This window comes from Brassica napus, chromosome C6 (assembly GCF_020379485.1).
Source record: "Brassica napus cultivar Da-Ae chromosome C6, Da-Ae, whole genome shotgun sequence".
NCBI classification, from domain to species: domain Eukaryota; kingdom Viridiplantae; phylum Streptophyta; class Magnoliopsida; order Brassicales; family Brassicaceae; genus Brassica; species Brassica napus.
In genome coordinates this window covers 9,515,516-9,567,639 of record NC_063449.1, presented here as the reverse complement: position 1 = coordinate 9,567,639, position 52,124 = coordinate 9,515,516, and the positions used below count along the sequence as shown (strand labels likewise).

The following is a 52,124-nucleotide window of genomic DNA, read 5'->3' as shown; positions in this document are numbered from 1 at the left end:
AATTCTTTTTAAATTATTATAATAAATTTTTAAATTTTTAAATAAAAAATAAATAATATTTTATTGGCTGTAACATTTTATGTTTGATTTTTGTAGTATAAAAAACACCAAACTGAAATATAATATATTAAATAAAATAATATTTTAAAAATATAATATTAAATAATTTAATTTAGTCACACACAAACATTTTGAGAATAAAATTTTTAAACCAAAAAAAATAATAAAATTTGTATTAATTCATACAAAACTAATATTTAGAATTAAACTATAATGATGTAGCATTTAAAAAAATAGTACATTAATATATGATTTGTACAATTTCATCCAAAACAAATTTCAACAAATATAAAATTTTCAAAATAATATTAAATACTTAAAAATTGATATTAAGTATATATCTTATATCTTATTTATATTTTAAATGTTATTTAAAAAATAAATATATCCGCAATGGATGTGCGGTTTCAAATCTAGTTGCTCTTAAAATCTCAAATTTATAGATCAGAGACTATCGAATAAAATTTACATTCAATAATAAATACACATGACTGGCCCCATCAAAATAATACAAAAGAAGTTTGTGTTATAAAAAAAAATACAAAAGAAGTTTGTTTTATTTGAATATGTATATTTATATTAATATACGAGATAAGAATAAGATAATCATTCATAATTACTTATAAAGATAATGAAAACCAATAGACTTTCGAAACATCTGAAACTTGCTGGATATTGTGATAAGCATCAAACTGAACTTGTAGATAAGAAATTCAATTATTAATAGGAAAAATGTGTATGGTGTTGTATGATGGGCGTGTGAATGCATAATAGTGCTGACCGTTGATGGCGATGCCATTAGTACTCATCAGTAACTAATTATATTTTTACAGTTAATTTTAAAAATATAAAATTCTTTCAAATCACCAAATATCACTTAACAACATGGTTTGGTTAGAAAAACGTAGTTGATTTAACTTCTTGTTATTATCAGGGCGAATCTAGACTGTTTATTTAATGGGTGCACCATTGTTTATAAAAAATGCTTATATAAAGGTTCAAAACTAGAAAAAAATTGGTGCACAAGCTTCTTTTTACCATCTGAATTTACTAAATTTAAGTGTTTGCTATTCATAAAAAATAAGTGTGGGTGCACATGTCCCCATACCTTATAGCATGGCTTGGCCACTGGTGATCATAATTGCCAATATAAGGAAAAAAACCATTGTTTCTGAATAATAACCGGAAATATATTAGAAAATACGAATATGAACCATAAAAGAAAATAAAGTGTATACAAAAACGACTAAAGAAGTGCAAAAAGGCCAAGAAGGTGTTGCTAGTTGTTACTCTTTTCATTACAGCTAATACGATTAGTTGGCAGAAATGTGAAAGCTTTAATTTTTCGCTAAGTTTCCTTCGCATCGCCAACCATAGTTTCGTAATTATTATACACTTTTGTTATCTGTGAATTACGTTACTTATATATATTCAAACATTAACAATGAAAAATCATTATTTCAATATTTTAAACTATAGGATCTTCAAAAGAAAAAGAAAAAGCCAGTCATATTTGAATCCAGACCATACTAACCACTTCTTGTTCTGTAAGAAACGGACCCCGTCAACGATCTTCTGTTCTCATAAATATATATATATATATATATATGTAAATCATGCAAACCAATAACAAAGTTCTTTTTTTTATAGAGACAGAGACAGAGTAATGCAGTTTACAAGAAGAAGATTCCCACCACGAGAAGCTCTAGAGATGCCGGCAGCAGAACTGAACCGTCGGAGAAATCATGGGTCGAGTCTAAGGACCAGGCTGGCTTGCACGTGTTCAGGCCGGCCTGGTTCGGCTCGGTGCGTGCGGCACGGTTATATTGTTCCGAGCAGGGAGAAGCTGATAAGGAGAGCAAGTGACGGAAACAGAGAGATACTGAAGAGAGCCTTGATGCCGTCTAGTCACCATCGGATGAGTCACCGACGGTGGAATTTCCGACCAACTCCAAGCCGACTCTGTAATATGTCTTCCGCTTGAATTTTCTTTATTTTTATTTTTGTAATCGAATTATTTTTGTCTTTTTTTTCTTGAAAAATCATTATTGGTTTTGCTCAGAGGTACCATACAAAACCGTTTTTACGTCATGTTATCAAGTATAAATTTTTGGATGGTTTGATGTATCGGGAAGACTTTTTATTTCCACATCCAATCAGATAACAATGTGATCTGTTTTATGAAGTTATGATATTTAAAGCATTTAATAAAAATGTTTATGTAGTTCAGGCTCTGGTTATTTTCTTATACATAGATCCATTTATCTAAATATCCTTATCATCATTTTTGATGTCTACTGTGTGTGTGTTCATAAACTTTGTAACAATCATCGAATAGAAATATTTATGTGGTGTATTCAAGATACTGGCTAATTTTCTTACACATAGAGAGAACCATTCATTTGAAATTTTCAATATATTCATCTCTTTTGTAACAATCTCAAATCTCCGGTCTCTCTATTGGGCTAACTCTGTGTATATATATATACAATACCATGACCATAAAACCCAATTTTGCATGCTGCTTTCTCATTCCTGTAATTAACCAACACCATGAGTTTGTGTTACATCAGTGTTCTTGTCATTCGAATGAGAACGGTTCAGGAGATGTAGTAAGTACCTTGGAGGGATCAATGGGTGTAGTGGAACTCGAAGGGTTCTCAATGACGGACTCCGAGATTCTAGCTTCTGACTTTTCATTTGAGTAACTGAAATCAAGAAAAAGAAAACATTAGTTTTAGAGACTTTAATGAAGATTATAGACTTGAAAAGTTAGTTTGATACACTTACGTTGAGAGTATAGTGACCCAAATAAGCTCCACGCAATCAACCCATAGTAGTCGTTGTTCTACAGGAACCAAACCGTATGTGATCAAATGAGCAAACGGCCAAAGCTTCCACCCTGCCTGCATTAGAAAAACAAACTATGTTTAATCTTAAATCTTGATCAGGGCCGGTTTGAGATTTTGAAGACCATAAATATTATTAAGTTAATAATTCTTTAAAATTTGAGGACCAGGCGAATGTTTTATCCGGTTGTACGGCTTTGCAAGTGAGAGAGGAAGAAGAATTTCTTACTGTTAGCATCGGCAAGAACGTAGCTTTTAATTCTTTGAAGATGCTGAGAGGTGATTCAAGACGAAGAAACCCAAGAACCGTGAAGTAAATACTGTTCCATATAGCAGACCACACGGTTTGATCGAAAGCGACTTTAGCAGGAACAACCCACCAATCTTGAAAAGGGAAAAGTTCCTCGCAGAATTGGTAATAGAAATGAGACAAAGAGCCATGGAGAGTGAAACCCACTAGTCCTGACCTCAACGTTCTTGCTCTGTCAATCTCAAACAAAGGTTTGCCTTCGTAACACTGGAGATAAAGCAAGATTGTTAATACCACAGAAAATTATCAGCTTAGAGTAGTAGAGTGTAAAACAAGAACCTGAGCTATCCAATCTCCGACAGAATACACAACTCCACTTATGACCATTTTGGCAAGAACAGGGTTTCTCTTTAACGCTTCCTCGTAAGCAAGCCAGTTATGTTGAGGAGCGTATCTTAGTATCTCAAACAGTGTCCATCCCTGAGGTTACAAAACCAAATAAAAGACAAAGCTCAAGATTCTATACAAAACCATTCAAGAACTAGATTCAAGCGTCAAAGTGACCATAATCTTTATTACTTGGCAGTCAGGCAACATTAAAATCGATACTTACATGCCAATAATCATGATCGATGGTGAGCAGTTTGGTGATGGCATAAGTACCAGCAGCTAAAACGATCGTAGCATTGATGCTCCTATCGATCATCTTGTCCATCTCTTCGCTCTCTCTGCTCTTGTCGTCTCCCATGTCAGCTGCTGGAGAAGATGAAGGGAACCCTTCAAACGAAAGCTGACCAACAACCACCGGCTCGTTCACATCTCTCTCCGTCTCGTTGCTCATCACCACCACAGAGCCGTCATCGTGGCTCTTCACCGGAATCACATCGGTTTCATCGTTGATCAACGCGCACGAAACGCAGCTTCTCTGTTTGTTCCTAAGGAAGACTTGAGAGCGTTGGGGTTTTGGAGAAGGTTTTGAGAGAGGGAGGAAGCTACGTGGAGAGATTGAGGTGTGGAGTGAAGAAGCAGCCATGATGACAACGGAGAAGAACCGAGTTGACTCGGTGGTAACACAGAGTCAGACTCGCTCAGTTTCTCCGAGTTGTCTGTTTTTAAACGGACGCTTATCTTTATTACAAGATTTGTGAAGTCGTGAAGAGTTCCACGTAGCTGTGTTCTGGTACGATTATGTTAGATCAAATCTAACGGCTGTGATTTATTGTTTGACTTATTCGTGTGTTTGACTTAGATGATGAACGGTTACGATCACAAACTATTGGTCTGAACGAGAAGTCTGGTACAAACTCATAGAAGCTTCTTCGGATGATGAAAAGAGTACTGTCCACTAGCCCTGGGACGGATCCGGATATCCGGGAAATTTAGGGTATCCGGATCCGTCGATTTAATATCCGGATCCGGATTCGTGGTTTTCGGATATCCGGGCTTCGGATATCCGTCTCGATATTCTATTATCCGTAGATATCCGGATCCGGATCCGGATCCGTCAAAATAATTAAAAATAATTTTTTAACAAAAAATATTAATTTTTTAACAAAAAATATTAATTTTTTTAACAAAAAATACTAATTTTTTTTAATATAATACATAAATTAAATATTTATAATATTGTAAAACTAAAATATAATATTATAAGATTAATTCATGTATAAATATTAATATATCAAATATAAATATTAATAAAATTTAAAAATTTAATGTATTTTAAAAATACGGATCCGGATCCGGATATCCGTACCTAAAAATTACGATATCCGGATCCGGATTCGGTTTGCACGGATCCAAGATTTTACTATCCGGATTCGGATCCGGGCACCCCGGATATCCTATTTTCGGAGCGGATCCGGAGCGGATCTCGGATCGAATCCGGATCTCGGATAATAAGTCTCAGGCCTACTGTCCACAAGTACGTATATAAGATTCTTCACTTAAATAAATGCTAAAAATATTTAATGCAAAATAATACGTAATGCTGAAAATGGGAAAACGTGTTATTTCCCAACAAGAAGTGTTGTATCCTCCCGTATGTCTCCCAAACTATAACCTCATCCCATATGTCTCCGAAATAAAAGTTCAAAATCTATTTATTCATGAAAGTATATCATAACTCTTATATATTCTCAAAATAAAAGTTCAAAAGCCATAATCCCATAAAATTAAATTACTCAGTTTAAAATAAACTAAAACCGTTTTGGTCAATTAAAACAGTTGTAGATCAATAAAGACCCGGTTAAGATCATATTACATCAATCAAACCACAAATTATAAACCATGATCAGATTAATTAACCAAAACAGTTTCAGTTTATAGGTGTAATATGATCTTAACAATGTCTTTATTGATCTAAAACTGGTTTAATTAACCAAAATAGTTTTAGTTTATTGGTTTAAATCGAGTAATTTAATTTTATGGGATTATGGCTTTCAAACTTTTATTTCGGGGATATATAAGAGTTATGATATACTTTTATGGATAAATAGATTTCGAACTTTTATTTCAGAGACATCTGGAATGAGGTCGTAGTTTGGGAGACATATGGAAAGATACCATACTTCTTGTGCGGAAATAGCACGTGATGCAAAATAATACATAATGCTGAATGCAAAAAATATTCAATTTTTTATTATAAATTCTCAAAATAATATATATGATGCAGATATTATATCAATCCTCAATATTTTCTTGTAATTAATGGTAGCCTAGTATCTAATTATTCCCAATGAAGAACAGAAAAAAAAAAATTACACTTGGTCTACAATTTAGTTTTGCAGATTCCGTATCGATCAATTAAAAGAATCAATCTAATGACTCCAAAACTAAGACTATATATGTATAAGAGCTACCTATAGCAATATCCGACCTTAGCTCAGTTGGTAGAGCGGAAGACTGTAGTCTGTGACAGCAAATCTTTAGGTCGCTGGTTCGATTACGGCAGGTCGGAAATTAACGTGTTTTTCTTCTTCAATAAAAGACGCATTGGAACGGCGTGGTGTTCTCCTCTGAAAGTCACAGACGGTATGGCCGAGCTATTTTTAATTTTGTTATGCATAAAAATTAAATGGAACTTCTCTACGTTCTAAGAATTTCCTCACGCACGCTTTACTTGTCACACTTGGGGTTTGGACACGATGCAACATAACATCATGCTTGGTCCAGCCCATTGTTTTCTTCTTATTTTGCTCCGTTCGACGCGGCCCAATTTTTACTAACCAAAAGCAAAATCATTTTCCATTTTCGTTTTCATCTTTGCGCAAACTTTACATAAGACTGAGTCAGCCATTTACGTATATGATGGAGTGTGGAAGTATCAATAAACATGTAAAATTATTGTGAAATTAATTCAACAATAAACATGTAAAATCAAGTGGTTGCAATCAATTCAACCATCTTAATGAACTGTTTGATTATGTTCAACTTTTTTTTGCGGAATGGTGATTTCTCTTTAAAAGCAATCCTAACTATGTCCAAAGCATCAACATACAAATAGCTTATGGTATTTGAAAGCGATCCTAGCTACACAATAATATTCATTACATAAAACGAAAATCTAATTACAGCCAGATTTTTTTTTTTTTTTTTCGTGGAATGGCGAGTTTTCTTTGGCTCATAGACCTCATAGTCATAGAGGGAAGAGATTAAGGAATGAATTTTTAAATTCATTTAAAACATTTAAAATGTTACAAACCTTATTACAAAAATGGATGATAAAAAGTTCTCAACTGTATACAATGATATAAATGCTGCATGCAGATACTTATTGCCAAAACATGGATGATAAAAGTTCTCAACCATACTATGTTAATGTTTAATTCGTTTGAAAAACCTATATATAAATGATGCAGACACTTGGGGGAGAAAGTAATCAATCTTATCCCAACATAATTAATACTTAGAAAACACATTAGGTGTGTTAGAGATAGAACTTTCAACTTTTGGAGAAACAGGTTCCGTAATCTCAGAGTTTCCATTCAAGTTTCAAATATTAATCCATTTTATTAAACAATAAAACAAAACAAAACGACGGAGGATTCGCCCTAGTGATATCTTGCATATTTACATTGTTTTATCCATTCATCCATGTGCATTTTGATCATATAGACTAGGATTTAGCCATGTTTAGGTTGCATTTTGCATACATGAGTCTTTATCAGGTATCGGAGTACCACATGGAGTTCTTGGAGGCATTTGGGTGCATTTGGAGCTCAAAAAAAGTGTTTAAAGCGATCAACGGACGAGCAGCGCACCAGAGCGACCTCACCGGAGCGACCTCACCGGAGCGACGACGTGAAGTCGCTGTGACTCACATCCCGTAGCGATCCAGCCAGAGCGACATGGAGAGGTCGCTCGCGTTTCTATCGTGAGACACCCCTCTCAGAGCGACTTGCCAGAGCGACGCTCCGAGGTCGCTCGCGTTTCCATGGCGAGACGACACAAAACGAAGCCCGGAGCGACCTCTCAGAGCGACCCACTGAGGTTGCTCCCGAAGTCCGGAGCGACTTGTTGGAGCGACCAGCTCAAGTCGCTCGCGTTTTGACGGGGCGAGACACGAAGAAAGCGTCGGGAGCGACCTCCGGGAGCGACTATGCTAGGTCGCTCCGCGTGTTTGATTGGACGATTTTTATGTTATTTCAGGGGCCTTTTGGTCATTTGTTTTATGGTTTTTAGATTGTAAAAACCTAAGTTAAGTACTGCTGGTAGCCACCAGGGAAGATTATCTTTGATCTATTGAAAAATACACAAAAACTCTCTAGAGAAGTTCATCTCTTGGATTTTTGATTGTTATGTTCTTGTGTTCTTGTTGATTTCTTATCTATTTCTCTACATGATTAATCTGAAATCCAATATGTGTTTAAGAGGAATCATGGAGATTAGTGAGTAATCACCTTTTGAATTCATGGGTTAGGGAGATTAAGGGTGATTAGGTTGGTTCTAGGATGTTTTAGTGTAGATCATTTTTGTTCCTTGCTAGTAGAGTATTCATAATGCATCTTCTGAGTTGGCCACTCAAAAGTTGATCAATAGACATTTCCCACCCAAAAGGTGTTTGATGAAATGCCTGAGACAACTCTCCTAGGCTTTTAGTATACTTTGCCAAAGACATTTGTTGTTAAAGGTGCTAAAATAGCTAATAGACTTGTTAGTAATGATTGCTTTCATATTATTCAACCAAAGACATTTGATGTTCGAGATATGTTAGCAAATGAGCATTCATCTAGACATAGAGCTTGCTTAGAATTGTGTCTAGGCTTAAGATTGATAGTTTGATTGATCATTTGTCATCCTTAGTTCGATACTTGATCACCCAAGGTCTAATCCCTATGCCCATGAGTTCTCTTTTCCCTTAGTCAAGAAAGTATCATTCTGTTATTGCTTTCTAGTATTAGTAGTAGTTTAAAACCCATCTAAATCATTGGTTGCACTTAGATAAAGTGAGTACTTGCATTCTCGGTGCTTTGATATCCCTCAGAACTGGTTCGACAATCACTATACTACAACATTTGTCTTAGGAGCCTTGAAAACTCCTAACATCAAATTGGCGCCGTTGCCAAATTCTGAGTAGATTGAACATTGAGATTTAGTCACTTACTTGAGACTAAGTCATTTTTATTTTCTTTTGTTACTGATTCTTCTTCTTCACCTACCTTTAACTTTCAGGTGTATGAACTTGAGGAGCAGGGGTCCATCAAACCTAGTTCCAATAGTAGCAGACATTAGAGCTTTCGAGAGGGAGTGTGCTAGAGCTAGAAGAGAAGAAGAACAACAAGCCCACTTGCAGAGATTGGATATTGATATGGCAGATCCACCGCAAGGGGCAGAACACCAACCGCGGGCAGCTCGACCCATTGGTACTTATGACCGGTCCAACATTCTTGGTCATAGATTCGGAATCTGAGCACCAGCTGTGGTAGCCAACAACTTTGAGGTCAAGTCAGGACTCCTCAACGTGATCGAGAACAACAAGTATCATGGCTTGGATCTGGAGGACCCATTTGATCACTTGGACAGGTTCGACAGCTACTGCGGGTTGTCAAAAACCAATGGTGTGTCCGAAGATGCTTTCAAGCTCAAGCTATTCCCTTTCTCTTTGGGGGATAAGGCACGTCAGTGGGAGAAGTCTCTACCCAGCGACTCTATCACCACTTGGGATGAGTGCAAGAGAGCATTCTTGGAGAAATTCTTCTCAACCTCAAGAACTGCTAAGCTGAGAAATGAGATCTCTAGTTTCCAACAGAAGAACTTGGAAGGATTCAGTGAAGCCTGGGAGAGATTCAAGGGCTACCAAGCTCAATGCCCACACCATGGATTCTCTAAGGACAGCTTGCTGAGCACATTCTACCGTGGCGCTCTTCCTAAGTACAGGGCCAGACTGGATACAGCTAGCAATGGGTTCTTCTTGGGAAGAACTGAAGATGATGCAGAAGAGCTGGTTGACAACATGGTAAAGAGTGATGCAGTATACAGTGGAGACCACGACAGGGGCAGTAGGGGTGATGATAAGCAGACGAGGAAAGAGATCAAAGCTCTCCAGGATAAGATAGACATCCTCCTTGCTGATAAAGCCACACAAGAGCAGCTGCACTTCGTTGGTAACCCAAGCCAAGAGACACCACCTGTTGTCCATGAGATTGAGGGTTTGGAAGGGCAAGAAGAGTTGTGTTTCATCAACAACAATGGTAGCTGGTACAAGAAAGAGCCCAACTTTCAGTACAACAACTACCAACAGAAATCCTATCCCAACAACCAACAAAGTGGTTATCCGCCTCGAAACAACCAGCAAGGCAGCTATCAACCTCAGCAGAACCCCTCATCTGGTTCCTCTGCTCCTCAAGAGAGGAACTTCTCTACGTTCTAAGAATTTCCTCACGCACGCTTTACTTGTCACACTTGGGGTTTGGACACGATGCAACATAACATCATGCTTGGTCCAGCCCATTGTTTTCTTCTTATTTTGCTCCGTTCGACGCGGCCCAATTTTTACTAACCAAAAGCAAAATCATTTTCCATTTTCGTTTTCATCTTTGCGCAAACTTTACATAAGACTGAGTCAGCCATTTACGTATATGATGGAGTGTGGAAGTATCAATAAACATGTAACATTATTGTGAAATTAATTCAACAATAAACATGTAAAATCAAGTGGTTGCAATCAATTCAGCCATCTTAATGAACTGTTTGATTATGTTCAACTTTTTTTTGCTGAATGGTGATTTCTCTTTAAAAGCAATCCTAACTATGTCCAAAGCATCAACATACAAATAGCTTATGGTATTTGAAAGCGATCCTAGCTACACAATAATATTCATTACATAAAACGAAAATCTAATTACAGCCAGATTTTTTTCTTTTTTTTTTGTGGAATGGCGAGTTTTCTTTGGCTCATAGACCTCATAGTCATAGAGGGAAGAGATTAAGGAATGAATTTTTAAATTCATTTAAAACATTTAAAATGTTACAAACCTTATTACAAAAATGGATGATAAAAAGTTCTCAACTGTATACAATGATATAAATGCTGCATGCAGATACTTATTGCCAAAACATGGATGATAAAAGTTCTCAACCATACTATGTTAATGTTTAATTCGTTTGAAAAACCTATATATAAATGATGCAGACACTTAGGGGAGAAAGTAATCAATCTTATCCCAACATAATTAATACTTAGAAAACACATTAGGTGTGTTAGAGATAGAACTTTCAACTTTTGGAGAAACAGGTTCCGTAATCTCAGAGTTTCCATTCAAGTTTCAAATATTAATCCATTTTATTAAACAATAAAACAAAACAAAACGACGGAGGATTCGCCCTAGCTCGTCTCTCCCTGCCACGGAAATCGAGGCGCCGTTTCTCCTTAGCTTCGTCGACGTCGACGCTGGCAGCGACCTAGCTAGCCGGCGTCGTCTTCGTCCATCTCCCTTGATGCCTCGTTTCAACTCTGCTTCTCTTTCCATCGCCGCTGCTGTTCCGTTCATCTCTGCCGTGACTGCTGCTCCGTTCGTCTCCGACGCGACTGCTGCGTTGTTCGTCTCCACCATTACTACTACTGTTTCAAATCGTTTGGGTTCAAGCGTGCTCCTAAAGTCCACCATCTCTTATGCTGTCCGCTTATCTGGGGATTCCCGGAAAGCAATGTCAAGCGGGTTCTCCGCTCCTCGTATTCCTTGCCGCTGCTCCTCCGTTCTGCGTGTTCCTTGGTGCTGTGGCTCATACTCCTGGTGCGTCAGATCTGTAACTCAAGGCTCTGTGTTTGTAGATCCTCGCCGGAAACCGCCTCCTCTTCCATCCAAACCTTTTCCATTTCATTTCTCCACCGGTGCTGCGAAGACATCTGCTATCGACGAGACCCGCCATTGTGGCGAAGTACTTAAGCTATCTCCGACCTGTCCCGCCAGATGTGCTGACTGCTCCGGTTCACCGCCTGATGCTCCCCCGTTCTCAATCGTTGGCCATTTGGATGCCGCCGGCGACTTTCCACAACCGTATACAACCGTTCGTTGGCTTGTCTTTGGATTGCTAATGATAAGTTTTTGGGCCAGGCTCACTATGATTACTGCTGATATTATCAGCTCACGGCTTAGCTCAGGTAAACACAGTTCAAAAATGGACATGGTTGCATTGATTTTGGCTAAGTCGCAAAGGATTTCCGGTGGATTCATTGGTCCCTTTAAATTGCGCATAATGATATATCTTTTACTTATGAAGTGTTTTCCGTTGGATTCGTCGGGAACATCTTGGTTGCTTGTTCTACCCTCCTCTCATAAGGAGTGGATCTCATACCTTCTTTCAATGAAAGGATACACTTTCTCAGTTCTATTGCTGAGTTCCGGCTTTAGTTTCTCTACCGGTTTGTCTTCTTGTGTAGCGGTCTCTACAGGACCTGAAGAGGCAACCGAGATTACTTTTGGGTTTCTCGTAGGTGAGAGCTGGCTTTCAACGTCACATTATGTGACTATCTTTCAGCTGGACGTGAAGGTTTTATACGCACATTCAAGATTCGTCTCGAATTCGCTGTCAAGTTTTTATGAAGGGTTATCTCATTTATCTTTCAATCAAAGAAGATGTTTAACTTCCTCTAGTTATTGTACTCGTGCAAGTTAATGATTAATGAAAACAAGTTGTGTTCAAAAAAAAAAAAAAACAATAAAACATGAGTGCCGTATGAAAAAGTGTTGTACCACTTTTCAACATGTTTGTTTCAAAAAAAAATTTCAACATGTACATTAAATGGTTTTCTACGATCAACAATATGAAGTTTTGGCATGCCTGGCTGGAGCTGTTTATCACCGAAATTTATTTAAGTATATGCAAAATTAAATGCAATTTTCGTTGGTGAAATGAGAAGAAAACAAATATATAGTTCATATAAAAAACATAAATAATTGAAGTTTGAGGAGGTGAGGTTTTGTCATGCATGACCCATCCTCTCATCTTTCTGAGAATGGACAATGACAAACTCAACGTCCAACTGTTTTATTCACGTGTCAGCTACTCACACCTTCTTCATGATACAAATCCTTTGCCACTAAGGAAAATAATAATTGCATAAATATGAAGAGAGTTCGTACTTAGGTACCCTTTGTAATTTTCAAAGTTGTACAACTTTACTATATATTATTTTTTTTCTTTTTCAGAACTATAAATAAAATAGTTTTATGCTACAATGTTAGTATAAGTTTATTCACACAAAAGTACTTTCTAATTAACGTAGATGAAAATATACTAAAACACATTAATGTAGTTGAGAAGTTTAGACACATAAGTTAGATAACAGTTTTATACCTTCATCTCTTTTCATAGTCTAATAAAATTTTAAAAATAAAATTTTAAAAATAACGTAGGATTAGTTTATTTACAAATAGATGTTATTCCTTTTTTTTGCATATAAACAATTTGTAATATTAGGGCCGGCCTGTCCTATGGCGGGATGAAAATTTAAAAACAATTTAAACTGTTAGAATGAATGTTTAATATAAATTTGTATCATATAAAAATATACATATTAGTTAAATATTGTACATGTTAATGTATTTGAATACTAAATAGACAATGAAGCTACCAATATTTGTTTTGATTAGGGATATTTGCTTGTTTTGATTACTGTTGAATGAACTATGTAAATTAATTGGTTGGTAAGCTGTTAGTACAAAACTATATGTCATGTCTTGAGACTTTTACTCTTATGACATCTTTCTTTTGAGGTTGAGACGTTCATCGGGTTTAGTTGTACGTGGTTGTTGTTTTGATTAAGTTATTTAAAGTAGTTTTTTTTTCATGGTTATATACATGCAGATTTCCTTTTTTTTTATTTGGCCAAATATTAGAAATTATAAATATACCCTACCACTAAAAATATTTCTATGTATATATAATTTAAAAAAAATATTATTCAATGTTTATTTCACCTTGATTAAGACGATAAGTTGAATATATCTTAAACTACAAATCATAAATATTCTCAGTCTTGTACATTTTGTTCTTCAAGTTATTATTACTTTTATTTTCTTTTATACATTTCTCTTAATATTTATGTATGCATCCATAATATTTTTTTAAAAATGATTTTTCATTAACTAATGTATTTATTGTAGTTTTAAATATATTATAGTTTTTGTGCACTTGATTTAATTTTTTTGGTGTTGGTGGCATTTGAAGTGGTTGAGAACTTTAATGGATATTTACTTTGTAAAGGCTTTTAAATCATATAAATATAATATTCAACACACTACTGTTGACTGTTTATATACTTAAAACTCTGACGTAGGTAGTTGCAAATTTGCTGAACTCATAGATTCGTTGCTACTTTATAAATTATCACAAGATAAGATACATAGTGTAAAGATTGCTTTGATGATAATATAACGTCCATATCGAAATGTGTGTGCTTTTTTTATGTACTATATATTAAAAAATAATTAACACATTCAATAATATTAAAGAGTAAAAAGTCATGTCAATTGTTCATAGTATAAGCCCAAAGTTAAACTCAAACCCAACCAAAAAAATAAAACTTAGTACCGAGAAACTCAAGTGATGCGCTGTTTTTCACAGAAGACGGATACGTGTCGGTCTGTCAGAGAGTGAATTTTTACTTGGATAGTTTATGAGAGAGTTAAACATATTTTTATATATATAGATTTTTATTTGATCTAAATTTCTTTTAGTTTTTTAGTGAAGGACATGTTCTTTATTGAGGGCTGTACGTGTGTGTATCTGGTCCAATCTCTCAAAATTTTACTTTCTGAACTCCCCACACGAGTATTCGATTTAACTTTCAATAATTAATTACTCGTCCTCTATTTCATTATTAATTTTTTTGGTGCAAGCTCTTAGCTCTATTTTGTATATTTCATTATTTATAAGCTCAAAAGTTCCACAACACCATTACACCATCCACCACAACTCCAAAAAGAAAAAAAAAAAGAAAAAAAGTTCCACAACACCATAAAACCCCAAAACCACCACTTCTACCATCAAAGAAAGAAAACACAGAGAAACGTTCCTCTCTGAAACCAATCGTGGCTGTATATAAAAGAGTTCTCATTTCCGATTCTTGATAGATCTAAACCTTAATCAAGAAGATATGGTATGTTTCTGTTTCTTGGTGGATCAGAAGAGGAAAGTGAAGCGGAGCAAACCGGCGGCAGGAACTTGCTCACGGTGCGGCCATGGCGCTAGCATCGCCGACATGAAGACGTCGACAAGATTTTGTTTCCTTCCAATTTACTGGAAATCTTGGAGAGCCGTCGTTTGCAGTTTCTGTGGCTCTGTTCTTAAGTCCTACCGTTAAAAGATTTTCCAGTTTATTAACCACTAGATTTTCATTACTATGTTTAACATAAATATAAAATAACATATAAATATATATGTATGTGTGTGGGTAGTATAGAGATCATAGGTTTTCTTTTGAATAAAATTCTACGAGTCTACGTGCAAGAGGATTTTTTTGACATGTTAAAACCTCTTGTAATTATTTAACGGAACTATATGGGTAGGGTCATCGTATATATATAATTAATGAGGGTGAAAGTGATTAGTGTTCTCAATATGATTTTAATAGTGTAAGATGTTATCTAATTTGTATAATTGTTTTCCCGATTAATATTACACAAGAGCTTTTTTGTTGTTAGTTGTTAGTAGCTTGAGTTATTTGTATCCATATATGAAAGTTGAAATGAAATGAGAATATTGGTGTTGGCTAATCTTCTATGTTTATAAACGATGATCAGTTTTAATGACTATAATTGAACCCCAGTACATATTACAATCCATTAATACTGCTGAGTATTCTATATGCTCTATTGTTTTTAGCATTTTTAGCCTAAAAGTGCAAATACCTCAGGCTCCAATATATAAGTTCTTCATGAAAATAGATTATACACGAAAGCCGAAACCAATTTTCTCATATTATATGTACAAACTGTTAAATTTCTCATGTATTAGATGAGATGGGATCTACTACAGAGATCCAGTACTCATTATCCATATAGATTATAGGATCATCCGATTAATAAAATCACTTTAGTTACAACTACCTTTGAATTCAAAGCTCACAATCCATCAAAGAAGAGACAAACATATTCCTTTTAGAACTATATAATTCCTCCGACTATTTCAAATTTAAAATTGTTTTCATTTTCAGTAGCTAGTGGTAATATTTGATCCTTAAGAGTTAGCATGTAGTAAGAAAGAATTCTAACACTCATTACCATGAGAATTGGCTTTGTTCGATCTTTCCCTTTTCCCGGATTAGTCAGGTTCTCCTCCCTTTCACGCTATATATATACAAGTTTTTCTGAAACCCTTTTTTGCTTTCTTTAAGATCTTTTGTTACAACTTGTGAAATGAAATTCTTACAACTTGTGAAATGTTCATGTCATTTCCTCACTTTCACGCTATATACAAGCTTTTGTTAAAAACTAATTACTTACTTTAATAGCTTTTATATATTTTCTTGCAACTTATGATGATACTTTCATGTCACTTTCTTTATAAATTCGAACATGTAGATGGAATCTGACAATTTGGATGCTTAGATCCGATATAATCTGATGAGAACATCATCATGGTTGATGTGTAGTTTAACGGCGTAATAAATAGCGTACCAATTTTTCAACCAGCAATACATTATCACATATAGACACGTTTCCTGTCGGAAACCTTCTCCAAGAGATGAGCAACGTAAAATAACTACGACATGCATTTATTAATCTTCGTTGAAGTTTATTGGTTGAACAATGTTAGGCACACGTTAAGACAAAACAAAAATAACTGATATTTTACAATGTTTTTAAGGTGACAAAGACTATATATATAATGTATCTTTATAGAAGCAAGGACCTAAAGCCATTAATTCGTCAATTTAAAAATATGTGAAATGGTCAATGATCAAAAACATTGTTCAAAACATTAGGAGTTATAAATCTATCATAAATGGTACCGGTAAAAGCCAAATGAATTGAGGAAACACTCATCGTTATTTCTTCACATGCTTCTATCTCTAATGGCCGATAAGCTTTTGTATTTGGTAACTTTGGGCATATTTTTGCTGTTTACGGTGTCACGTGTTTGGTGGGAAACCGCGAACGGACTACAAGGTTAGTATTCACTTTTGTATAGATTTATTTTGTTATGTGCGTAGATAATATAATTTTGATACATGTTTGGTTATGTGTATTGCAGCAGTTTACAGGAGAAAAGAATGGTCTGACAAGCTTTTCGAATCTGGATTTGCATATCTTCGCGTCGGATTTCATGAAGATCAAAAGTATTTTAGGTCCTGTTTTCTCCAATAGATGATAATTAGTACACATACTGTACTTCTCAGTGTCGCGTTTGACTACATTGCCGAACAAATATATATATTTTTTTGAGAAAGGGCATAACAAATTTGTATTTTTAAGTAATGTTCGTATATTTTATTTCGGTTGTCTTGGGCTTCTTCCACGCAAGAGCATCCGCAGCAGCAATCTTAAACAAAGAATTTTTAGAGAAAAAATAATTAAATAATCAGTGAATTCTACCAAAAACTAAAAATTCAATCCTTAAAATCTCTAAATAAAGACTCTTTCTTAGTGAATCCTTGCACTATTTATGAGTTCAGACGACATGTAACAGCCCGTGATTGGTTGATATTTTTTATTTTATCTGAAAAAAAATAATAATTAAAAAATCGAAAAACAATTTTTTTTAGAACTCCAATGAGATATTACTTTGGAGATGCTCTAAAGACGTTCGTGTGTGGTGGATCCGGGTGGGGCACAAAAGTCCAATAGCTTGAGTCAAGCATATAATACAAAAGAAGCTTATACCAGATATATATATTAGAAATTTAAAATAATTATTTGATGTGTTTTATAATTAAGAAAGCTTATTCAAACAGATTCAAATTAGTATTTGAATTAAGATACTGTAAATTCTATTCTCTCTGGCCCATTTATAAGATGCTAGGAAGTTATTTTTTGTTTCATTTTATAATATGCTTTACAAGTTTCTATGAAAAAGTAAAATGTATTTTCATAATAATTTGTATTCTGTATTACTTTTTTTATTGGTTATATTTTTTTACATTAAATATTAACGGATTTTTTTTTTTCAATGTACTAAGCAAAGATAAATATTAGTATGCGCTAAAAAACTATGCACATTAGCCAAAAAATAATACAATGGAATAGATGGGGTTTTTTTTGTTTTAAACCTTTTGAAGTTTTTATAACTTTTAATATTGACCGATATTTCACTTTATATATAAGTTTTTAGTAAATCATCATTATGCTTCAAATCCTCTAACATTAGATTTGATAAATATTAGAAATTAGCTGATGCAATGATATATTTAAATTATTTTTAGATATTGTAATTATCTATATTAAATAGTTAAGACTATTTCTCAATAATGATATATGACTTTTGATCTTATAATATATATGCTTCAAATTTTATTTTTCAATTGTTACTGTTTAAGACAAAAAGAGTTTAGAAAAAAATTTGATTTCTCAAAATTTTGTCTTTTATGTTTGTTTGATCTGATAAACAAAAATTATAATTATATCCATAAAAATTATACTTATAATTGATCGATAAACCCATTGTTTGATAATTATTCATCGCTAATAATAATAATAATAATAATAATAATAATAATAATAATAATAATACAAGGGACGAACAGCCTTAGTCCGAACCTGGCTGCAGTGGAGTGTGGCTTGAGCGCCGACACATAGCCTATCAGATATTTAGGCATGCCATTAACATCAAAAATGTGGAGGAAAACGGATTATGAGCCCTTGATCAACAAAATCCACAAAATATTTCTGTCATGGACTATCTTTTGCACTATCTTTTGCATGTCGCATACAGCTTATTGAATCAATCATAACGAGTACTATAAATTTTTGTAGCTCGCTTTAATTTATCTTGCCTAAGGGATGTATTTATAAAATAGAGAGAATGTGTAGTTCCTTTTTATGGTCTGGATCTCCAACTATCACTAGTAAGGCAAGTTTTTCTTGGGAAGATGTTTTTTATCCTAAAGAAAAGGGTGATTTGGGGCTTCGTCGACTCAGAGATACCTCACATGTATTTTCTTTGAAACTCATCTAGCGTTTATTTTCTCAGTCAGGCTCGTTCTGGATGGCATGGACAAGAAAGTATCCACTCAAGAATGACACATATTGGGATTCAAAGGACAGTGGTTTTGGTTCATGGACTTGGCGCAAATTGTCGAAGCTGCAAACTTTTTGGTCTATGAATTTATACGGTTTGAAATTCAAAATGGCAAATCAGTATCTTTTTGGTTTGATGACTGGCTTGTTATGTGGAAGCTATTGGACATTAGAGGTGATTTGGGAACTCGTTATCTTGGTGTTTTGCGTTCAGCTACTCTTACAGATCCTGCTGGTGATGAGTCCTCTTGGAAGATTCGAGCTAGAGGACATCATCGATATCCTGGATTATATGCCAAGATTGCTACCGTAACCCTTCCTGACATGCATGCTAGTGCAGACAGGGTAGTGTGGAAGAATGATAAGGAGGTCTACACAGATAGTTTCTCTACAACAATGACTTGGAACTCTCTGAAAAGCAAGAAAGACAACGTAATCCGGCGACACCTGGTGTGGTTTAGTCAGGTGATTCCTTGCCAACCTTTTATTCTCTGGCTGGCTTTCCAAAACTGTCTATCTGCAGGAGACAGAATGAGGACATGGTGTATCGACCAAGGATGCATGCTATGCGGTGAAAGAGATGAGACAAGGGACCGTTTATTCTATGCATGCCCTTATTTCATTTACTGTCTGGAGGAATATTGCAGGGAAGTTGCTAGGTGGATGCTATTACCCATGACTGGGATGAAACAGTAGCCACAATGTTACATCCTTCACATAGTAGGATCGATACAGTGCTGAAGAGAATGACATTCCAGACAGTTACTTTAGGCGTCATGGGGGAAACTGGACATCGACAGAGGCAATCACGCGTACCATTGATAAGCTGATACGCAATCGTATCTCCTCTCTTCGTTATGCAAGGGATCATCGATTGGAAGTAACGATGCGAAGATGGTTTGTACTAAGTGTAGAATAATACTCTGGTCACTCTCTTTTTAATAGATTCGCATACATAGACCTTACTCTGTAAATGTTTCATCTTTTGATAAATAAATTTGATATTCAATCAAAATAATAATAATAATAATAATCAGTGTGATTCTTAATCCTCTTATTATGATGTCTGCCTGTTATTATATATTTTGACAAAGTTCATTATCATAATATATATCATCACATATCTGTAAACAATGAAAATTTTAATCTCCTCTATGATTATCAACCAAAAATTATACGGATTCTGGTTGTATATAAGTATAAACGAAAATAAATTTCAACTTGAGAGTCTTTAATTAGTTTCACAAGAATTATTATATAAGGCAAACTAATAATATATTTCAACTTTGAGTGTCAGAGTTCATGCGGTTCCATCATTTGGTTACGCGATGTAGGAACATAGTTGTACTCTTATTTTCATTTGGTAGTGCGCTTCTTCTCAACTACATCACGTGGAAATTAGACAAAAGGATTTTGGGCAGATACGTATTATTAGTGTATCCAGCATCCAGTACAATATAGTAAATGAATTAATGAGATATAAATGCATGGAAACTTGGGAAAGTAGTATAACACTAGGGCTACCAATGTTGTTTGATATGAAGTGGAAATAACGCGTTTGCCTAATGGTTATGAACTTATGATTAAATATTATCTCACATGGACCAACTTGCTGTTCTTCATCATGAAGAGCCAAGTCAATCCAACTCATATTTTTCTTTTCAGATACTTAAACTGCGCATATCAAATGACAAAAGCTATATTAGAGTTCGGATGTGATCGCCAAACTATGTTTTAGAGGAAACTAATTGAGCAAAGAACCCGACATGCGCACGTCACGTCTATTCATGTTACATATTTCGTTTATATGGTCACCTAGGACATTTAAAACTGATTTAAAACTACACTTTACAGTCATTAGAACACAAAACGCATAGGTAATGCTATAGAGCAAGGATTAATATGACAATTTTAATAATTACCAAAAAAGAAGAAGAATAGGAACAATAATAGGCTGAAAACAACATACACATCATAATTTACGAAGTAAAGTTGTAAATAAGCAACGAGTACAAGAATCTTAGATATTCAAACTGAGGACACATGGGATGTTTGGGAAGGATTTCTTCAATTGGATATCAGGAGGGTTACCGAAAAATCTTTTCAAAACCTAACAAATATTAACAGCCTTTAAGATCTCAGTTCCCTTACTTTAACTCTTTTATAAACAAGGACCCAACTTATGTCTCTCATGTGACCAACACCACATTCTCATTTGACCTGTCATTGGTCTAACCTTGTCTTCCTCCACAAAGCTAAATAGAAAGAATTAAACACTAATAATTTTGAAATTATATCCCACGTGTCAACATATTGTTGGGCTTTGTTGAACCAACTAAACAACACATAAAAACACAAAGGCATTACATAACCATCATTTGCACCAAGAGAATAATCAAAATTCCATATAACCAGAGGCGAAAAAAGAAATAAAAATACAAATGGCAAAGGAGGGTTTAGGACTTGAGATTACAGAGCTAAGATTGGGGCTTCCAGTAGATAACAACGGTGAAAGATTAGTTAGCGGATCGAAGAAGACAAAGAGGGTGTTCTCGGAGATGATGATATCATCATCACTAGATACTGACGGTGCAAACAGCGTCGTTTCGTCTGTGGACATTGTCACCCGTGAGGTAGAGGATGACTCTGTACCGAAGGATAAGAGTCAGGCGGTAGGGTGGCCACCTGTGTGTTCTTATAGGACAAAGAAAAACAACAATAAAGAATTATCGAAAGCGATAGGGTACGTGAAAGTGAGCATGTACGGTGTGCCATACTTGAGGAAGATTGACCTTGGTTCCAGCAAGGGCTATACTCATCTAGCCACCGTTCTTGAGAAACTCTTCGGCTGTCTTGGTCTAGGTTAGTCCTGTTCATTTCCGTAGTTATATTGTCATGATGGAGAAAATAATCCTTCGTATTGAGTCGGATATGAGATTTAGGAAAACACAAACATTTTTAAGTTGATCATAAAATAAAAATTCGACAATTTGGAAGTTATGCGACCTATATAGGATAGTTCTCTCTGAAGTTTGAGGTCCAAAATAAATGTTCCATTCGGTTGTACCCAGAACCGGATCCTATTGTCCTGCTCATTTCCATCACGATTATCAAAAAATTATGACTTGGAGCCTTTTGCATATAAATTTTGCAGGAGTAGCATTGAAGGAGGGGGAGAAATTTGAATACGTTATTATATACGAGGATAAGGATAGAGATTGGATGCTCGTCGGAGATGTTCCTTGGCAGTACGTTTATATAACCCTACATTAATTATATGATCATATTTTGCTTGCATTAATATCGATTATTAACTTTATTGAAATAAAAAAAGCCACATGCAAATTTTTCTTTTTAAAAGATTGAATTTTTATTTTAATGTTGGCAGGATGTTCAAAGAGTCATGCATGAGGCTGAGGATCGTGAAGAGATCAGATGCAACCGGTTTTGGTCTGCAGCAAAATTTATCATTGCAACTCGAGTAAAAATTTTATGCAATTTACAAAAGAAAAACTTGAGTAAAATTGTCCATTACAGTAGATTTTCAAGAATTTAATTTTTTTTTTGATGATCATGGTGGATAAGAGAAATGTTTGCTTCAAGAATAAATAAATTTATTGATGATCATAGTGTATCACATTGTATGTTTTATATTTACCTTTAACGGTTTTTTTAGTCTCACGTAGACTAATAGATCAATACAATATAAGTTTTTTTTTTTGTAATAATCAAGTTGTATTATTGCCGTATCCTATACATGGAATATGTTATAGTTTTCTTTTCTGCCGATCCAGAAAATCAGATTTTCTTCTTTTGTAAATGAAGTAATTAAATTGTAGAAACCTATGAACCTTCTCAAATCATTTAAATAAAAAAAGTTTTCACATGCACGTAAAGTTGGATGAAGGTTCTAACTACTTTGTCGGTCCAAATAAATGATGCATATCTTTATTAAATGATCATATCAAAGTAGGTAACAGATTTGAAGTTTATATATACTTCATGCAAAACAATGAATCCAACCCCTTAGCTTATCGTCAAGACACCGAAAAGAGAAAAATGAAGGCACCTTCACAACAGGACATGGTTTACTTCGACCACATCAAGAAACGGCAAGATAATAAAGGCTGTTTATACGCAACGTACGTACTAGTATAGACTCTTCTCTATCTTTTGTTTGTCTTGTAAATTCTTCTCATGATTTTTCATTTTTGTAGTTTTTGATGAAATCAATTGGATATATGTTGTTGCAGGCTTTACGGATTGTTCTGTTGCTGTTGCTGCTACGAGACATGTGATTGTTGTTGCTGCGTCTGATTCTTATGATCATCTTATAATAGTATTATCTTTATGTGTCCCTGTTGTTTTATCCAAATCTTTTCTATGTAATAAAGCGCCACAAATGCGAGAAGTTGTTTTTGGGTTAATTCGGGTTAAGTTTTGGGAATGGATAATTTCAGTTTGGTTTGGTTAGGTTCGGTTCTAATTTAATCCGAGGGTGGTTTGGTTCTATATTAAAATATGTAATAAAAATTAAATAAAGAGATTTTTAATTATATTATATAGATTTGTATACTTTATTGTTTTGTGCATCAGTGCATGAAGTTAGATCATCATTAACCCACAAACCCCATTAGAATCTCTTAATTGATATTTTAGTAATTAAATGTAATTAAGAACTCTAGTTAAGAAAAACCTTAATTTTTCACTCCAATGCTAGTTTCCTATCTAGAGGTTCTTAAAAAAAAAAAAAATCATCATCATCAGTTTGATTTGTCTTTCCTCAAGAAGATCATCATCATCAGTTTGAAAGTAGTAAGAAGAAAAAAAAAGAAGACAAGAGAAGTAAAGCAGATAAGTAAAGCTCAAGACTTTATAGAGAATCAAAGACTAATGAACCATCAAACAATTCTACACGATCTTCCAACTTAAAAAGCGTAGCCATGTTTCCTAAATCATACACAGAGAAAACAACAACAACAACAAAAGATACTACACTAAACGCTTCACCTTCCTCAGGATCATCATGCCCATTACATAAGCAGAAAACAGAAACTAAAGATAAACCATCCTCCACACTGGAATCCCAAACTACATGTCTTTTTCTGAAATTCGATATATAGGTAATCGAAAGAGAGAGACAAACCTAAAGGCAAGTTGATCAACAGCAGTTTTGCCAAGGCAAGTGGCACCACCTTCAACGAGAGTAGAAACCACCGGACATGTTGAAGAAGCAGCTTCATGGGTCCTGACCAAGTCTGGATGAAGAAAGAGAAAGCTCAGCATTTTGAACCTTTTGCAAAGTTAAAAAGTTCATACACGAGAATGAGATATGTGCATATCTCATTAGATATATATATATTTACTAGTCAATCAACATATCCATAGTTCTTTCTTTCTCTATATATAAAAGTATATGAATCTCTTCTTGCTGACGTATGTTTATATACCTTTAACAAATACATGAAACAATGGAATTTTCGTTTACTCTGTTGCAATTATATCATATAAAGATATAGACTTTGAATGAGACAGAATGAATGAAACCACATCTGAATATGACAATACTTTCTTCCAAAACTATGTATAAGAATTTATTTTATTTTCAGTGTACACACAAATTCCCACAGTACAAGATTCGTCATTTCCTATCATTCATCTTTCTCAAGAAAGAGGAAACCAGACGAAGAAGAAAAAACACTTACTGGATCAACTATGAATGATGTGTGGTGGACGTTGTCGTCTCACTTGATGCTGAGGCCGCACTCGTACCACTCATACCACTCATAACGCTCCCTCTCAGCTGGCGGATCTTGGCATCAACATGAGCCGTGGATCTCTCTCTTGTCCACATACGTTCGTGGATGAGAAGCCTTGGGAGGAGCAGGCTGCGGCGGAGGGAGGAGCAGGCTGCGGCGGAGAGACCCAAGAACGAGAAACACAAACCCAGATTTCTTTTCCTCTCAATGCGTTTTCTTCTCCTATCAACGCGTGTCCAACAAGAAACGTTTCTTCCTTCCCCTGATTACGATCCGTCTCTTACTTTAATATCTACTAGACCCTGATCCGCACGCCAGCGCAGATATGAATTTTCAGTTTTTAATTATTTATTTTATTAAATGATGTATTTGTAATATTCGTTCATATTATATACATTAAGTAATTTTTTTTTGCATCTTAAACTATCTATTTTTTTACGAATGTGTGATATCACATAAAAAAAAATGAGTATAGAGTCAATTAGATAATTTTAAAAACAGAAATTTTTCTTTCGTGTGCGATATCATAAAAATAATGATCCGCTCAGTTAACAAAAATCATGATTATTTTATGTGTAATTTTTTTTTTTATTTTGACCATTTTCTTAAAACTATATTAAATTTTACATATTTTAATTAGAATATTTTTAATATCTTCACCTTTTTATTTGAAATGCAACTCAATATATTTTTAACAATTATAACAAAATATTTAAAAATATTTTTAGAATTTGTTTGAAAAATATGAAAATTAAATTTTAAATTAAAATCATCCTAAAATATGATAAGTTTTGATGTAAACGAAACTCAAATTATGTCAAAAATAATGATATTCAATGATAATAATAATTTCAATTGATTATTTTTTAAAAAATACATTTATAAAAATATTGTTTGAAAGAAAATTCATTTATCTTTCAAATATAAAATGAAAATATTATAATTAAATAATAAAAAATATAAATAAAAACCATAAATTTAGCAAATGACAACTGAGTTATATTATGCTAAAAAAAATTTTCTAACAATTTATCAAATGACAAATGAGTTATGAGCAAATAATACCATATAATTTTTAAAAACATAGCCATTCTTAAATATTTTTTGAATAAATAATTATTTTTAAATTTAATCAACTGAAAATAATATCCGTACAATTGTGTGAGTCAAATTCTAGTTTTATTGATGCATGTTATGTACTAGTGCTGCATGTTTTAGGTAACATTTTAATGATGCACGTTTTTAAAAATCTCCATTATTAAAATTATGCACGTAAGGATAACTCATGAGTTTTTTTGGTTGATTAAATGACATTGTGTCCAAATTTATTTAAGGATATTTCATTAAGGTAACTGAAAAAGACAAACAAAAAAATATGAAGTTTAAATTCATTTAAGCATATTTCATTAATGTAACTGAAAAAACAAGTAATAAATTAGACAATTTTATTCGTTTTATGATATTTCATAAATGCAACTGAAAAAGACAAGCAAAAAAAAAGGGAGTTTAATTAATGAAGTAATAACATTTTCAAATGAGTACTTCTCTTTTAATAATATAGATTTTTTTTTTTTAATTTCTAATTATCCTTTTTTTTTTAGCGAACTACTTGATTAAAAGCGAAAAGGGAGTTACACTCCAACAGGAGGGGTCACAAGGAGGCTTAAGGAAGCCTTAGCTAGGGAGCCTGCTACAACATTACCCAAACGGGGAACAAAAGAAAAAGAGATAGATTCAAACCGACAACACAAAACTCTAATATCAAACATGATACTTTGCAGGAGCACCGTTGAAGAGGAGGAGTTGAGGAGGTGGATGAGAGACTTCGAATCAGAGAAGACATTCAACTGAGAGAAATCATTAGCGACTGCATCCGAAAGGGCAGCCTTTACCTCAAGAGCTTCTGCCACTATGGGTGCAGCTACATGACGACGGTTAGAAGAGTGGTGTTTCAGCTCCACACCTGAGGGGGTAGAGAAGACCCAGCCGTGTCCACTATGTCCGGAGATAGGGTCCCAAGCTCCATCAGTGAAGCAACTCAGGCCCCGTGCTGATTGTGGGACAGTAGCCTTGCGAGGGGTGTGTGTGTGGGGGCATTTGGTACCCCGATAGGCCTCCTCCCAGTTCCGAGCATCCTTTAAAACTTTTAAGACCAGCTCCGCTTCTGTCCATGACTTGTCTTCGAAGATCAGCATGTTCCTGGCTTTCCAAAGGTGCCAGTATAGCCAGGGATAGATTGGGGAGATACCAATCCCGGTAGGAGGGAGATTTACCATCCGGGAATTGCTAATAAGGAGCTCTCTTACAGAAGACACATCTAGTACTTCGGGTTTGCCCAAGGCAGGAATACGATCCCATACACGGGTAGCGAAAGGGCATGTGAGGAAGAGATGAAGAGGGGTTTCAAGGTCGCCACATCTCTTACATTTTGCCTCAGCTAGGAGCCCCCTGGTGAGTAAAACAGAGCCGACTGGAAGTGCTCCATTCATTGCCCGCCATAAAAAAGTTTGAATCTTAGGTGGCGTGTTTAGGTTCCATACACATCTTTTCCAGGGGTAGTCTACTGCAGCGTGGTTCAGTGTTGACTTCCTAGCAATTGCATAACCAGACTTGGACGTATACAATCCGGAAGCATTAGGGAGCCAGCACAACTCGTCTTTTTTATTGAAGGAACTAGGAACCATTTGCAGAATACAGTCCTCATATTGAGGCAAATGCTGTCTGATAGCAGCAACATTCCAATCATTGGAGGTAGGTAGGAGAAGGTCTGAGACACACATTACCTGACTCTCCCTAGAGGGAGCCGGTCCCATCGGCATTAGAGGTGAGGAAGGAGAGAGCCAGGGTTCAGACCATATATTAATCGATTCTCCATTTCCCACGTTCCAGCCAAGACCAAGCTCAAGTAAGTCACGACCCCACAAGATTCCTCGCCATCCATGCGATGCAGATGATGGGCAAGTAACGCCCCGGATGGAAGAGTCTCGGCAATACTTCCCTAGTAATGTTTGCGCCAGGAGGGACCGGGGATCACAGATGAGTCGCCAAGCAATCTTTGCTACGAGGGACTGATTGTAGCATTCAATGTCTCTAAAGCCCAACCCTCCTAGCGATTTTGGGAGTGTAAGCTTAGACCATGCGACCCAACATATCTTCCTCACATCGGGTTTCGAGTCCCACCAGAACCGCGTGAGGATTGATTGGATTTGTTTACAGAGAGAACCCGACAGTCTGAAACATGACATAGCGTAGGCAGGGATAGCAGTGAGGATTGACTTGAGTAGAACCTCTTCCCCCCCCCCCCCCCCCCCCCCCCCCGAAAGAAATCGTGTCGACCAACTCAAGACCTTTTGGCGGATCCGGTCGATAATACTGTTGAAAATGTCGCGCTTTCATCTGCCGAAGTGCTCGGGAAGGCCCAAATATTTCCCTATGCCACCCTCTTTATCAATAGATAGGGTGAGCTTTACTCTGTTTTTTGCTGGCAGGGGGGTCTTAGACGAGAAAGTAATCGCCGACTTGCTGAGACTTATACACTGACCGGAAGTTCTTTCATATTTAGCAAGGATGGCGAGAAGATTTGAGCAACTTGACTGATCTGATCGAGTAAAGAACATGGTGTCGTCCGCGAATAACAGATGGTTGATCGAGGGGGCAATTACGGGCAACTTTAATTCCCGGTAAGGTCCCTGCCTCTTGAGCCTTGCTACATAGGCCCGATAGAACTTCAGTGCAGAGTATGAAGAGGTAAGGTGATACGCCCTAAATTAGAGAAGGATCACTCAATCGGACTTAAGGGATATGAACTCGCCAAAAGGGAGAACTGATGGATTGAATGGTGACACAATGGGTTGCGGATGGCCCAATGATACTACCAGACTTCAGTTGGTGCTTGATATGACTCACAAGTCCACCAAAAGAAGGATTTCTAAACGTTGCCTGATATGACGCACAGGTCCAACGAATTAGAGGCTATTTACTCGGAGATAACCTCACCAAGAAACAAAGAAGTGTTCTACAAAGAACAAATAGATAACCTCAAATAAAAGGGGAAAAAGCTTATCTTACTTCGTGGTTCTTAGGCCCTATATATAGGATTACAAGTTGTAGAAATCCAAAGAAGAATGTGCTAAAAACAAGACATAGAAACTAGAAATGAAGACTTTGACTAAAGACCGAAATTAATGATTTTTGTTGAATTCTTTTTCCCATGCACGACCAAGACTTCCTTGCTGATTCCCTCTTGGCATTCTTGATGAGAATGGGCTTGAAATGGACTGAGGAAAGGTCTGGTCGAATTTGGTGTAAAACCGACCCAAATTGAATTTGTTATGAATTTTTCTTTGGGCTGAAAAAGGCTCATTTCGCCCAGCAACTAAACCAGCTCCATCTTCAGTGTCACTTAGCTCATTCAGCTCCAAGCTAGTATCACTTAGCTCACTCAGCTCATCCAGCTCATCTACTATCACTTCAGCTGGTTTCAGCTCAAGCATACTCTCTTCAGCTGGTTCCAGCTCGTCCTCAGTCTCATCAGCTGGTTTTAGATCAGTATCCTCACCATTAATCCATCCTAGTTTGTCCTTTGTTGAAGAATCATCTGGCTCAGCCATGGTCGCATCATCCTGGCCCGGGTCTATGATCCGAGGCGCATCATTCTCTCCCTCTTGAAAAGGATTTGACCTCAAATCCATTTTACCTGTATCAAAAGGAAATGAATCAGACAAAAAGAATTTAAAAATCATGTAAAATTTAGTGAAGGAAAATTTTGGAAAGAAACTTCCTTGGAGTTTTGAAGTTGGTTTCCTCGAGTACATGCATCTCCAAGTCTTAAACTGATAAGCACGATCTCTGCTTCTGTTCCTGACACCTCTTGGAGACTGATCCTGTTTATCCTGGACACTCAAAACAAATATTAAAATACCAGGATCATATGTACAAGACAAGTATTTGTTCAGATCATAAACCAAAGTTTCTTTCCCTAGAACATGTAGCACACGTTTCAGATCATCATGAAGCCTATCAAAGTAAGTCTTGTACACCAGAATGGTATCAGGGCACGTGATAGCACAGTTCCTAAAGAACAAATTCAAATCATGCGCAAGTTTCTCAGATTTAGAACACAAAAGATTAAGTTCAAATTGAGAATTTCTTATCCAAGGCTCAGCATGTTTATCAAAGAAGGTGTTGTAAATCAGAATGTTTTCAAAGCATGAACTACCATAGAACATTTCCAAAACGTGCCTAACTTGATCAGATTCAGAACACAAAACTTTTAGTTCAAGATCAGATTCAGAATAAGAATGGACAGGTTTCAAAACAGAATCACCACAAAAATCGGTTTCAGCTTTATGTGAATTCTGTTCCAGCAATGTGCTAACCATAAAATCTTCCAAAGCATATGAGGATGCAAACAAAATTCCAGTGATCAGTTCATGTCCATAAGATCTCAGACTAAAGCTATTTTCTTTGAAGACAAATGAATCAAACGATTTTCTAGAGCAGAAAACTAGTTGTTGTAAATCAAGCTCAAATGACTTTTCAAGATGATCAAGACCAGAAAGTTTTATGTCATTGGAACTGACTTTATCAAACAGATCAGGCACAGAACTGATGATACAAAGTTCCTTACAGTGCTCTTTGAACAAAGGTGTAGGAGCTGTGCCGGGATCAAAGCAAAGTTGGTTCTCCATGATGATGGATGTTACGCTTGGTGCTTCCGCTTCAAAGGTTGGACCAGGTTCGTCTTCCTCATCAAATATGGGACCTAGATCATCGTCCATGGGTCTCTTGGTGCCAAGAAGCAGTCCTTGATGTGAGTAGTCGAATGGTTCTTCCTTAAAATCCGGTGAAAATAGAACAAGACTACTCGGATGCTCCGGTTCAAAACAGGTTAGTCCATTAGTCTCTTCATCATCAAACATAAAATCAGATTTTGGAGATGGAAGATCACATTCATCCTCACAAATGATCAAACTTTCAATCGTCTCTTCATCATACTCATCAAAAATTGGTAAAGAATCTGAAAAATCTTTTTGATCTGCAAGGTTGTTTTCAGGTTTACCTTTGGGTTTTTCATTGATGAATAAGGATGGCTTAGCTACAGATGCACGTGTGGTTGTGCTCTTCTTTTGGATCTTGCTGACATCCTTGAGGGCTTTCACCACACTCTCCACAAGGTTGTCACAAAACTGTTGGGCTTCAAACTGACTGAAAAGCTTTCTTTGATCAGCTTCAAAGATCTTAACCTGAAAATTCTCAACACAAAAGGTTAACAGATAAAAATAATCCTCACACTCTCAAGTGTTTGATTTCACCCACACAAGTATTTCTCTCAGATTTTAGTGGTCACTCAAGAGTTTCCTCTCAAAGTTCTAAGAGAACAAATCAAATAACCCAATGGATTTCTCCAAGCAAGCAAGAGATGAACACAAGATAGAAATATAAGAGAATTGGTTTTGAAATCCGTATTAACCACTCCAAGGCTGGATTTCTCCTCAGCCAGCAGGATTTCTCTTCCACCACCTAGCCAAATAAATCAAACTTTTTGTTTTCTTTTCTCTTTTTTTTTGATAGATTATTTTTTTTTTCTTTTCTTTTCTCTTTTTTTTTTTTTATAGAAGAATGGCGATAGGTAAGGTAGTGGCCCGGATTTGAGATAGAAAGATGAAGAAGAAGTGTTTAGAAATGGAAGATGAGAAAGATGGATAGATAGTACCGGTTGAGTGGCTCTGATACCACTTGATACGCCCTAAATTAGGGAAGGATCACTCAATCGGACTTAAGGGATATGAACTTGCCAAAAGGGAGAACTGATGGATTGAATGGTGACACAATGGGTTGCGGATGGCCCAATGATACTACCAGACTTCAGTTGGTGCTTGATATGACTCACAAGTCCACCAAAAGAAGGATTTCTAAACGTTGTCTGATATGACGCACAGGTCCAACGAATTAGAGGCTGTTTACTCGGAGATAACCTCACCAAGAAACAAAGAAGTGTTCTACAAAGAACAAATAGATAAACTCAAATAAAAGGGGAAAAAGCTTATCTTATTTCGTGGTTCTTAGGCCCTATATATAGGATTACAAGTTGTAGAAATCCAAAGAAGAATGTGTTAAAAACAAGACATAGAAACTAGAAATGAAGACTTTGACTAAAGACCGAAATTAATGATTTTTGTTGAATTCTTTTTCCCATGCACGACCAAGACTTCCTTGCTGACTCCCTCTTGGCATTCTTGATGATAATGGGCTTGAAATGGACTGAGGAAAGGTCTGGTCGAATTTGGTGTAAAACCGACCCAAATTGAATTTGTTATGAATTTTTCTTTGGGCTGAAAAAGGCTCATTTCGCCCAGCAACTAAACCAGCTCCATCTTCAGTGTCACTTAGCTCATTCAGCTCCAAGCTAGTATCACTTATCTCACTCAGCTCATCCAGCTCATCTACTATCACTTCAGCTGGTTTCAGCTCAAGCATACTCTCTTCAGCTGGTTCCAGCTCGTCCTCAGTCTCATCAGCTGGTTTTAGATCAGTATCCTCACCATTAATCCATCTTTGTTTGTCCTTTGTTGAAGAATCATCTGGCTCAGCCATGGTCGCATCATCCTGGCCCGGGTCTATGATCCGAGGCGCATCATAAGGAGACAGCGGATCACCTTGGCGGAGGCCGCGTGACGGGTTTACTTTGCCTTGTGGAGCCCCGTTAACAAGGAAAGAGTAAGAAACAGATGTCACGCAAACCATAATCCAGGAGATCCACTTCTCATGGAATCCTAGTCTTCGCAAAACCGCTTCTAGAAAAGACCACTCGATCCTATCATATGCCTTACTCATGTCCGTCTTGACGGCCATGGAACACCTCACTTTTGCTTTTGAAGTCCGAAGGTAGTGTAGAATCTCGTGGGTGATGAGAACGTTATCTCCAATGGCCCTCTTGGGAACAAACGCTGACTGGTGTGGAGAGATAATCCGCGGCAAGAGCGGCTGTAGGCGCATAGTAAGTATCTTCGCAATGATTTTATAATGTGTAGTGCACAGAGCTATCGGCCGGAAGTCAGCAACTTTTCTTGGCGCTATAATGGTGCTCGCTCTTAGGTGAAAATATTTTATTGATGTAAAAGGACGTTTTGGAAGCAAGCAAACAAGAGAGGTTTTATTGTTTTTACATTCCACAGTAAGTTTTGAGAGCAGATTGAGATCTTTGTCCAGCTTCTGTGTAGTAAAATTTAAGGAACTCAACATGATCAAAGGGCTTAAAGAGTCGAGGGTGCTCTTCGTCCACGAGCTCATCTGGTGAACTCACGATATGTCCTGCTTTAGGAATTGAGAACAGCCCGAGCGAGTATCTCGTCTCTGTTCCAGTCATCATGACACGGTGATATGGAGAGTGTAATCTACCATTCAGCAATGCCTATGACATACAAAAACATCACTTAGCTGTTATTAGAGCCAGTTCCGAGTATAGCCAAGGAAAACATTGATCTTAGGCTTCCAAAATTTTAAGTTAATATATATGAACATAAATCTCCAAACTGTTTTAATTGTTTTTTACTAAATTGTTTAAAGCTTCTAAAGTTTCAAGATCAGTCATGGTTCAAGCATTGATTCTGTTTTAAAATTAAGGAAGTTAAAAGCAAAGGCTTCTTACATGGAGAGAATCTCCTATCATGACGATGAAAGAGTCTTCTGATGGCTTCACTTTGATCCAGTTCTTGTCTTTGGTCTGCACCTCAAGACCTTCAACATGGTTTTGGTAAAGTATAGTGACAATGTTTTTGTCGGTATGAGCGTTTAGCCCTAGTTTGGTCTCTTCTGTATCAGGTCCTGTGTACTTCATAACTCGAAGGAGGTAGTTCGTTGACTGAAGATGTTCATCGATGTACTTCACGAGTCCAAAACTCTCCATGATCATTCTTCTTATAGTTATGTCTAGCTCTGATAACTTCTTTGAAAACGAATGGATCGTTGCGCTGGTAGTAACGAATTTTTTAATCAAAAACATGTTCATACTAATGGTAATAAAGAATATAAGTTTACTGACCTGAAGCTGTTGTTGCCTTGAGGCCATAACTTTTCAGTAAAGGCTTCAACTTTGTCTACAACATCAGAATCATCAATGCCCATGCTCTCGTACAGTGGAACCATTGGGTATTGACCAACGTATCCATGGAAAGGTTTCTTCGAGACGTTTCTCAATTTTGTCTTTAAAGGTAAGTCGAAAAGCTCTTCCAAGGCCTTGAAAATCGATTTTCGTAACTCGATAGGAACTTTATCGAAAGAAGCCTCGAAACAGCCGTAGTCTTGAAGAGCTTTCTGGACATCAGCTTTGGTTAAGTCCCATTGGGGCTCTCCTGGTTTCAGGTTTTGGTTTGAAAAATCGATGACCGGGAGGTGAAGAGGAAGGAGAGGAGTTTCAGAACCCATTTTCTAAGAGAAAGATGGTTGGATATGGAGTTACTCAAGTGAAATGTAACAAGTTACATATATATATATATTATTGAATTACGCCTCAAGGAATCTAGGTTCTGATGATTCTCCGCACAAGATGTCAAATGTCTCTATGATTATGAAAATGAAGGGGTTGTTTGGCGTGAAGGTTGTTAAGACTTTAATGGCCTTTACAGTTAAAGTTTATATTAAAGCAACCAGACTTCTAAATTTGAGATGTATCACTTTTATAGTTGAGGTTTTATGCAATTTAAAAGCTATTAGTTTAGGTAAATAGGTGAATCAGTTTCAGTATACAATGTAAATATATTCTTATGTTTTTTATCTCCATTTATGAAAACATTGTTTTTACAGCCACAGTTAATTACCAAATCTCTCAAGTTGAGAATACTCTTTCTATCTTTTCATGTGGAGAAAGAATTTTATGACCCTGAAGTCAATTATTCCAGAGGCAATTGAAGACAAAACATCACTATCACATCTGGTATGAACTTTGTTTTAATATATTCTGAAAACACAGAATATTTTCAGGTCATGGATTTGATTTAGAGAATGTTCTCAAGCTATGACACAACTTTATTCTACTAGATAACAATGTAAACACAACTCAAGAGTCAAAACAGAGAGAAGTTTTCTTATTTCATGAGGCTACAGTAAGTCCTGAAACCAGATAGATCTCTCCTTTGATCCCTTGCAGGTGAACTTATAGTATTCTTCAAAATCAAGGTATTCAGCTTATACTCCGAATTGAAGGACTGAAAAAAAAACAATTGTTGTTTATCAAGGTGAGATCGGTCATATTCTATATAGTTTCTTTCTGTGACTAGCTTTGCCTTTTTTTCTTGTTCTGTAATAAATTCGTTTTAATATTTGTATAGTACAGTAGTGTTATTTTTATCGTTCTTACAAGGAGATAGTGTAGTACACATGTTACATGCACGCAACTACGCAAGTGACTAACCAAAAGAAAACTCCATTCATGAAAGTTTAAACAAAGGGCACCTTTCTTTATATATATATATGAATATAATGATTTATATAAGAATATATAATCATTATAGCAATTTCTATAAATTATTTTTCGTTCTTTGATATAGTTTATAAATATAAAAAATGGATTGATCAAATTTCATTACTCTTTCTATAATTTTTACAATTAGTTACCATAAATGATTATTTGTAATTTTATGTAGATTATTTGGCAAGTAATATTAATAGATTATAGACTTACTTTTTATTTTTAGATTTAGTAAAAATAAATAAAATTATTATATAGTAGGATTTTTTTTCACGTCGTCGGCATGCAAAGTTGGGGTTTGCTTAGGGGTGTCAATCGGGCCGGCCCGGCCCGGCCCAAAGTCCGCAAAGCCCATTGTTATTAAAGCCCAGCCCGCAAAAATTATGGGCTTATATTTTAAAGCCCGGCCCGGCCCTAAACGGGCTATAGGGCTTTTCGGGCTTTTTCGGGCTTTTGTTATGTCTTGCCGGCATATACAAATCACTATTTCACACCTAATCGAATAATATAAATATGCACCGTCTTTCAAATGATCGAGAGGGAAAGGAGCACACTTTCTAAAAGCCATATGTTTTTAATGAAATCCAGTTTAAACTAAAACAAATGTGTAACTTAAAAACACCAAATAAGATAATAATAATAGCAAATAGAAATAAAATAAAAGCATTTCAACTATTTTACATAACTAAATAAAGATTAGGGTTTTTACCTATGATTTAAGATAATATTATAAATTAATAATTAAGAAAATTAACTATTTTATATAACTAAATAAATTAAAATATAAAGTTTCGGGTTTTCGGGCCGGCCATAGCCCATACGGGCTTAGGCCCAAAATGTCCAAAGCCCAAATGGGCTTAGCCCGAAAAGCCCATTTTTTTTTGGGCTTATAAAACTAAGCCCAGGCCCGGTAATTTTTAGGGCTGAGCGGGCTCGGGCTGCGGGCTTCGGCCCTAATTGACATGTGTAGGTTTGCTATTACTTACACAGAAGCAGCGGTGGCACTTAACCCTAATTGGCAAATCTCAAAATCCGGAATCGAAGAAGATGATGACGTTGAGGGCACTTGTTGTTAAAGGGACATTAGCGTTCGTTGGATTCAAGGCTGGTATGAATTGGTTCTTCTCTCACTATTACATTTTTTTTTAAGAACAAGCAAGTTTGGTTCAATTCTTTTTTGTTTTGGTCTTCTGTTCAGGAGTCGCCATGTACCCTCCATTGCCGGTAGATGTAGAAACGCCAAACACCATCTTTTTGGGTACGTACCTGAACATGACGAAAGAAAGGATGGAAGCAGCGGAAAGAAATTGGAGAAGAATCTGAAAGAGATGAAGGAACTTCTGTTCTGTCTGAGAGAGTTTGAGCTGTGACTATGTTTCAGCTTTCATAATCTTTTGCTAGTCTATGTATGCTTTCCTCTGAATGTAATAATATTCAACCAAGCTAGGGTTTCTACTCTTTTCCCTCAGAGTATCACAAGAAGGTTCGTTCCTCACTTGTTGATGATGCTTGAATTACTAAGCCAAGCAGGTAAACTGATTCATTCCGGGAACGCTGTTGATCAGTTAACCATTAGCTAGATTTGTAAGCGTGTATATATTAATTTGGCTTTAGAGAGTCAGAAGCTTTCAAGAGAAAAGGAAATGAACATTGATGAGCAATAGAATACAATGCCATGCCCAGGCATTAGGCTGCATACTGGCTTCTCTTTTGGGTCCCACAGGGAAGAAAAGAGAGATCTATGCATAACGAATTGACGATGTGGTCATGGTGGATCAAAGAACAAGGAAAACCACTCAACTTATTCATAAGGCACAGAGTTGTATTTATCGGTTAATAACCAACCCATTCATCACAAATTAAAATAGTTCACACATAATTCATACTCATAAACTTTTGAGCTACATATGATTCAAGGTTTGGTCTGGAAACAAAATACAAGTTGATAGCATCTTCAACTCTGACGTTTCATCTTCACGTCTTTAACAAGCTTCATCATCTGAAACACACACCACGATAATTAAAAACAAAACAAAACAAACAAACAAAAAAGGGGGGAAAATCCAGCAATCTGATCAATTAATATAGCATCTGATCATTACCTCAGCATTCACAGCTTCCTGTTTTACGAGAAGACGTTGGGACACGGTCCCACAAGCCCCTACTGCATCATGAACCCGTTTCCTAATATTTTGCTTATCGCTATAGGCTGCAAGAGTGAGTTTTCGTCCATCAGATCTATATCTATTTTGTTCGAACGAAAATTTGAAAAAAAGTTCAATTCGAATCTACACATACCAGCCCAAACGCCACCGCACGTCGCTGACAAGACTACCGTCATGAAGCAACTCGGTAGCTTCTCACTCACCTCTTCTAACAACAAACGTCTCATGCTCGACAAGATCATCGCCATTATATAGGAACTCAATTTCTTCTTTGCCGCCTCTTTCTAATTTCCGCTCTCCCCTCTCTCTCTATAAAATAGGGGTGTTCAATCCATATATCTGTTCGGTTTCGGTTCGGATTTTTCAGTTTTTCGGTATTTCGGTTAATAAAATACAACTACCATATTAAATCCATATTTAATTCGGTTCGGTTTGGTTTATATATATACTGTCGGTTTTTGGTTTATTTGGTTTTATACCAAAAAACATAATTATTTAGTTTGAGATCGTATTATATGATTTTAGAGTCCTGTTGTCGACGCAGTCATTTAGTAAAAAAATATTATATGTTTAAATAAAAGAACAAAAAAATAAAAAACGCTTCTACCATCTAATAAAATAATCAAATCAAAGCTCGAAATTTTGAAACAAAAAAAACAAAACAAAACAGAAACACCAAAGAAATTTTTTTCTATTCTTCCACATTTAGTGTTCACCAGTCATATTCCTTTGATTGAACATGAAACTCTTTTTGTTTAGAGATAAGAAAAAAGTTACAAAGAATTTCCACTAATTGTTGTCCATCAAATTTATAGTCTTTACTTCAATTTAGTCAATGCTAAAATAAAGCAAAAAAATAAAAAATAAAAGACTAAGAAAATAAGAAGTCTCGGTTGGATGAATTGTTATAGTTCAAGTTTTTTATAAATTGGGGTTTCTTTATTACTGTAAAAAAATGGTAATAGTTATTAACAAAAATTAACTTATATAACAAATAGATTTTCATTCGTTGTTATAAAATATATACATATTTACATGTTTCTACTTTAGATTGGTTTATTCGGTTTAATCGGTTATAAACCAAACCATATCTAAATCCTACAGTTTTTATAAAATCACATACATTCGGTTTGTATGGTATATACCAAAATCAAATCATATTGTCTATTTCGGTTCGGTACGGTTCATTTTTACCCTATTGAACCGTCCTCTATATATATTATATAACCCTAGACCCATGCCCGTCTGAATAATTTAATGGGCCCCGAGATGAGACAAATCTGTAGCATTTTTCTTAAAGCATTTTTTTAAAAAAAAGACCCTAATCCAAACTAAAAATATCTAAAAATTGTAAAGGGACCTCTGCAAATGTGCCTCCAGCATGTGCTGGACATGCCTAGACCCTTTCAATCCCGGTTTGGTTCAATCAGGTTAATTTATAAAACCTTTACAAATTAATATTATTGAGATTTTAAATGGGTTACTTTATTATTTTAACCTAAACAATCAAAACCTTTCATAATCTAGGAACTCAATATTCCCAAATTATTTGAGCAAAATGTTATCTTTGAGTTTTCTTGTACCTCTTGGCAAGGGAAGCCATGCTAAAGTGCTAAACCCGCGTGGTTTCCCAATGCTCGGACACTAATTTTGATATTGGCACTTCCTTTCAAAAATGGAGTTTGAACCATGTTGCAGCGGAGGAAAACTCTATCGCTGAAGACATTTCCCGGAGTGTCACAAGAGACAAGCGCTATCAATCCTATATAGCGCAGGGGAGGCCATCATGGTTAACCAACCTGTTTCTTGTTGAAGCTCAGGGTTGAGGATGATTTGAACAACTTGGCTGGTACGTTTACTGGGAGCTTCAGGAATGGTGGTGTCTACTCAGATCATTTGTTTCTATCTGTCTTTTTTTCTCCTCTTCCTTTGTCTATTTCTCTATTTTTCGTCTGCAAGTTTTGTTGTTCCTGTTTTCATTACGGGGATATCTGAACGAGGAGGCTCTTTATATTATGTAACCGGTCCATTTTTTTTTTTTTTTTTTTTTTTTTGATAACTCGTATCTCGGCAGCCACATTCCCAACTATCCCCAAAAGGGGTCCAGCGCCCCAACAGAAGGGATGTTAAATCCGTTGTACCCAAAGCTCGAACCCGGGTAAATCCGTTGTACCCAAGGCTCGAACCCGGGTGGCGGGCAGTACAACTGTACTTCCTTTACCACCAAGCTACGAACGCTTGGTTAAAATTGTATAGGTTAAATTTTTTATAGTGACTGGGCTCACCCCGAAGGGCCACCTCGCCATAAATCCCCGTAGAGATTTTTTAGGTAACCCAGTACCACCCCGCTGTCCCCGAGTATCGAACTGACGAACTCGGGTAGTCGTGTGTGAGAAACATTCAGTACTGCCGCTAAGCCACGTGGTGGTGGTCCATATTGAATTGTGGATATTAAAAACGATTTCCAAAACGATAAGAGTTGTTCTTGATCAACTTGATTAACGATTGGGAGACCGAGTGAATCACAATTGATTCAATTCCACGGTTGAGGGCGAAGATCATGGCATGTCGAACAGCCAAAGCTTCGGCCATTAGGGGCGATGAGACAAATGTCTCCGTCGCTGAGTGTTGTGTCGATGAAATCAGATCATCAATGACCCAACCAAATCCTGCACAGCTAGTAGAAGGATTCCAGGCAGCGTCTGTGAAGACAGAGGAATGGGCTTGACGATGAGGATTTGGTTCGATGTTGATCATCGGAGTACGGGGGAGAGCAATTTTGATCTGATCCTGGGCGAGTGTCCTGTCCATTCTCTAGCGTCTGAGAGGGCTTTTGTTTTGTCAGGGTTTCCTTCTGGTGTTGGAAGATGAGTTGATTTCTCGAGAGCCAGATGGACCAGACAATCCAAGTTGAGATCGTTCCTGCCGCTAGGCCCACCGGTGGGAGAGATGGGATCAAGTCCTGCAAGTGTAGTCTCAACCAGATTTGCGTGAAAAGGAGAAGTAAAGGGTGCGAGATTCCAAACTCTTGTAGCGTATGAACAGGTAAACAGCGCATGCGTTCCTCTCTGCATCTCGGGCATTGGTTAGGGAGTGGAATTTGTCTGATTGCAAATTCTTCTCCTACAGGTAGTGCGTAAGATCTTTAGTTTTTGGGAGACCTTGAGATTCCAGACGTTCGCAAGCCAGTCAATCGAGGCGTCTGGAGCCATTGGAGGTATCAGGGGCTGCTCTTCCGTCATGGTGAGGTAACCAGAGCGTGTTGAGTAAATTCCCGAAGGTTTTAACGACTTTTCCATTTGTTCTTTTTGTAGAATGAGTTATATAATTTGTTAAGACAGCATTGTTTCTACAGCCACAGTTGTTACCAAATCTCTCAAGTTAATTCGTTCGATCTTTCCATCTGGAGAAAGAATATTTTGACTATGAAGGCAATTATTCCAGCGGCAGTTGAAGACAAAACATCACTATCAATTTCTGGTATTAGCTTTGTTTTATTCTGAAAACACATGCACTTGATTTCTATGTCGTCTCGTTTTGTTTAGTCTCTTGTTTTACACAGAATCTTTTCAGCTCATGAGAATGTTCTCAAGCTATGACACATCTTTCTTCTACTAGATAACATATAGAAAGAACTCATGAGTCAAAACAGAAAGAAGTTTTCATTATTTCATGAGGCCACAGTAAGTCTTAAGACCAGATAGATCTCTCCGTCAGGATCCCTCGCATGTGAACTTATATTATTCTTCATATTCTTTACATTTTTTTTTGTTCTGAGAACACCCAGAGCCGTGCACACACTTATAACTAACAGAAACGGCTTAAAATAAAATACATCAACATTTTAAAATATGATAATAAAATACTATTGTTATATAGCAAAAAAAAAAATCAACAAACAAATATTGATTGTAAAAGTCTTTTTTTTTTTTGATAATATAATTATTGTTTTTCTACAAAACTGATGACCAAGTTTTTAAGTGTTTGTGAAACGTTTTCGTTATGCCAAAAAAAATGTTTGTGAAACGTTTTTGCAGTTCATAAAATAACCAATATTACTCAATCAGAGAGAGAAAGTAGATCTAAGATTGGATCCGGCGAGCGGTCGGCGCGTGAGCGTGCGTGCCGTCGCCGGAGCCCCTCGAGCAACCGTAAAGATGTTGGCTTTTCGCTTCTCTTTCGTCTCCTCTGTCTTCCGCCTTGCCTGAGCTCTCGTTCAGGTCCCATACGCGGCTGCTTCTGGAGTAAAGGCGCGGTCGTGTGGAGGTTAGGCGCGGTGAAGCTAGTCGTTTTGCCAGTTGAGGTTTCGTTTCCGGGAGGTGGAGGCTCCTACAGCTCCGTCGCCGCCGGCCCTTGTCTCCGGGAGGTTGAGGCTTTTTCAGTTCCGCCGTCGTCGGTTTTGTCTCCGGAGGGTGAAGGCTCTCTCAGTCTTGCGTCGCCGGTTTTAAGTGTTTCAGTTCGTTGGATCGGTTTTGGATCCCGCTTGTGGCTTGTGTGTGGTTCTGGGTTCGTGGTTCCAAGTGGTTCACGGATTTGTTCAGTCGGATGAGCTCTCGATTGGATCGATGAAGCTCTCCAAAGTGAAGACAAAGCGTGGAAGTGTAGAGATGGTTTTGATGGAGGCTCTCCGGTAATCTGAGCTCAAGGTTTGCGGTGGTGTAGCTCCGGCGACGTCTCGAGGCGGTGACAGTTAAGTTGAGGCGGAAGCGACGCGTGTCGTCCTGATGGTGTTTTATCCTTACACGTGTCCGTCCTCCTTGACGCGTGGGCCTACCGAAGTCGTCCGGATTCTTTTGTTTTGGGCCGTAGGCCCTTTAACTTATCATATTTGCCCCGTAGGGTTTTGAGTTTCTTGATGTTTGTTTTGTTGGGCCTCGGGCCGTGTAGTTGGGCTTGATCCCGTTTTATTAATATTAAAAAACTTGGAGAAAAAAAAAATCTTACTTTTAATATTAACAATTTTTATTATTTATTTTATCTAATCACTTTACTATTAAAACTAATAAAATATACTAAAATCTTTGTCCGCGGAATGGGTTTAGTATGTATTATGGGTTTCAGATGTTTTGTTTGTTTACATATGGCTTAGTTTTGTTTTATCTTATATATTGGGTTATCATGAAACAAATTATTAATCATAAGTAAAGTTCATTTGGTTGTGACAGAAAGAACCATGTATTACATGTGCCAAATCTGAGAACACATCACATCACTATTCTAACATAGTAGGTATTCACAGATTTATATTTTTGTTTGAAATCAGTGTGCTTTCACTTTGTATTTACAATTGAGTTCTAGATTTTGGTTTGACATTCTTTTTACGATTATAAAATTTGAGTTTTTGGTTTGAATGAGAGCATTGTATTCTCCAAAAAATAAGAAATATGGTGAATATCAATATTCTGCTATTGTTTAAAAAAAATGGTCTAGGTAATCAAAAACAATATAAGAAGAAGTTCAAGTCATTTGGATAACAGGAGATGATGTGTGGACCCATAAGAAAGAAATAGCCTGAAATTGTAAAATATTGAGTTAGTTAATTTAATTATAAGTATAAACTAAGCCATGGTTATTTATATAAGAAGATATTTACATGGCATAGCTGGGTATAAACTCCTTGTAAGCTCTTCTTCATTTGATTGTACCATCGTTTGGCTGATATGCTGGGGACTATAAATCTGTGAAAATAATAATTGTTCAAATGAGCTTTGGAAATTGATGGATATGAAGAATTATATATTAATAAAATTACCGTTGTGGGGATGAAGGTCTTTGAAGATTTCTTTGTATACTATGTTTTTTACCCTCAGCTGGTGCGAATCTTCGTATTTGATGATCGTTAGTCCTGCTTTGCTTGTGACACGTGATATAGCCACATAAAGTTGACCACGAGCGAAGACTGGTTTAGGCAGATATAAGATGACCTGTTTTAAACTCTTGGCTTGACTTTTATTGATTGTCATTGCATAGCACAGTCTGATAGGGAATTGTCGCCGTCGTAATGTGAACGGTAGCTTTGTTTCTTCATGCAAAAGAACAATTCTTGGTATTAAGACCTCTTTCCCAATATGTGAGCCAGTGACAATTTCCGCCTTCAGAACGCGGTCGCCTATGCGGGTTAAGATCATACGGGTACCATTGCATAATCCTTTTTTTATTTATGTTTCGTAGAAGCATAACCGGGGCACCAACTTTCAGAGTGAGCTTGTGCGAGGGTAATCCTGAGAATTCCAATGAATTGAGATACTCGATAGAGTATAATGTTTCATTATGTTTGGATCGAGTGTCCGATATCTCAAAGCTATTGGAGCTAAAATAAACTCTTGAAACCCCGTCGGTTTGCGAGATGGTATAGGTGTTGATTTCATCGACGGTTTCATTACGGGGTGTGAGTATAGCCTTATCAGTGTAGGATGTCTGCGGATTAGTCATCTTGCTGATGTCTCCATATGCGGCATCCACAACTTCTATTAGTAAATCATCACCACTCACACGAATCAACGATTTATCAACTACAATCATCTGTTCATGGTAGTTGTCACACTCATACCCCGATTCTAGGTGTGTATGACCTTCCCCGACCTGCATAAGCCAATTGGAGAACTCCTTTTCTTCCTGATTGACTCGCATATTTATTTTTAAAGAGAATTTGTGACAGCTACCCCATAGGTATGAGTGACTTATCGATGCCAAGACAGTATCAGCTCTGTTGCCTTGTGGAATCACAGGTAGAATCTGTCTGATATCACCCCCTAACAAAACTGTCTTACCGCCAAAAGTCTGCTCCTTTGTAGAAGGGGTTTTTTTGACATTATGTCTCCAACGTCTTGTTCAGTGCCTCAAAAGCATGCTTATGCGTCATAGGTGCTTCGTCCCAAATTATAAGATCTGTTTTCTCGATTAGCTCAACCAGCATTGTTCCAGGTTTGATGTTGCAGAGCTTATCTTCACTGAGCTTTAAAGGGATATTGAAGCATGAATGTGTGGTTCTACCGTTAGGTAGCAATAGTGCGGCTATTCCTGAAGAGACAACTGGCAAAACTATCTGTTTCCTTGAACGAATCCTTGATATAATGGTTTGGTATAGGAATGTTTTCCCTGTGCCTCCTGCGCCATATACAAAGAATAGCTTTCCATCCTTTTTATCAACAGAGTCTAAGACCGCTTCGTAAATCGCACGTTGATCAGGATTAAGTTTGTTGAATTGCGTGTCATGTCATAGAGTTTCCTCAGCAACATCGTAATCCAGTTCTTGGTTCCACAAACTGTTTCCCAGTTCTCTTAGCAAAACATGTTTGATCTTTGGCATCTCTTTAATATCACCTAGTGAGCGCTCATGCAGGTGCATCAACTTTTCCACCTCAATTAACGTGTATTGCTCAAGAGTATCATCATCCAGCTCCAGATTTGCATGATTTAAGATTCTCTGCCTCTTGTAGAGTATGTCCTCACTCATCGATCTCCACGAGTTTTCCCATAGGTTTTTAGGGCTCGAAACGAAACAATTATTTAGAAACCTGACAAACATTTCGCGGAGCTGGTATGGGGTAGCCCATAAATCACCCTCTGACATACTCTCGAGCCACTCGGCATCGTTGTCCAAATATCCGCGTGTGTAGCAAACTGATTTGAAGTCAGGATATTTCACATCGTTGTATGTTTTGAGCTCGTCGTAGCTTCTACGACCCTTTATCTTATTTATGAGGATCCTTAGATTGTAACGATCACCTGCTGATGGATGAACAGCTACAATTCTTCCTATGGCTCTGCCTCTCTTACGCTCAGACCAGACTTTAGTATTATTGTTCCATGCGAAATGTTCTGGTATTTGCACATACGTTAATGTTCGTGCGAACTCCGACCTTCTGCATAAAACCATCCATTCAGTGAACATTGTTTTCTCAATACCTGGCTTGCGGATTACACGGCCGAGGTTATCAGTTTCTTTAACTGATATATTATGTTCGCCTTCTAAGTGAATGATAAGCTTCTCAACTGATGGTTTTCTCTTGTGTATGTAGAATGCAGAAGTCCGCCACATAGACTCCCAAGCTGATAGATATCGAGCATCTATGTATTCTTGGATCTCATTTCGGTGTTTGATGACCTTCTCTTTCGATCCGCCAGAGGCTGTTGTGTCAGATGTACTGGCCGTATTTCCTTTCTCAATGACAGTTGTTGCTCTGTCAACACCCTTGGTAATGTATTTGAATAAGTACTTGACCGCACTTGTACGATTACACCATTCAACATTAATATGAGCCTCGTACTTCTTCAGGAGATCAATGTTATGAGGTACGACAAAAATGTTGTCCAGGATTGCTCAATTCTTTACCACAGTCGCATTTTCGTTCTGGCGCCGACGATACAATATATATCCCGACTTGTCAACCAAAATGTTGTCATTATACGGCCGAGGAAACTTTTTCGTGCACACATTTTTATCCATACATGGTGACTTCGGATTCATGACACCACATGGACCATGGATCATGTGTTTTGTGACTAAAGCATAAGCCTCTGGATCCTTTTCTTTGTCTGGGAGCTCGGCTGATATGATCGCATCTACTTCATCCGCGCTTGGCGTTCTGGAAGAGTTTCCAAACCACAATAATATATGTGCATGGGGGAGACCTCTTTTTTCAAACTCTATCCGGTGAACTGCTGATGTATATGGTTTGAAGAAAGTTCCTTTTTTGAAATCCTTGAGCAGCTGATCCAACTTCATTTTAAAGACTGACATTCAATGTCTGGTCTATCATTAGGAGATTCTCCACCATATCTGGTAAGATGCTCTTTAATCTCACTCCAGTTAGGATTGGCAGTAATTGTGACAAACAAATCTGGATTACCATATTCTCTTCAAATAGCCATTGCGTCATGGTATTTCTCAACTAAGTACCGAGGGCCACCGGTGAAACTTGGTGGAAGTATAAACCTTTGACCAATAATTTTGGCATCGGTATCGCCTCTGGATACAACATCAAGACATTATTGTAGAGTTCTGCCCTCAGGACATCCTGGTTGTTCCTCGCCCACCTTAACCGATCCTTCTCGATTGCCGAATAAATGTCAACTATATATTGATGGAGTAGACGACCGCTCTTTATTAAAGTCATTCCTTGGTTAAAACGTGTCTGAATTTGAGCTGCATAGAATTCGCGTATGGTTAGGAATTGCCTTGTTCTGGAAGTTCCTGTCTGAAGATGTAGTGGGATCTCGGGATGGAAACCATACTCACCATATGGAAACAAAAGAGGGTATTGGAGGCTCATGTATGAAGGGTGATCATCACGTAGCTGCTGCAAAGTGTCAGTTTGGAATTGGACCACTATATCTCGTTCTCCGATTGTTGATGACATATCCCCTACGATAAGACCTGCCACCTCACTCGTACCCGGAAGATCGTATTCTTTCCCTTTCCCCTTATCTGTGACCAATTTAACAGCAAATTCTTCCCCAACAGTTTCGTAGTGGTCACGCGCTCGTCGGAAATACTTAGCCAAACAGTTATTCTCATCAATCATCTCGATAAGCCGCTCTAATGTTGTCTCATCAAGACTACCTTCTGTTGAAGTTTGACCCATCGCATTTAACCGATTTTTGACTTCGTTCTGTGTATCAAATATATACAGCTGGAGATATTCTGGGAGACGACCTTGCCGCGGTATAAGCGAGCCAATTCTATGGTGGGCACATGCACCACACTATAATCCATTTTCATACCAATGGATGTGAAAGAGAGGACAGAATTATAGACTCGAATAGTATCTCGAAACTTCTTGGACTGAAGAAGTTCTTCTAACAGGGCTGGAGGTTGTCTAATTGGTGAAATCTTGATTTTGCCATGATTACAGCAAATTGTGAATGTTGGTTCACTGGTTCTGGGGTCTGTACCGGTGCTTTCTGAAATCCACATAAGCGCACCACGTTTTGTGCATGCTACAATTGGGTTCTCTTCGTGTTTTGATGTCGAACCTTTATCTGAATAAACAATTGTATTTAATTATTACTTCTAATGGATTTAATATATGTAATAATTTTTATAGTTTTCAGATCGTTGACACTTGTTGCTACTTGTATATATATATATTTCATTCCCATAAAGTTTAAATAGAAGAAATTTTGTAGTTTGACGTTTTATATACTTTTTAACAAATGTAGCAAACATTAGTTTTGTAGTGTTGATGTTTATTTTTATCAAAATACATATATGGATGAAAAAACATTAGAGGCTAATGAATATTCTATTTGTTCCACGAAAATAAAATTTTTAGTATTTTCACATATAGTAAGAAAACAAATTAAACTACCATGATAAATGTATTGTTTTCTGTAATTTCCAATTTTCAATAATTTTTAACCAATAATAATTAATTAAAGCCAATTAATTTTTTCGAAATTTACAACTTTTTATAGAAAACACAAAAATACATTCTAATGGATTTAATATATGTAATAATTTTGTCATAGTTTTCTGATCATTGACACTTGTTGATACTTGCATATATATATTTTTCACTCCCATAAAGTTTAAATAGTATGCACCTTTCTTTGTTGCTCGAGTGCGACAAAGCCAAGAGATCGTGGCTCAGCATTCAAATCTTTGTATATACAATGAATATTAGAACTATAAATGTATTAATCATAATTGGATTTCTTAGATATGATGTTTACCTTGTGACAGTGCCGAAGATCGCTTTGACAGCAAGATGGCCTTTCTCATATTACGTGCGTTCTTTTGCTTGACTATCAAGGTCAAACAAATATTAGTTTAAGAGGATATGATGTAAGAGATAGACATATAAGTATTGTTTCTTACTATAAGTATCGCAACCATCACAGCCGCCTGTTCAATAAAAATTTAAAATCAGCTGATTTATGTATAAATATAAACAAAGCCTAGTATTATAAATCGTTCGAACTTACAGCAAAAAAATTTGGTTTGAATGTTGGCCGATCATTAACCAGATGAACTGGAAATATACATGATTTAATCATTATCAGGAAAACATTGAAAAAGATCCGAGAATAATAACACACAAAATATATAAATTTGAAAAAATCCGAGAATAATAAAACACCTTTCGGTTTAGTAAGGGATCCACGTGGACGGCCACGTTTCCTTTTATGCGTATGATCGCCTGAAGGATTTACAAATATGTTACTATCAACAACTATCTATTTTTTTTTATGTAAACTATTACATAGTTGGAGATATGTATATTAATTTTAGTAAGAAGTATAGTACTGTAGAACCATTATATATATTATACTCGCTAAATTAATAATTTATATAAAAAATAAATTTTGATAGGCCCATTTTTCCTGGTCAAATTATGATATAAATCGATAAATTTTAAAATAACAAACTTCTAGAAATTATATGTAAATATGTTATCACAATAAAATTTATGCTTTATGCAATATATAATTATCATTTTTATTTGTATGTGAATTTTATAAAATTACTTATTTGGGATTGGTCTGGGTCTGTTCGGGTTTGGCTTTATGGAGCTAAAGATTACAGACCCATTCGGGTAATTCTAAATCTTGGTTCGTGTTCAGTTCAAATCCTTACGGTTTTGCTTCGGATTTCAATAACCCCAGTTAAATTATTTTAAAATTTTAATAATCATTATATACTTTAAATTTTATTAAAATATATTAAAAATAATATATTACATGTAAATTTTGAATAACATATGTCAAAATATATAAACTGGTTTGATTTGAATATTTGGATAGAAAATCAATAGATATTTCAAATATTTTGGTGTTTTGAATATATTTTATCTATTTAGACTGTTAATTTTGGCTATTTATATAAAATTTTCAAGTAACAATTTAGACAGTTAATTTTGGCTATTTATATAAAATTTTAGGTATATAAACCTATTTCCGATATGATCGGGTACCAGAAATATTTTGGTTTGTGCCAGATTCGGTTTGGGTTCTTTAGATACCAAGATCTTAACCCCGGATGGAAGCTTAATATATTTTGGTCTAGAATTGGTACTACTTTTTCAGATCGAATACGGTTTGAGTTGTCGAATCCAGAGTTTTTTCCAGCCGTTATTATATACATCAAATACCATAAAAAATGCTTTTATGTTAAATTTAAAAATAACAAGTATTATTTTTATACCAAAATTGAGTATATTATTGTAAATTTTTTATTTTTTTGTATAATAAGAAATGCACGCAGAAAATCATGTGTCCGTAAATGAGGGTTCCAACAACGATTTTGCGTTTGACCAACTTTTTATCTATGATATTCTTTATGTTGTTAAGGTTTTACATTATCTGAAACGTTAAGACAAAATATAAATAATTAAACTGTTAGTAACTAAACTAATAATATATACACATCAAAATTTATATAGCATTATTTTATTTATTATATGTAGCTGTTGTAATGAGGCTTGCGATTCCAATTATATCATCTTTCTATGAAATGGATTATAATATATTGTAATAACTTTGATTTAGTTTAATCAAGCCGCAATTATATCTAACAAACATTAACAAATCTTCTTGAAATATTTTGAAATCTTATTTTGAAAACAGACTTTGCAAATTTGGTTATTTTATATACCAGGAATATACTTAGCAATTAAAAATTTATAATGTTTTAATGATTTTGAAAATTGCATTGATTATATTAAGAAAATTCGAATTCTGTGATTATTCTAAATGAAATATAAAGAGATATTAATTTCTATGTTATTATTAAACTAAACAATCTATTAGAAGTTATTATGGTAACACTATTGAATCGCAAAAACATAAAAATTTCTATAGATATATGATCGAGATGACATACTAAACATCTATATTCTTATTGAACATGGCATGAAAGTTCTAAATGATCATAGATTGGTCGTAGAACTAACTTATATTATGGTATGTTTCCGATTGGATAGGGTTTTATGTTAATCAAAATTTATCTGAGAACAACCCAAAATAAATGTATCCCGTCGTTTATGCATAGTCGGACGCAAAGCTAATATACTCACCCGCAGATTGAATGAGTTGGTCGGAGGGTGGAGTAGTCATCACGATTAAGCTTACACAGTCGTCGGAGCTGGCCTACGAAATGGTCGAGGACGTTCCTGCGTATATGCGTGAAGAATAAGCGGCTCCGGCGGAAGTAAGTTTTGATATTATTTTCGTTCTTTGCTAGGGTATAAAAGATTGTTAATGTTTATACAATGGTTTATACTTCTTTCCTTTTCAGATTCAGAATTTTCTGTAATTAGGAGATTTGTTAATGATTTTGCATTCAAATAATAATTATGTGAATTGATAAGATTGTGTACGTTTTCATCTCCTTGCGAGATTGTTGTAACGTAGTCAACGTATTTATACAATTAAATGTCTATAGGATTATGTATTCATTAGTCTCTTCCTTTAACGTATTTAAAGCTTGGAGTATTATGGGTTGTTCATGGTGCGTTTATATTTTTTTTCTTCTGTTGTAATTGAAGTGATTGTGTCTGTTGTCATTGTGTGCTTGGCAAGTAATTGATTGCTGGGGGATGGCTGAGATAGATCAGCTGTGTAATGAAAATTGCTCTTGTTAGTTAATTTCCGATTATAAGCTATAAGGTAACATATGGTTCCACTCAGTATTATAATTTAGTTATAAATTGGTCATATTTATGTATTGTTCAGGAAATGCTTTAATAGATATGAATTTTATATATAAATTTTTTATATGTGTATCTTATTTAATAATAAAACATTTGTTGGTTGGATTGCTGCGTCAACATTAGTGAATCAAAACATACCAAGCAAATATAACAGACAAAGGAAATACAACATACCAAGCAAAAAAAATGTTGTGCTGAAGCAAATCAAACATAGAGAATCAAATTATCCATACCAAGCAAAATAGCATACTGAAGCAAATAAAACATTACGAAGCAGTGGTGATACAAATATCACAACATTAGGAATATTAGGTAGATGTGTTAGCGTCAACCCTCACGACCACAACCATTTCCTCGTTTTGGCTGTTGCTGAATTGAGTCGTACGCACCAATTGCTCTCAAATAATGCAAGTAGTCTGGGTCGATGTGTTCACGACCCTGATCCTTTCCTCGTTCTGACTGCGGTTGAGATGAGTCGTACGCACCTATTGCTTTCAATTAACGCAAGTAGTCTGGGTCGATGTGTTCTTCTGGTTCCTCAATGCGTGTCAATTGGTAGCGTTTGAGCTCGGCTTTGCTTAGCTTGTATACATTAGTTACTCCCGAGGTTGAGCTTCCTTGAGTGCTTATTGATGTAGCTGGCTGAGCTGTGCTAACCGCTAATTGATCTGGCGGTTGTTGTGGCTGGTTGAGCTGTGTTGACTGCTTCTTTGATTCCATCAGAGTTGGTAGCTGTGAAAGTTAACCAAATATAGATCTTTAGAATAAAGATAAAAACGTATTAAGAACATGCAATCCTAGCTAATTGACAAACCTATCTGATGAGGTAATTAGGGAAGACTAAACTGATAAATCTACGAGAGCTAGATCTTTGTTTATATCTACAAATTGAAACTATTGGTTATCTTTGAAAAAGGTAATGCTTCAAATCTTAGTGGATATATGAGTCTTGAGGTGTATTAGAAAGATCAGAGAGATGGAAGAAAAAGATCAATTGTCTAGATGTCGATTACCTGCTTAAGATAATGCTCTAATCTAACTCGTGTTGATTGGAACAGAATTAGGATAGGATTGTGGTGGCTTGATATGGATTACGACATATGAGAGAGACTTGTGGTGGGTTGAGGTAAGAGATGAATGGATTAGCATAGTGGAATCTATAGGATGACTCCATATATCAAGAAGATGTGGTGTTACTTCCAATGGGTTCGACCAATGGGAGCCAATGGTGAGGATAA

General features: G+C 36.1%; 6 protein-coding genes, 3 long non-coding RNA genes and 1 other non-coding gene across 10 annotated transcripts; 5 read left to right on the top strand and 5 right to left on the bottom strand.

Moving 5' to 3' along the window:
- Nucleotides 1–835: 835 nt before the first annotated feature.
- BNAC06G05880D lies at nt 836–2,289 on the top strand. Its single transcript, XM_013846557.3, has 2 exons — nt 836–1,607; nt 1,711–2,289. Exon 2 carries the CDS (start codon nt 1,727–1,729, stop codon nt 2,042–2,044), a length of 318 nt encoding a protein of 105 aa, XP_013702011.1. The 5' UTR covers nt 836–1,607; nt 1,711–1,726; the 3' UTR covers nt 2,045–2,289.
- A 98-nt stretch (nt 2,290–2,387) lies between these two features.
- Nucleotides 2,388–4,479, bottom strand: LOC125588745. The gene is made up of 6 exons (XM_048760479.1): nt 3,773–4,479; nt 3,499–3,639; nt 3,139–3,426; nt 2,851–2,966; nt 2,681–2,768; nt 2,388–2,595 (listed from the first exon to the last, which is right to left on the bottom strand). Exons 1-6 carry the CDS (start codon nt 4,190–4,192, stop codon nt 2,590–2,592), a joined length of 1,059 nt encoding a protein of 352 aa, XP_048616436.1. The 5' UTR covers nt 4,193–4,479; the 3' UTR covers nt 2,388–2,589.
- A 4,897-nt stretch (nt 4,480–9,376) lies between these two features.
- On the bottom strand, nt 9,377–9,483 carry LOC125589306. Its single transcript, XR_007325494.1, has one exon. It is a non-coding gene; the product is annotated as a small nucleolar RNA R71 (small nucleolar RNA).
- A 4,905-nt stretch (nt 9,484–14,388) lies between these two features.
- BNAC06G05840D lies at nt 14,389–15,304 on the top strand. The gene has a single exon (XM_013845256.3). The coding sequence runs from the start codon at nt 14,759–14,761 to the stop codon at nt 14,963–14,965; it is 207 nt and encodes a 68-aa protein (XP_013700710.1). The 5' UTR covers nt 14,389–14,758; the 3' UTR covers nt 14,966–15,304.
- A 5,748-nt stretch (nt 15,305–21,052) lies between these two features.
- LOC106405046 (auxin-responsive protein IAA6) lies at nt 21,053–23,397 on the top strand. Its single transcript, XM_013845663.3, has 4 exons — nt 21,053–21,701; nt 21,994–22,087; nt 22,228–22,981; nt 23,093–23,397. Exons 1-3 carry the CDS (start codon nt 21,281–21,283, stop codon nt 22,322–22,324), a joined length of 612 nt encoding a protein of 203 aa, XP_013701117.1. The 5' UTR covers nt 21,053–21,280; the 3' UTR covers nt 22,325–22,981; nt 23,093–23,397.
- Nucleotides 23,398–23,685: 288 nt separating this feature from the next.
- Nucleotides 23,686–24,854, bottom strand: LOC106404867. Its single transcript, XR_001281168.2, has 2 exons — nt 24,545–24,854; nt 23,686–24,097 (listed from the first exon to the last, which is right to left on the bottom strand). It is a non-coding gene; the product is annotated as an uncharacterized LOC106404867 (long non-coding RNA).
- A 3,787-nt stretch (nt 24,855–28,641) lies between these two features.
- Nucleotides 28,642–30,372, bottom strand: LOC125588743. Its single transcript, XM_048760477.1, has 2 exons — nt 30,228–30,372; nt 28,642–29,490 (listed from the first exon to the last, which is right to left on the bottom strand). Exon 2 carries the CDS (start codon nt 29,410–29,412, stop codon nt 28,780–28,782), a length of 633 nt encoding a protein of 210 aa, XP_048616434.1. The 5' UTR covers nt 29,413–29,490; nt 30,228–30,372; the 3' UTR covers nt 28,642–28,779.
- A 2,319-nt stretch (nt 30,373–32,691) lies between these two features.
- On the bottom strand, nt 32,692–34,074 carry LOC111206986 (probable 2-oxoglutarate-dependent dioxygenase AOP1). The gene is made up of 3 exons (XM_022704500.2): nt 33,642–34,074; nt 33,249–33,570; nt 32,692–33,011 (listed from the first exon to the last, which is right to left on the bottom strand). Exons 1-3 carry the CDS (start codon nt 34,022–34,024, stop codon nt 32,763–32,765), a joined length of 954 nt encoding a protein of 317 aa, XP_022560221.1. The 5' UTR covers nt 34,025–34,074; the 3' UTR covers nt 32,692–32,762.
- Nucleotides 34,075–34,119: 45 nt separating this feature from the next.
- On the top strand, nt 34,120–36,618 carry LOC125588744. The gene is made up of 2 exons (XR_007324883.1): nt 34,120–36,174; nt 36,265–36,618. It is a non-coding gene; the product is annotated as an uncharacterized LOC125588744 (long non-coding RNA).
- Nucleotides 36,619–39,312: 2,694 nt separating this feature from the next.
- Nucleotides 39,313–48,109, top strand: LOC106403067. Its single transcript, XR_007324882.1, has 3 exons — nt 39,313–40,276; nt 40,361–40,711; nt 47,919–48,109. It is a non-coding gene; the product is annotated as an uncharacterized LOC106403067 (long non-coding RNA).
- The last annotated feature ends 4,015 nt before the right edge of the window (nt 48,110–52,124 follow it).

Excerpts from the sequence above, each read along its gene's own strand:
- BNAC06G05880D (XM_013846557.3), top strand. The coding sequence starts at position 1,727 with ATGCAGTTTACAAGAAGAAGATTCCCACCACGAGAAGCTCTAGAGATG.
- LOC125588745 (XM_048760479.1), bottom strand. The coding sequence starts at position 4,192 with ATGGCTGCTTCTTCACTCCACACCTCAATCTCTCCACGTAGCTTCCTC. Across the intron at positions 2,967-3,138 it reads CGTTCTTGCCGATGCTAACA|GCAGGGTGGAAGCTTTGGCC; the intron begins GTAAGAAATTCT and ends TTTCTAATGCAG. Across the intron at positions 2,769-2,850 it reads TGGGTCACTATACTCTCAAC|TTACTCAAATGAAAAGTCAG; the intron begins GTAAGTGTATCA and ends TCTTGATTTCAG.
- BNAC06G05840D (XM_013845256.3), top strand. The coding sequence starts at position 14,759 with ATGGTATGTTTCTGTTTCTTGGTGGATCAGAAGAGGAAAGTGAAGCGG.
- LOC106405046 (XM_013845663.3), top strand. The coding sequence starts at position 21,281 with ATGGCAAAGGAGGGTTTAGGACTTGAGATTACAGAGCTAAGATTGGGG. Across the intron at positions 21,702-21,993 it reads CTTCGGCTGTCTTGGTCTAG|GAGTAGCATTGAAGGAGGGG; the intron begins GTTAGTCCTGTT and ends TAAATTTTGCAG. Across the intron at positions 22,088-22,227 it reads GTCGGAGATGTTCCTTGGCA|GATGTTCAAAGAGTCATGCA; the intron begins GTACGTTTATAT and ends TAATGTTGGCAG.
- LOC125588743 (XM_048760477.1), bottom strand. The coding sequence starts at position 29,412 with ATGTACTCGAGGAAACCAACTTCAAAACTCCAAGGAAGTTTCTTTCCA.
- LOC111206986 (XM_022704500.2), bottom strand. The coding sequence starts at position 34,024 with ATGGGTTCTGAAACTCCTCTCCTTCCTCTTCACCTCCCGGTCATCGAT. Across the intron at positions 33,571-33,641 it reads CAAGGCAACAACAGCTTCAG|CGCAACGATCCATTCGTTTT; the intron begins GTCAGTAAACTT and ends CGTTACTACCAG. Across the intron at positions 33,012-33,248 it reads TGATAGGAGATTCTCTCCAT|GCATTGCTGAATGGTAGATT; the intron begins GTAAGAAGCCTT and ends TGTATGTCATAG.